The sequence below is a fragment of the Zalophus californianus genome, chromosome 15 (assembly GCF_009762305.2).
Source record: "Zalophus californianus isolate mZalCal1 chromosome 15, mZalCal1.pri.v2, whole genome shotgun sequence".
NCBI lineage: Eukaryota > Metazoa > Chordata > Mammalia > Carnivora > Otariidae > Zalophus > Zalophus californianus.
In genome coordinates this window covers 81703516-81775604 of record NC_045609.1, presented here as the reverse complement: position 1 = coordinate 81775604, position 72089 = coordinate 81703516, and positions in this window count along the sequence as shown.

Genomic DNA, 72089 nt, shown 5'->3' with positions numbered 1-72089 from the left:
TGCGAGAATTACATGAGCTGACATGGACAAAGCACTTAAACAGCAGCTACACACGGCAGTGTTCTCTGGCCACTTGTCTCACCTACATGCTCTCGGTCGGTTCTCTTGGGCTGGAGAGAGGAGGTCGCTGAGGCACGCAGAGATCACATGCATGCCCCAAAGCTGAAGAGCCCTGAGTAGAGTCAGAGGGCTCACACCCAGGCCTGGCTAGCTCTCATGTACACCTTCTCCCCTGCCCACTTCTCCACCAGGGCTAAGACCATCTCTGACTCTACCCAGGGTCAGGCCCTCAAGGGTTGCCTTTGTGAATTTTGAGGGAAGAAATGATCATGCCAATCCACCTTTTTTTTTTTTTTTAAAGAAATCCCCCCAGTTTAGGAATGCATGCCCCAGCTTAGCAGGGCTCCAGGAGACTTTCCCACCTCTGTGCCTCCACCGCCAACTCCAAGCAGCTTTTGGTACAAGATGGGCCAAAGGAGATCAGGCAGGGGGTGAAGACCAATCTGGATAATTGAAAGCACTGTGGAACTTTCCAGAGCAGGATGGAAGGAGGCTTTTTTCTCACAGAAGGAAAGCCTTCTCCAGGAACTGGCACCCAGGCATCCCTGGGACACGAAGTCGAGCTCTCCAGTCCAGGAGACGTCCACCCTCAGCACCCCCTGCCAGAGACTTCACAGACTGCAGCGCCCGCAACAGCAGGGACCTGCTGCGAGGTTGGCCTTCCTACTCTCCTCTGCAGCGGAACATGCAGAAACACGTTTGACTCAAAGCTTCCAGAAGCTGTTTTGCCTGCATCGCCTCAGGGAGGATGAAGCCAGGCAGGTCCTGGGAACGTGTGGATGTGCCCCAGGGCCAGCTTTGCCAGGACATGACACGCTGCCGACTGCCCAGCAGGATGCTGCTCCCACTCATACAAATTACACGCGCCTGCCCACGGGAGACATCATGTAGGATCCCCAAGATTGCTGACTCTTCCTCTGGATGCCAACAGGGACAAGCGAGGCAGCTGGGACAGGGGAGCCAGGTGATCATCGGCATCTGCGTTCTTGTAGTTAGAACAGTGCACGTGACAACAGCTCGTGGGACGGAGGAGTCCTGTCCATGAAGGATCCCAAAGAGACCACAGCCTCTAAGCCCACACACCGTCCACTGAGCGGGGTTGTTCCAGCCGGCCAGGCTGGCCATGGAGAGAGCAGCTCTGCGCCCTTTCTGTCAAGACAGCTTCAAGTTCACTCTCTCTCTCTCTCTCACACACACACACACACACACACACACACACACACACACACACACACACACACACCCTCACAGAAACATTATTTCTTAGGACATGGCTAGCAGCTTCTTCATATCAATTGTTACCAAAATTAGAATTGCCAGGTAAAATATTAGAACATTGAGTAAATTTGAATTTCATACAAACAACAAACAATTTTTAGTCTAAGTATATCCCAAATATTGTGTGGGATATACTTATACTACAAAATTAACCTTTTTTTTTCCCTGAAAGTCGAATGTAATTGAGCATCCTGTACTTTTTTCTCTGCTGAATCTGGCAACCCTATCAAAAAGCTGTTATTTCAACCACAGTGCACATGTGGCCCCAGAGGAGGCAAGGGTGCTGGGAAATTGCACCCTGGAGCCTAAGTCCATCGAGAAATACTTGCCATCCATTCATAGCCTGTCCCTTTGGGGGTCACCAAGCCTTGGTTGGATCAGAATAGGAAAGATGCCATGGAAGGGTAGACAGGTCCTGCTGCTAAAGTGCTCCACCCTTGGCCACCTTCCCCGGACCCTTTGTCACCCCTATCCCCCACTGCCTCATTTGCCCCGTCCTTACCCATGTGGAAGCCACCATGCCCTCCCCTTCGAAAGACCCCATGCTGCCCCCAGTGGTCGTCCCTCTCATCCCCGTCACGCCTTCATCTCTGGGCATCTCAGCACCCTCCTGGGGGGGTCTTTCCCTTTCTGCCTCAGCCTGATTTTTCCATCCCACCACTGCTGCTCTGCTGTGCTCCCTAAAGCACAGCTTGCGCTCATCATGCACTCCTCTGCTCAACAACCTGCCTTGGCTCCCCACTGCCCACTAGATAAGATGTACATTCCTGAGCCTGGCACTCAAGCTCACTCTAGCCCCACTTCCCACCTGCTGTCTCCTCTCACTCTTTCATGCTCCCATCATCCTCCAGGGCTGTTCCCTCATGACACTCTGCCTGGAGTGCCCACCGTCCTTTTTCTCCAAGGACCCAGTTCTACACATTCATCATGGCCCAGGACGTCTCCATTCTCTGAACTTACCACTCTCTGCAAAGTGTCCTTTCTGTTTACTCATTGGCTTATTCATCATCTGCCTCTGCGCCTCACCTCCACTATTATGTAAGCTCCATAAGAGCAGAGACCTTCTAGCCCAGGCCTTATGGCAAGTAGGGAAACTTAGGAGACATGCTCAGGAAATGCTTGTTGTTGAATGAATACAATACCACCTCTTCCAAGAAGCCCTCTTTGATTTCTCCCAACTGTCTGTGATCCCTCCATGCTCAGAACCCAGGCAGCGCTGGAGCAGGCCTCTCTAATTCAGCGATCATTTCTGACTTGGATTACAGAGTGTGTCTTATTCCTCCCACTGGACTGCAAGTTCCAAAAAGAGCAGAAACTAAGTCTTGTCCTATGCATTCTGTGCAGATTGTGGGTACCCCGTATTTTCAACAAATGCATCTGTGAAAATGTGAATAAGTACAGACAATTGGCCTAGGTCTCTGGGACCCGCAGGATACGTTGTGCGAGGACGTCAAGGCTCAAGCTCTCCACCCCAGTTTTCCCCAAACAAATCACTACTTCTCCCCCCAGGCTGGCTGGGATTCCAGTCCTGGCTTCACCTCCTAGTGCTTCTGATCTGCCCTGGCCCGTGTCCCGGCCACAGGCGGCAGCAGTACTCTGGGAACAGGGAATCCTTGCACACATGATCCACTCAGGGGAGAAGAGCGTCTGTGTTTGAGGGGGGGTATCACCACCTGATTCACAGGTCCCAGCTCCCTCAACCCCCAAAGTCCTGGGTGAGATGCAGCAGGAGTGGGAGGGTGAGTGATGGGGGTGGAGAGCAGCACCTGTGGGAGCCCTGGACAGGGTTCAGCGCCCACGGACAGAGAGGCCTTGGGTTGCACTTGGTAAATGCATACATCTCCTGGTGAAAATGAGCACTCTGGGCTGTCTCTGGTACCCGTTCTGGAGCGTCAATGGAATGCACACGCAGGTCCATGCAAATCCACACCCACACCCCAGACCACCCAGCAGTTCCACTGCTAGAACAACACAACCATCCCAACCACTGCAGTCAATGTGCCCCTGTACTGGGGAATCCAAGGGGAAGATCACCAGGAGGTGTGTCGATCTTTCCCCAATTCATTCATTCAACAAGTATTTACTGAGCAATTACCCACCAGGGATGGAATGCCATCCTGCACCCACACTTTCCCTGTATGATGGCGATTCACACCCCCACTTATTCTATAGAAAACTGCTGATTGAAAACGTGATGCAGCGTGCCCGAGGCCACATCGAAAGTATGTCCAGGTCTACCTGATTCCCACATGCTTACTCAGCGTCCACCGTGCCTCTTATTAGTTTCTCATTGTGTTTTAAGAAAAATGTGTGCTTCAATGTGCTCCCCAAGTGTATCTAGCTGCAGGTTTTAAACTCACAGGAGAAAGCTCCTTTCTTTCCATCATCCGTTTGGCAAGCACATCCTCACATAGCCTGCTGGGGATACACATGAGCAAGACCTGCCCTCTCCGCCAGCAGCCCACACGCCATTGCTCCGACCCCTGGACTTTTCTTCTAACCTCTCTGCAAGGTTGGAATAAACATAGGAAGTGAATGATCTCCTAGCAATAGTAAGTGAATAAACCCACCTGTCACCCACACAGAGAGATCGCGTGTGCACACACACACACACACACACACACACTCTCAAGGAAATGCAATGAGCATCATTTTGTTTTCGTGCCTGTTTTGGTTTCACTCGTCACAGGCTAGGATTTTCCTCTTGTCTTTTTTCTTTTTTCTTCTCCCTTCCTTTCTTTATTTCCCTGCTATGACAACCCTCTTAGAAAAGCATTGGAATATCAGGGTGGATGAGAGGTATCATTAGAAGTGCATTGATATTATTTAAGACAGGGCTCATTAAAACAAAATAATAAAGATCCAGATGATAGCAGGGAAAGCAGGTTGTCTGGGTGCCATGGCACAAAATACTTCGTTAGTGTTCCTAATTAATACTAACAACTGTCAGGAAATAAAAATATCACACCCTTTAAGATATGCCTGCCTATCAGGCGCTGTTCTAGCTGAAAAGCCCCCATGTCTATTTCACCGTGATCCCGTTCAGAAATAATTGGTGTGGTTTGATTGATAATGTGGATTCCTCTTTAAAAGAAAACACACTATTTTTCATAATCAGAGCCAGAATGCATAATGAGCAGGAGGGTGATGCCTTCAGCATCAGGTCTGTCAAAGCGTGCGGTTATTTCCATATTGATGCAAACTAAGATATTACACTCCCTCATTACGTTGACGTGGCACATCTTTCAACAGTCAGCTCCGAATCATACATTCCTTGCAAACAAAATTACCTTCATTTTCTCCTTTGGTTCAGCGGAGCTAGCAGTTAAAATATGCCCTAACAAGCTAATCAACTAATTTTTAGAATATGTTGGTACCGTTTAATATTCTAAAAGAAAACAAGAAAAAGTTGCTAATGGGTCTGCAGGCACAAACAGAAATAAATAGACAACTGGTTCATTGAGCATTAGCATACTTAAGTTTGAGCCAGTCATGGTGGAATTCATTTTGCAAGTCAAAAAAGCAGTATCTATTTGTATCCATAAGCCAAACAACCTCATTTACTCCGTACATACTTGAGCAGATAACCTTGGCATGAGAGTAACAAGGAGAAAGCCTTCTTAAAGAGTGGTGTGTTCCCTGAGGGGGAACCAGCCCAGGAGAGGAGCTGGACTTCACAGCCTGGGGTTGGCCTCCTAGCTCTGCCAAAAGGAGCTCAGAGGAACCCCAAGGCCAGGTGCATCCCAAGGAAGAGGATGAATGGAACTTTTTTTGGTGGTCATCAGTGAAGGAGCCTGGGGACACCTGTCGAGGGCCCACACCTGGCGTGGCCCCAGATTGGCCGAGAGGAGTCAGCAGGCCCAGACAAACCTAGTGTATTAGCTCAGGCTTCTATAACAAAATACCACAGACTGTGAGATTTAAACAATAGATATTTATTTCTCACAGTTTTGGAGGCTAAGAAGCCCAAGATCGTGGTACCGCCCCCACACACACCCAATTCTGTTCCTGTCTTCCCTCTTCCTGACTTGCCTTCTCACCATGTTCCCACATGGTGGAGAGAGAGCAATCTCTCTCTTTGCTCTTCTTATAAGGGCACGAATTATTTTTCTTTTATTTTCTTAAATTTTTTATTGTTATGTTAATCACCACACATGACATCATTAGTTTTCCATGTAGTGTTCCATGATTCATTGTTTGTGCATAACACCCAGTGCTCCACGCAGAACGTGCCCTCTTTAATACCCATCACCAGGCTAACCCATCCCCCCACCCCCCTCCCCTCTAGAACCCTCAGTTTGTTTTTCAGAGTCCATCGTCTCTCATGGTTCGTCTCCCCCTCCGATTCCCCCCCTTCATTCTTCCCCTCCGGCTATCTTCTTCTTCTTTTTTTTTCTTAACATACATTGCGTTATTTGTTTCAGAAGTACAGATCTGTGATTCAACAGTCTTGCACAATTCACAGCGCTCACCATAGCACATACCCTCCCCAATGTCTATCACCCAGCCACCCCATCCCTCCCACCCCTGACCACTCCAGTAACACTCAGTTTGTTTCCTGAGATTAAGAATTCCTCATATCAGTGAGGTCATAGGATACATGTCTTTCTCTGATTGACTTATTTCACTCAGCATAACACCCTCCAGTTCCATCCACATGGCAAGATTTCGTTCCTTTTGATGGCTGCATAATATTCCACTGTGTATATATATACCACATCTTCTTTATCCATTCATCTGTTGATGGACATCTTGGCTCTTTCCACAGTTTGGCTATCGTGGACATTGCTGCTATAAACATCGGGGTGCACGTACCCCTTCGGATCCCTACATTTGTATCTTCGTGGTAAATACCCAGCAGTGCAATTGCTGGGTCATATGGTAGCTCTATTTTCAACTTTTTGAGGAACCTCCATACTGTTTTCCAGAGTGGTCGCACCAGCTTGCATTCCCACCAACAGTGTAGGAGGGTTCCCCTTTCTCCACATCCCCGCCAACATCTGTCGTTTCCTGACTTGTTAATTTTAGCCATTCTGACGGGTGTGAGGTGGTATCTCATTGAGGTTTTGATTTGGATTTCCCTGATGCCAAGCGATGTTGAGCACTTTTTCATGTGTCTGTTGGCCATTTGGATGTCTTCTTTGGAAAAATGTCTGTTCATGTCTTTTGCCCATTTCTTGATTGGATTATTTGTTCTTTGGGTGTTGAGTTTCATAAGTTCTTTATAGATTTTGGATACTAGCCCTTTATCTGATATGTCATTTGCAAATATCTTCTCCCATTCTGTCGGTTGTCTTTTGGTTTTGTGGACTGTTTCTTTTGCTGTGCAAAAGCTTTTTATCTTGATGAAATCCCAATAGTTCATTCTTGCCCTTGCTTCCCTTGCTTTTGGTGATGTTTCTAGGAAGAAGTTGCTGCAGCTGAGGTCGAAGAGGTTGCTGCCTGTGTTCTCCCTTAGGATTTTGATGGACTCCTGTCCCACGTTTAGGTCTTTTAACCATTTGGAGTCTATTTTTGTGTGTGGTGTAAGGAAATGGTCCAGTTTCATTCTTCTGCATGTGGCTGTCCAATTTTCCCAGCACCATTTGTTGAAGAGACTGTCTTTTTTTCCATTGGACATTCTTTCCTGCTTTGTCAAAGATGAGTTGACCATAGAGTTGAGGGTCCATTTCTGGGCTCTCTATTCTGTTCCATTGATCTATGTGTCTGTTTTTGTGCCACTACCATACTGTCTTGATGATGACAGCTTTGTAATAGAGCTGGAAGTCCGGAATTGTGATGCCGCCAGCTTTGCTTTTCTTTTTCAACATTCCTCTGGCTATTCGGAGTCTTTTCTGGTTCCATACAAATTTTAGGATTATGTGTTCCATTTCTTTGAAAAAAGTGGATGGTATTTTGATAGGGATTGCATTGAATGTGTAGATTGCTCTAGGAAGCATTGACATCTTCACAATATTTGTTCTCCCAATCCATGAGCATGGAACGTTTTTCCACTTCTTTGTGTCTTCCTCAATTTCTTTCATGAGTATTTTATAGTTTTCTGCGTACAGATCCTTTGCCTCTTTGGTTAGATTTATTCCTAGGTATCTTATGGTTTTGGGTGCAATTGTAAATGGGATCGACTCCTTAATTTCTCTTTCTTCTGTCTTGTTGGTGGTGTATAGGAATGCCACTGATTTCTGTGCATTGATTTTATATCCTGCCACTTTACTGAATTCCTGTATGAGTTCCAGCAGTTTTGGGGTGGAGTCTTTTGGGTTTTCCACATAAAGTATCATATCATCTGAAAAGAGTGAGTGTTTGACTTCTTCTTTGCCAATTTGGATGCCTTTGATTTCTTTTTGTTGTCTGATTGCTGTGGCCAGGACTTCTAATACTATGTTGAATAGCAGTGGTGAGAGTGGACATCCCTGCCGCGTTCCTGACCTTAGGGGAAAAGCTCTCAGTTTTTCCCCATTGAGAATGATATTCGCTGTAGGTTTTTCATAGATGGCTTTTATGATATTGAGGTATATACCCTCTCTCCCTATACTCTGAAGAGTTTTGATCAAGAAAGGATGCTGTACTTTGTCAAATGCTTTTTCTGCATCTATTGAGAGGATCATATGATTCTTGTTCTTTCTTTTGTTAATGTACTGTATCACGTTGATTGATTTGCGGATGTGGAACCAAACTTGCGGCCCAGGGATAAATCCCATTTGGTCGTGGTGAATAATCCTTTTAATGTACTGTTGGATCCTATTGGCTAGTATTTTGGTGAGAATTTTTGCATCCATGTTCATCAAGGATATGGGTCTGTAATTCTCCTTTTTGATGGGGTCTTTGTCTGGTTTGGGGATCAAGGTAATGGTGGCCTCATAAAACGAGTTTGGAAGTTTTCCTTCCATTTCTATTTTTTGGAACAGTTTCAGGAGAATAGGTATTAATTCTTCTTGAAATGTTTGGTAGAATTCCCCTGGGAAGCCATCTGGCCCTGGGCTTTTGTTTGTTGGGAGATTTTTGATGACTGCTTCAATTTCCTTAGTGGTGATAGGTCTGTTCAGGTTTTCTATTTCTTCCTGGTTCAGTTTTGGTAGTTGATACATCTCTAGGAATGCATCCATTTCTTCCAGGTTATCTAATTTGCTAGCATATAGTTGTTCATAATATGTTCTTATAATTGTTTGTATTTCTTTGGTGTTGGTTGTGGTCTCTCCTCTTTCATTCATGATTTTGTTGATTTGGGTCCTTTCTCTTTTCTTTTTGAGAAGTCTGGTCAGGGGTTTATCAATCTTGTTAATTCTTTCAAAGAACCAGCTCCTAGTTTCGTTGATCTGTTCTACTGTTCTTTTGGTTTCTATTTCATTGATTTCTGCTCTGATCTTTATTATTTCTCTTCTCCTGCTGGGTTTAGGCTTTATTTGCTGTTCTTTCTCTAGCTCCTTTAGGTGTAGGGTTAGGTTGTGTATTTGAGACCTTTCTTGTTTCTTGAGAAAGGCTTGTATTGCTATATACTTTCCTCTCAGGACTGCCTTTGCTGCATCCCAAAGATTTTGAACAGTTGTGTTTTCATTTTCATTGGTTTCCATGAATTTTTTTAATTCTTCTTTAATTTCCTGGTTGACCCATTCATTCCTTAGTAGGATGCTCTTTAGCCTCCATGTATTTGAGTTCTTTCCGACTTTCCTCTTGTGATTGAGTTCTAGTTTCAAAGCATTGTGGTCTGAAAATATGCAGGGAATAATCCCAATCTTTTGGTACCGGTTGAGACCTGATTTGTGACCTAGGATGTGATCTATTCTGGAGAACGTTCCATGGGCACTAGAGAAGAATGTGTATTCCATTGCTTTGGCATGGAACATTCTGAATATGTCTGTGAAGTCCATTTGGTCCAGTGTGTCATTTAAAGTCTTTGTTTCCTTGTTGGTCTTTTGCTTAGATGATCTGTCCATTTCAGTCAGGGGGGTGTTAAAGTCCCCCACTATTATTGTATTGTTGTCAATGTGTTTCTTTTCTTTTGTTATTAATTGCCTTATATAATTGGCTGCTCCCATGTTAGGGGCATAGATATTTACAATTGTTAGATCTTCTTGTTGGATAGACCCTTTAAGTAGTATATAGTGTCCTTCCTCATCTCTTATTACAGTCTTTGGTTTAAAATCTAATTTGTCTGATATAAGGATTGCCACCCCAGCTTTCTTTTGGTGTCCGTTAACATGGTAAATGGTTTTCCACCCCCTCACTTTCAATCTGGGGGTGTCTTTGGGTCTAAAATGAGTCTCTTGCAGACAGCATATCGATGGGTCTTGTTTTTTAATCCCATCTGATAGCCTGTGTCTTTTGATTGGGGCATTTAGCCCATTTACATTCAGGGTAACTATTGAAAGATATGAATTTAGTGCCATTGTATTGCCTGTAAGGCGACTGTTACTGTATATCGTCTGTGTTCCTTTCTGGTAGGTGCTGCTTTGAGGCTCTCTCTTTGCTTAGAGGACCCCTTTCAATATTTCTTGTAGGGCTGGTTTCGTGTTTGCAAATCCCTTTAGTTTTTGTTTGTACTGGAAGCTTTTTATCTCTCCTTCTATTTTCATTGACAACCTAGCTGGATATAGTATTCTTGGCTGCATATTTTTCTCATTTAGTGCTCTGAACATATCATGCCAGTTCTTTCTGACCTGCCAGGTCTCTGTGGATAGGTCTGTTGCCAATCTAATATTTCTACCATTATAGGTTACAGATCTCTTCTCCCGAGCTGCTTTCAGGATTTTCTCTTTGTCTCTGAGACTCGTACGTTTTACCATAAGGGCATGAATTCTATCATGGCGGTCCCACCCTCATGACCTCATTTAACCCAAATTACCTCCCCAAAGCCCTATGTCCAAATACCAACAGGTTGAGGGCTAGGCCTTCACCATATGAATTTGGGGGGGACAGTTCAGTCCATAGCACCTGGATTTACTCTGGTTTACACCTCAGTTATATGGATTTAAATATCAGAATCCTTGGGATCCCACCAGCTGTTTGACCTTGAGCAGGTGCCTCAGTGTTCTCACCGTAAAGTGGGGGAGAGGGGGATAAATGGCCTCCTAGGGCTGGAGCAAGGGTTAAGTGTAGTAATGGATACAAAGGGCTTAGTACATGGGATGCCCCACTTGAGTGTTAGCCAGGGTCTCCCACTCCTCCACTGTAGGGACCCTAGTACCCTGCTCTCCGGGCAAACTTCACCCCCCTCCCATCCCCAAATGTGCCCAGAAGGTCCCACCTTCCTGCCTTTGGTCACACATGCCTTCCTCTGAACTGTCTTCCCTTCCTCCTTCCCCATCTTCCACCGACCTGAATCCTGCCCATCCTCAGCTTTCAAGACACCAGTGCCCCAAATCGTTCCCTGGCCTCCACATAACACACTCACCAACAAACACACATCTCCCCTGACTTTGAGCTCTGATGGCATTTTCACAAAGAGTGAGTGAGTGAGTGAGTGACTGTCTCCATCCACTGAGCCGTGAGGTCTTGAGCATGAGGACAGTCTTGGTTTTTTTGGCATCAACATTGGACGTGGTGCCTGGCACATAGTAGACACTTAACCCATGTTTGCCACATAGACATAGACAAAGAATGGGCAGACAAACAGGTGGGTGGACGAAGGGATAGTCCTTTATGTACGTTTTTGTTTGTGTACATTGTGTACAAAAATGTACATTATGTACATTTTTATTATGGTGTTCCCTTCCTTCTCATTGGCTGACTGTCAATAGTGTCTATTTTCATCCCTTTCACTGTACTGTCCTCAGGAGGCCCCTCCCACCCTGCCCAGTCTACACCCACTGTTCCCCAACCCCAGCATGCCCCCCTTTTCCACTGAGTACCTGATACTATTAGAATGTGGCATTACCTACATGTGGGGAGATACCCAACATCTTCAACAGTCCATATGACACCAGCGTGGACGAACAGCACAGACACGGGCAGATATGCCAGATGGAGGTGCACCGGCAGCATGCTAACCATGCTTCTGGGTACCTCCCCAGTGAGGCCCAGGCAGGGCGAGGGTCAGGCTTACCTCTCTGTCCCCAGCACAGTGCCTGGCACAAAGTAAGTGACACTCAGTGGAGGCTGGTTGGAGCTCACTTGCCCCACGCTGCCCAGGCCACATGGAGATGCTGGGTCCCCCTGCCCCTCCTATGGCCACAACTGGCCAAGACCATCCCCAGACCACACCACAAACCCTTCTTGTCCTCAGCCAGCCCAACCTTGCTACATAGCAAAGATCAAGGAGTGGCACTTTCTTTCTGTCACTGATCCCAAAAGCTACTTTTTACAAAATTCTGAAATGACATATAACCTGCTAGGCAGTAGTTCATCATTTCCCCCCAGGGATCTTACTCTGGTTTACAACTCAGTTACATGAGAGTAACATGCCTCCCCTTTGCCTGGCATTTTGCGGATTCCACAACACCCGCACATCCATTCCCCAATGGTCCCATCATGCTTCACCTCAGACCTCGTACTAATATCCCTACTTTCCAGATGGGGAAGGCTGACCTCCTTGATGTTGTGTGAAGAACTTTGGCCAGGAACTTTGCTAGAAGGAGCTGGGGTCAGACTTAAACACAGGTCTTGGCAACTAAGCACACTTGCTCACCTACCCCCCAAGGGCTTCTCTGGGTTCTGTGAAGTCTACTCATCATTCAGCAAATAGCTTCTGAATATCTACTCTCTGCCAAACGCTGTTCTGAGAACTGAGGGGAGAAAGAGCCCCTTGGGCAGGAAGAAGACTGATATGTTCACAGGGAGAAGGGGGGTTTGGCTGCCGGAGCGAGGAACACGGAGAGACAGAAGGGGAGTCATGGGGTAGAACCCAAGTGGACTTTCAGATCAGAAGACTTTTAGGAGATTTGCATAATTTATGTCCTTTTGAGAACCACCATTTAAGTTTGTAAATACAGCCATGAAGTCTCCTCTTTTGAAGAAAACCAATAGGCAGAAATTGCTAACCCGTAAGCCACAGTCAAGGAGAAGTAAGAACATCATGCACTGGCTCGAAAAAGTAATTTTCAGAGCTTATCAGTGCAACCACGGTTTCAGAAAGTGTTTGTTTTACGTAGACACACTTGTAAAGCTATGCAGGTGTCACTTTTTAATAAACTGGCAAAGACGAAAGGGGATGAGAACATGCCTTTGGCAGGGAGGTGGGAAGCCGGGCTCAGAGGTATACAGGGTTGATAGGAGGTTACGGGAAAAGCCTGTTTTCTTCAGCAACAACAGAGAGCCCCCCCCTTCATCCCAGATCCTTGCAGAAATAGGCCCTGTCTGTGAAAACTGGGAACATCATTTAGAAGGATTCTATTTCATTTGGTCCCCTCACTAAGGCAGGGAGGTATCATCCTATTTTCACTTTTCTGAATCCTAAAAAAAAAAAAAAAAAAAAAAAAGGACCAAGCTTCAGTTTTCTAGATAGACATGAGAAATTGTTATAAATAGCCCCTCTCAAACTGCATTTAGAAGTCCGAAGACACCGAAGTTGCTGGAGCGGGAACACCAGCAAATACACTTCTGGATGTTATGGCAACAAAACATGTTGCCGACGCAGAAAACACATGTGGCAGTGTTGCATGCAGGCTCACTCTGTCCTTTGTGCAGGCATGACCTCAAATAGACACGTGTGAAGGGTTGTCAAGGAAACGGCAGCTCACCCTCTGGACCAGTGAGACAAAATGGCCCCAAGCATCTGAGCGACCAGCTGGGTGGGTGAGGAGGGCGAAGGGAGGCAGAAACCCGGGTAGGGACAATGCAGCCCACGGTGCCCATGGGGGACGCATCCGTCCTGAGCCCCTGCGTGAGGCCCTGGAGCCGGGGTGACCATAATGGAGACTGGGGCTCAGCCCTCAGGAGGCTGCCAATCCAGCAAGAGCCCCTGGAGTGAGTGCAAGTCACCCCACTCAAGCGGGTATGGCCAGTGCTGGGACAGGGGAGCAGAATCTTGGAGGTGGGGGGTCAGAGGCAGGAGCAGTGACCCTGACTGAGGAGTGCAGGGAAGCCTTTCTCAAGGATGTGGACTCTCAGTTGGGCACTGCGGGAAGCACGGGACTCTGCATAGGGACGGTCCAGACAGACAGACCCACGTTTCGCTGCACTGGAGTGTGTTCCCGGGGTTGGGGGGCGCTGAGTGAAAGACACACCTGGAGAGGTGGATGTGAAGTTCAACCTCAATCAATAGCTCCAGTACACAAACTGTACAGATTTGTGTCTAGCTGATAGGATTCTTTGCAGAGATAATGCTTTTTTTTAAATGCAGGTTGTAGCTTCTTGAGGGTTACTACAAATAGATCTTAGAGATTCTGATGTTGCATGTTTCTAAATACTTTGATGGTCCCTTTTATTTCTTGACTTGTATACGGCAGCACGGCAAACTCCTGAAAATCAGCATCCATAGTACACTTGGGGAGTTTTAGTATGCAGCATTTGGGTTTTTGTTTGTTTGTTTTATAATCAAATTATGCAATTTTTTAAAAATCCAGATGGGGTGGGGATGAGGTATTAATATAAGAATCATAGGTTCATTATGGAAGGGGGAGCACTGGACTCAGGCATCACAGAGAGCACCTCCCCCATGTCCTGGCTATGCAACCATCAACCATGTGTCCCCTCCCGGGTTGTAGAGATGTTCACAGTGACCCTCACGTGTCATCTCAGAAGCCATGAACGTGTCTTTCAGTAACAATCACTCCAGACAACTGGAAGATATTTGAGCTTGATCCACATTGCATGTCAGAAAGATAATGGGACTGGATGTCAGGTAAATCAAGATGGAAAGAAACAGGTCTGCCCTGGGCTCAGCCTTCCTGGGGTCTGATCAGGTTGAGCTGCACCTTGGGCGAGTTTCAGGCTGGGGATTTGCATGGTTTGAGAGCAACCCGGAGGCAGTCACATTCACGTCCAGACTTTGGGGCCCCAGTTGGGACCTCTAAACTTGTGCTGCAGGAGATGAAAAAAATGTGCTCTGGTGGCCAGGGCAGATAGGTATAGGGGTCCCATCTTGGGCACAAGTGGAGAGAATCACCGAACATGCCCAGTGGCAGCCAGGCCTTGCTCCTGCCTTACTCCCAGAGCTAGTTAAGTGTCCACTGGAACAGACCCACCCAACGGCATCTGCAAACTCGCCAAGGACTCCCACCCTAAAGCACTATGGCTGCTTTGCTCAAAGTATACTTATTGCTATGGCATTCTGTCTTGTTTATTAATTAGTTCATATTTTCAAAATGCTTTGATGATGAAAAGAGCTACTTAGGAGCTGAGTTTCTATGGTTATTTCTGCTGTTATTTATATAATGCCACACAGACAATACTACACAGCCCTGTGGATGATGGTGAGCTTCAAACAAAGAGCAAGTCCTGCCCCAGCAGAGTTGGAAGATTCCAACACAATAGCAAAAACAAAATGAAACAAAACCAACAAAATGGAGTGCAGATGAATCAGACTTTTCTGAGCACGATGACTGGAAATCAGCAGGCAATTGAGGGATTACACAGCTTCAGGCAGTCCAGAAGCTGGTCCAAAGAGCATTCATTCCCTGGAGACCAAGGCGTGGGAAGCATCTGAAATGAGAAGCCCTTTGCTGCTCTTGAGGCTGCACCCATGGAGCCCATGAGGGACCTCACATACCCCAAGGCTCTTATCCCACAGCTTCACCTGTCTTGTTCCCATTCTTAGGGATGGGAAAACTGAGATGAGCCCACACAAGACAGCCCCTTTCCTGTCCCCATCTTGCCTTGACAGAATGACCCTGGTGTTAACCCAGTATAACGAGGTGGAGAAAATAGCCTCCTGCAATAAATTCATTGGCAAATCCAATTGGAACAGAAGCAAAGGTCTCAGGAACCTGAGGGGTGTGAAGCTTCCCTGCAAGGGTGGTTGTTGGAGGGGCAGGGAAAGAAGAGGCAGGACAGGGTAGGCAGGAAAGAAGGGGACAAAAGGCTGTGCAAAGCACAATGGGGTGTTCTAGTAACTTCTGAAGTTGCCATATTCATCAAGTGCTTGGTGCAAATGAATCTTTAACAGAAACCAACAAAGGAGATTGAGCTTTGCATACCGGTGATGGGGAAAGAAATAAAATGCAATGTGCCAGTTCACACAGGAGTACATGAAGGAAGCTAAGGAGAAGACACCACATTCTCACCAGTATGGTCTTAGGGGTTCAAGCCAGGTTTACCCAAATTCCTGCCTGACAGAGAGGCCCAGCCCTCACCAGGTGATACGAGAATTTGAGCTCCAAGAGAGCAGGGGCCACATCTCCGAAGGGGGATTTGCCAAGGAGCCAACAAAGCTTAAGCTTCAGGGCCTCTCATTCACATGGGCCCATTCAGAGGCAGTGGGAAAGCCCTAGCAATTTTGTATTTGTGAGTGTGTATTCTTTTAAAGATGGACCCCCAAATTGCCTGAGTTTCAGGTCACATAAACCTGGGGCCTCTTCTGCTCAACCACGTTATTCACCACTGTAGTCTCAGAACCTACTACCACTGTGCATGGTACACAGCAGGTGACTTAAATCTGTGTACTAAAGGGGTAGGTAGATGGTAGGAAAGAACATGAATGGATAGATAGTTGGATAGAGGAAGAGAGGGAGGAAGGAGACATGAATGAACCATAGATGGTTGGATGGAAAGAGGAAGGAAGGGACAGATGGAAGGAGAGATGGACAGACGGATGGAAGGGAGGAAACATGGTTAAAAAGATGGATGAAGAAAGGAGAGAGGTAGAGTGGGAAGGAGGAAAGGAGTGAAGGATGGATGATAGGAAGCTTGGCTGCATGGACAGTGGATGGATGGGTGGGTGGATAGATGGATGAATGGATGCATAGGTAGACACATGGGCGGATGGGTGGGTGGGTAGATGGATGGATGGGTCGATGGATGAATGGATGGGTGGGTGGGTGGATGGATGGATGGTGGATGGACAGACGGATGGGTGAATGGATGGATGGACAGATGGATGGATGGATAAATGGATGGATAGGTGGACAGATGGGTGGGTGGGTGGGTGGATGAATGGATGGGTGGGTGGCCAGATGAATGGATGGCTTCTATGGACAGATGGGTGAATGGGTGGGTGGGTGGATGAATGGCTGCATGGAGGAATGGGTGGACGGATGGATGGGTGGACAGATGGGTGGATAGGTGGTGGGTGGGTGGGTGGATGGAAGGGAGAGAGGTGTAGGTGAAACACTGGTGGCCAATTTAGAACTGAAGAGAAATTGAAAGCACTGACTAACATGTCATTTTAATTTGACTTGTGTAATGCCAAAAAATATCTTAGCTGGAAAGGTCCTACAAAATCATGTAGCTCACACTCCTCCATTTTTATACACGAAAATACTGAGATCTTCATATGATAGAGAATTTCCAATACAGAACTACCCACAAAGGAAGAAGTGCTTACAGAGAGGCCTCCACAGCCACAGATAATATCAGCTGACATTGAGAGCCGGGAGAACAAGCTACAAGTTCTGTTTATATTCCTGGATTCACGGTTTGCTGTTTATTTTTAAAGTTTCCATCTTGATGAGTTCATTAACCACCATTAGCAAATTTAGAAATGCTTGAATTTCAAGAAGAATGTTTTCTCTCTCTAGCCTACCATGACATAGCAGGGCCTTAGGAGCAGCAGGAAGTGTCTTGCGTTGACATTTCTAATGGAGTTGTAACCAACAGCAGAGGGTTCCTCATTCACACCCACAGCTCCATGAAGAGGGGAACCAAAGGTGCTAGGGTGCTTGAATACTCGTCTGATTATTTTGCCCTTTGTTCCTTGGTCTTGAGAGGAAATCGGAAGGCTCCGAGAGAAGGGAAAGACCCCCATTTGCTAAGATTTGGCATTTAACAAAGTGTTAATAGTGATCAGCCATCCATAATCACCTTCAAAAGCTCTATCCGGGAACTTATGCTTTAGTGGATTGAATCGTGCACCTCCCCCCAAAAGATATGTCCACAGATCCTCAGAATGTGATTGTACTGTGATTGTATTTGGAATAAGTATCTTTACAGATGTAATTAAGGTAAGGATCTCCTGATTAGATCATCCTGGATTGGGGTGGGCCTTAAATCCATTGAGTGTCCTCTTAAGAGATAGAAAAGGGGACACAGAGACACGGGAGCAGCCCACGGGAACAGGGAGTCAGAGACGGAGCCATGCGCCATAGCCCAGGAATGCCTGGGGCCACCAGAAGCTGGAAGAGGCGAGGGAGGATTCCCCACTTTGGAAGGAGCGCAGCTCTGCTGACACCTTGACTTCAGAGGTTTGGTCTCCAGAATCATGAAAGAATAAATTTCTGCTGTTTTGAGATGCCCAGTTTGTGGTATTCGATGCAGTAGCCCTAGGAAGCTTGTACAGACACTTTCTGTACTTTCTGTAAGTTGACGTAAATGAAAAACCTCTTTCCTCCTCCCCTGCTTCCTCCTTTGGTGATAAAGTGTCTGTCTAAAGGAAATGGAAATTACCCAAGTAAAATGGTAATTGTGATCAAATTCCTTCTTCCTCCAAGAACTAAAATCCTAACTAGCTAGACAGATGTAAACATTTGGAAAAGATGGTTCTGTTCCTGTCTTTGCTGGATGTTCCCAACAACCTTGGTCCCTTTCCATGTGTGCACAATCAGCCTGACACTTATTTGAAATGTACATTGGTGTGGTTGTATCTAATAAAACATACATTCTTAATAGAGTACTACCACGCCACATGGTACCTTGTATGTGGTAATTATTCAATAATTCTGTATTCTACCAGGTATGGTTCAAGTGACAGTCACTTCAGAAAAGGTGCCTGCCCCCTCACCTTATTCACCAGGAACACAGAGAAGCCAAAATTTTAATTTAAAACTTAGGGAAAATACGTATTCCTCTAGAGGAAAATAATCCCATTTTAACAGAACCATGATTTCCAAGTTCAAAATTAAATACTTTGATTTGGAAGAAAAAAAAGAGAGAGAGAAGAAATCTGGGATAATTCCCAAGTCAGCATGCATTAGGTACATTTAGCAACAGCATTAAGCTTGAAAGCAACTGTTAGAAGATTCTGACAGCAGTAACCAGAGACAGAATTGTAGCTACTACTGGTTGAGTATGGGCTCCTCAAAGTACAACACTGAATCCTCTACCTACATAAGGGTTCACAACCGAGAGGGACTCTGCCCCACAAGGGATATTCGGCAATGTCTAGTGACATGTTTGGATGTCACAACTGCAGGTCGGAGGTAGAAGGTGTGCTAGTGGGTACAGGCCAGGGATGCTGTTAAATATCCCGCAGTGCACGGGACAGCCCCCCACAACCCGGAATTATCCAGCCCACAGTGTCAGTTGCGCAAAGGTGAGAAACCCAGCCTCCCTGTGTCATGTAACTCCAGCACAGACCCACCAACGGTCCCCAACAGGCCCAGCCAACAGATAAGGACACTGAGTTTCAAGGACAATAAGTAATATGCCCAGGGGTGCCTGGGTGGCACAGTTGGTTAAGCTTCCAACTCTTGGTTTTGGCTCAGGTCGTGATCCCAGGGTCTGAGATCAAATGTGGAGTCTGCTTAAGATTCTCTCCCCTCTCCCCCTGCCCCGTCCACTTGGGTGCTCGTCCTGTCTCTCTAATAAATAAATACATCTTTAAATAATAGTAATAATATGCCCACATTCCCATGGCAAGTTTGGAAATTCATGGTTTACTCTACAGGGAGAGATAAAAAAATTGCAATTATTTACCAGTCATAGGAACCTGGAAATGGATTAACGACAGCAAGACTCAACAGGGATCTTTGGTTAAAGAGACACAGTAATTTTCATGGCTGTACATGTTTCTCATGTTTCTGGGTGTTGACCATGAGCAGATCCTGGTACCAATGGGGGAACGCGTTCTCTATAACCTGCCGACCCGTGTTTGCCTCTTCTCTGATTTTTTTTCTCTGCTTTATCATCCATAATTGGATAACTTTTCTCCAATTTTCTCCTTGGAGCAGTGAAGATAAGGTTTCTGTTTAATCATCCTCCTCGAAGCACTTGCAATCAGGCAGGATATTGCTGCTTTTAAAATAAGACAATGACATTTAATGACTTTCATTTCTTCCTATACAAAAGATTAATTTATATGCTGGAGCCATCGTTTCATTGGAAAACTCACCCTATTCTTTGTGAAATGCTGCGGTATGATTAACAGCTCAATCCCACCCTTATATTTTTTAATTTTGTGGCTTTCTCTGCTTCTATTTACCTTCACAGTCTAATTGAGCCTTTGCTTTCGCGTTAGGATAAACTTAGCCAACGGAGCCGAGCAGTGGGTGCCTCCAGGGGGCGCCACAGGAACCGGCCTTCCCGTCTCCAGGCGTTGCTGGCGGGTCCGCGAGACAGGACAGTCACCGTGAGTGAACGGGATGCTTGGGACCTTGCCTGGAGGCCCACTTAGCCCAGCCTCTAGGATCTGACCCTAACACCCCCACGTGTCCGTTGCTTCGTTCCACACACCCTCAGCTCTGGCCACACCAGGCAGCTCCTTTTCCCCAAAACATCCAGTGTGTCCCCATATTTCCACGTCCCTTTTCAAGATTTTCCCTTCGGCCTGACCACTTTCTCTCTGTCTCTTCCATTAAAATCCTGTCTACCCTTCAAAGTCCATGTCGAATGTCCTGTGCCCAAAGCCTTCACTGACTCTGCTGTAGAAGTGACTCACTCCCTCCTGGACCCACAGGGTCCTTTCTATTGAGGATCCTGTTTCCTTATGCCTTTTATCATGTGCAAACATCCAGCCACCATTTGGGGATCTCTCTCCTGGTAGCCAACTACCATGTTGTCACAACAGCCCTGAGCTGCTGAATCATCCGTGTCGTGTTACAGATGAGGAAGTCAAGATTTAGAGAATGTCAGTGTTATGTTCTCCTTCACACAGTTATTAAGAGGGTGTGGTGAGCTATGGAGTCAAACTCTGAAACTTTTTTCCTTATAAAACTCAAGGAAGAGCCCCTTGAAGTACCGAAAGAGAAGAGTCTGAATGAAGTTTCCCCAACAGAGAGAGGTCAACATGGCCGCAGCCTGATGTCTCGTGTGGGCCACCTCTCCCAACACACTGCAAAGGGTGGGCCATAGTTCTCCCCAGCTCGCCCCCCCCAGTAGACCTGTTTCCAATTAGAAATTACCACATTAAACATGCAGTGGAAAACCTTCTAAAATGGTGCCATGAATCAATATTAATAAAATGTGTTTATCGCTCACCCACAACGAGATTTTCCCCACGAAAAAATCACATCACTTCATGTCTCAAGCAAAGAGAAAGGGTTCAGCCAATCCTCAGGCCAAGTTCCAGCCTCAGAAACTTGCTTCTAATTCTTCCTGATGTTAATGGTTAGTGTGACCTGTTTCCTAAGAGAAAAGATGCCCTTTTGGGATGGAGTCTTACAGTTCTGATTGTCCCTAGTGCTCATAGATGACTTGATCCTTTGTGACAACTTCTTGGTGCCCCCAAAGCTACACATTACAGACAGTAAGAATTCTTACTGCAAATTGAGTAGATACTGTCAGGGAAAGGACATCAGAGGTGTAACGGTTCTGCCTGAGAAGAGTGACTGACTCATCTCTGGTGCAGAAAGCCCACACCCGCCTCTCTCTGCTCATTCCCGGATAGGACAGAACCCAGTGATTACAGATAGATGAGTAGTCCCATCTCGCCTTCCAGTGCCCCCCCCACACCCCCCCCCCCTCTCTCTCTGACACAGAGACAACTTGAACCCCACCCTGGCTTTCAGCTCAGTGCCACCCAGTATAAAATATGCCTTCCACCAGATTGCCTGTGACCCAGATAATCCTGACAGGCAAAGCTATAGGAGCCTTGGGGATCATCTTTTCAGTAACTCTTGACCTTTTTGGCTTCCAGATGCCTTAAAGAATTTGGTAAAAAAGCTCTGGCCTTCTCCCCAAAAGCACACATACACACAGGCTTACAGTTTCAAGGGGTCTACAGACGTACAAAGCCCAATCGTGAAGCCCCATGGTTGAAAACCCAAGATCCAGTCCAAGAGAGACCCAGAAAACCATCACAACTGGCCAAGATCTTGCAGCCAAGGGCAGAAATAAGGCAAAAATTCAGATCTTGTGTCCCTGGGGCAGTACTAGTGAAGCTGCTCCAGGCTGCCCCCAGTCTCCCCCCATGGTCCCTCCCAGCACCATTCCCCATCCTCGGACTCCCCTCTTCCATGATCATACATGGGGTCATTTATTAAGTTTCTTAAAGTAAGCTTTTTAATGAAGGACACACATGCCAAAAAGTACACAGCTCAGTAAATGTTCACAAAACAAGCACACCAGCGAAATCAATGCATAGCACACTCTGAGCATCCCGGTCTTCCTGACACCCCCTGGCAGTTACCCCAACTGGGGGAGAAAAAAAAACCACTATCCTGATGGCTATCACTCTAAGTAGCTTAGCTTGTTTTTGAAGCTTTATATCAATGGAATCAAATAATATGTGCCCTTTTGTGTCTGGACTCTTTCCCTCAAAATCATGTTTGGGAGAGTCATCCATACTGTTATATATAATTATAATTTGTTCTTTCTCATCACTGTAGAGTACTCCATGGTATGAATATGCCACAATTTAATTTTCTGTTCTATTGTTGATAGACATTGAGTTATTTCCAGTTTGGGCTATTACAGATTGTTCTCCTGTGAACTTTCTCATGCATGTCTTTTGATAAATAAGTGTACTTAACTATTTTGAGCATATACGTAAGGTATTGAGGCACTGGGTTACAGTCTATATATACGTTCAAATTTAGTGGATAATGCCAAAAAAAGTGGACGTCCCCATTTACATTCCCGCCAACAATAAATAAGAATTCCAATTGCTTCACATATTCTCCAACACATGGTAGTATCGGTCTTTTTTTTTTTTTTTCAAGATTTTATTTATTTATTTGACAGAGAGAGACACAGCGAGAGAGAGAACACAAGCAGGGGGGGTGGGAGAGGGAGAAGCAGGCTTCCCGCGGAGCAGGGAGCCCCAGGCGGGACTGGATCCCAGCACCCTGGGATCATGACCTGAGCCGAAGGCAGACGCTTAACAACTGAGCCACCCAGGTGCCCCTGTATCGGTCTTTTTAATTTTAACTCTTCAAATTGTTATTTCACCGTGGCTTTAAAATGTATTTCCCTGAGGATTAACACAGTTGAGCAACTTTTCAGATATCTATTGGTCACTTTGATATTTATTGCTTTTTTGTAAAACATTTATTCAAGTCTTTTTGCTCATTTTTCTATTGGGTTATCTTTTTCTTATTGGTTTGTGAGGTTTTTAAAAATATATTCTAGTATGAGTCCTTAGTCAGATATCTATATGGTAGATATCTTCTCCTGCTCTGAGACATGACCTTTAATCTTTTATTGGTGTCTTTTGGTGAACATAAATTCTTAAATTTTAATGTAGTCCAACTTTTTAACCCTGTTCTTTATAATTAGTCCTATTGGTGTCATATTTTAGAAATCTTTCCTAAGGCAAAGGTCATAAAGATATCCCTAAAATTTCTTCTAGAAGGCTTATTAATTTATTTTTCACATTTAGATGTATAATCCTATCTATGGAATTGTTTCTGTGTACAGTATGAGATAGGAATCAGGTTTCTTTTTCATATGGATACCCAGTTGATTTAGTATCTCTTGTTGAAAAGACATTTTTCCCCTAGTGTACTGCAATGCATTCACCTTTGACATAAACCACTAACCTTAAATGTATGGGTCTATTTCTGAACTCTACTCTCTTTCATTAGACAATTTTTTATCCTTACACCAATGCCATGCTCTTAATTATTATAGCTATGCAGTGAGTTTTGATATCTAATAATATAAGTCTTCTGACTTTGCTCTTCTTTAACATTATCTGAGCTTTTCTGGACTCTTCCATATAAGTATGAGGATCAGACTGCAATTTCCACAAAAATCTTTCTAGAATTGTATTCAGATTGTGTTGAATCTATATTTTAAGATTTAATATCTTTATAGTAGTGAATTTTCTAATCCATGAACATGGTATATTCCTTCATTATTTGTCATCTTCAATTCCCTTCAGTAATATCTTGTGCTTTTCAGTGTTGAAGAGTCACATCTTTCATTAGATTAATTCCTAGAAATTCAATGTGGGTTTTTTCATTGTATGAGGTGGGGGGGTGGTGGTGAAAGGGGCTGGTGCTACTGGAAGTGATTATTTTATTTTATTTTGTGATTTTTTTGTTGTTGCTGCTGTAAAATATTACAATTTATTTTTATATATAGACTCTGTATCCAGATCTTGCTAGGCTAATTTATTAATTCTCATAATTTTTATATTATTTTGTGTTTTCTACACTATTATGTTGTCTATAAATAAAAATAATTTTGTTTTTTCTTTCTTTTTTTCTTTTGCCTTTTTTTCTTTTTCTTACCTTATTATGCTAGTCAGGACCAACCAGTAAAATGCAGAACTTGTGGTAGTGGACATCCTTGTCACTTAGGCTATTTCAGAGAGAAAGATGTTTATATTTTACCATTAAATATGATGCTTTACTATAGGATTTTTATCCAGTGTAAGAAGTTCTGTTCTTATTCTCAATTTTTACTTTTTGTCACATGCTTTTTTTTTTTAAAGATTTTATTTATTTATTTGACAGAGAGAGACACAGCGAGAGAGGGAATACAAGCAGTGGGAGTGGGAGAGGGAGAAGCAGGCTTCCCACCGAGCAGGGATCCCGATGCGGGGCTCGATCCCGGGACCTGGAATCATGACCTGAGCTGAAGGCAGACGCCCAACGACTGAGCCACCCAGGCACCCGTGTCACATGCTTTTATTGCATTTTGTTTTTCTCCTTTATTCTCTTAATGTGGTGATTACAGTGATTGGTTTTATATTGACTTTGCATTCCTGGATAAACTGAACATAGCTTTTATATATCATTATATCCTATTTAGAATATTTTGTTTAAGATTTTTATGTTCACAAGAGAAATTAAGCCATAATTTTCCTTTTTTGTAATGTCTTTATCAAGTTTTTGTGAGATTATGCTAGCCTCCTAAAGCAAGTTGGGGAGGGATTCTTTTTCTAAATTTTGGTACAACTGGTTGACTATAACTTCCTTGAATGCTTGAAAGAATCCACCAGTGAAGTCATCTGAATCTGGAGCTTTCTCTGTGGGAAGAATTCAATTACAGAATAAGTTTCTCTGATAGACATAGGACTATTCAGATTCTCTATTTGTTTTTGAGTAATGTGTAGTTAAGTGTTGTTTTGCTGATTTTCAAAAATACGTGAATAAAGTTCATAATATTACCATTAATATCTGTAGGATCTATAGTGGGTTTTTTTTCAGTCAAGATTCTGGTACTTTGTGCTCTCAGTATTGCTAGAGGGTTGTCAATTTTATTGGCCTTTTTGAAGAATGAGCATATGGCTTTATTCTGTGTTTGTTTTCTACCTTATTAATTTCTGCTGACCCAAGACTAAATTATAGTCTTTGTAAATCTCTGGTTTCCCCTAGTTAAGGGTGTCACCTTCCAGGTGTCCAGTTCAGAGTCCGGAGTATTTACTAGGGCCCCTCCTCCTGCATGTTTCCTGAATGCAAACGTTTCCCACCCTAGTACCGTAAAACTGCCAATAACTGGCTATTTTTTCAGCCACTTCATCTTTGATTCTTAGCATCTTGCTCTATTTAACTGTGCCCTGTGTAAATGCCTAAAGGTGAGAACCATCAAGTATTGGGCACACTCCTGTTCACTTCTCTTCTCTTTGTGATCTTGACTCCTTAAGTGCCAGCTGCCTAAGCAATCTCAGCCTCTAATGTTTGCTTCCCCAGCCCTGCAGGATTGCCAAAATTTCTGCTGGCTTCTCTGCCTCTCAGCAAGGGCCTTTTAGCAAGCATCTCAGCCTCTTGTCACAACCAAATATCAACAAAGCACCCAAAAGGAAAAGAATGTTGACCGCCCTCAATGATCCCTTCATCCTGAGACCTTTCCCCTCAATCCTGGCTGCCTTCATAGCTTTATGATGGCTTCAAACAGATGCTTTGGGGGCTCTTGGTTTTTTTTTAATTTAATTTTGTGTTGTTTTTTTAGTTGTTCCCATGGGTCTTTTGGTCTGATAAAAGCAACTCCATCAAACACAGAAGGAGAAATCTTGTTTTTATTTCAGCCTGGAATTCAGGATCCAAACAACCATCCAAGGCCCCCACTCTTCCTTCTAGTTTTATCTCCTAGCTTCTCCCTAAATGTGAAAGCACTCTACTTTCCCTCTCAGCACTTGGTCCTGCTGTGTTCTTTATCAGAAATGCTATCACTTGCCAATTCCACCTGTCAAATTCTTGGTCATGTTCCAAGACTTGTCAGAAATGTCACTTCCTCGGCATCTGACTCTTGGTTTTATCTCAGGGTCATGAGATCGAGCCCCACATAGGGCTTCGTGCTCAGTGCAGAGTCTCCTTGGGATTCTTTCCCCCAGCCTCTCCCTCCCTTTCTGCTCCCCCTCTACTCACACGCGCCCTCTCAAATAAATAAATAAATAAAATCTTTAAGAAAACAGAAATGTCACTTCCTCTATGAATCCTGTTGTTATCCTGCCAGTTGAATGTGATCTTTTCCTTCCCTGACGTCCGTCCTGCCACTGCCTTGCCTGTGGGACACTGAGATCCTACCCTAGACTACAAGTTCCTTGAGGGAAGGACTGGGACTCATTCATCCACCTGCAGTCAGTGCTGAGCAGGGGACTTAGCCCATTCACATAGACTCAATGGCTCCATTTTCCCATTTAGGTCTCTAAATTGAGTTGAAATTCAATATCACATAGTAGTCAGGAATCGTGTGTCTAAGTGGCAGAAACCCAAATCAAACTGGCTTTTACAAATGTACATATTTATATACTTATATATATAATATATTATATGTAATTTATACGATATTACATTACATTACATTATATTACAATGTATGCATGCCGAGAAGGCAGAAACCACAGACTCCTGTTGAGGTGAAAGCCCAGAAAGAAATACATTGTCAAAACCAGTTCATGAGTTACACCTGGGGACACAGCTGTTCTCTAGTGAATTGAAAAGAAACACCTTTGCAGCCAACCTACTGCTCACTTTCTAGGGCTGGTATCCCACAGAATTCCACTCAGTGAAAATCCAACACTCTGTAAACTGCCTGACTGAATAAAGCTTCTGGAACTTTCTATGATCATGATTCCTGCCACAATGCTACTACAACCAGCTCTGTGCAACAGCTGTTTCTTTCATAAATCTCCAAATCCTATTACTCTATCTTGACTGAATCACCTTCAACAGATAAAGAATCTTGGCTGTCTGCCCTCCCCACTGAGGATTAGCTGTGGTCTGGGAAGGATTGGCAGTTTCCTCCTCAGGGAGCTGTGACTCCAGGGTCCTCTGGTCATTTTCTGTTTGTGCTCCTGGGATGGGGCTAGTGCCCGCACTCACCTTTAGCCGTTCTTACCACGAAGATGTTCTACACGAATATTACAAGCGCAGCAGATTTGTCTCAAAGCAATTTGCTTCTTTTACCAAAGAAAATGCTATTTTTAAGAGGAATAAATGATAATGTTTATGTGCATAACCTTTGACACAGTATCCCCATATCTAAGAATTTATCTTAAGGAAATTATAGTAGACGTGGGCAAAGATGCATGTACAAGGATGTTCACTGAAGCCTCGTCTTTAATAGCAGAAAGAAAACTGGCAAAGAGCCTAAATTTTCATCAGTAGTGAAAAGACTACAGAAATGGTGGTCTCAGCTGAGTGAGAGAATCTTTTGCAGCCATTAAAAGTCACATGCTGAGATAGTTGCTGACCTGGGCAAGTGTTCAAAGTAGAGTAAGTGAGAAAAAGGGCCAAAAAGCAATAAAGTCTAGTTTGCTTTTTAAAGGATTAATCTTTATGTACAAAATACACGTTGAGCTGGCCTAAAAAACACACCAAAATATTACTGCTGGTTATTGCTGCGAAGCATAGCAATGGTTGACTTTAGGGTTTTGTATACAAAGAACCATCATTTCATTTCCTTCTCAGGGGACAGGGAAACTTCTACACCCATCCGAATAGACAGTGCCCCGATCACATCACTGGACCACAAAGACATCTGTTTTAAAGAATCTGCTTCTGTTAACTGGGCTCCTAAGCACAATTATATTTTTTAAAGCATTAATATTAGCCTTGAACGTGGTTTTATTGGCAGCAAAAAAAAAAAAAAAAATGTAATGCTATAATGTTGGGAAGGGACCAACTTCCAAGACCAGAAGCAGGCTTTTGAGGCCAAGAGTCCCAGCTTGGACATAAAAGCCAGAGGCAGGCCTCCCATCGGGCTAGTATTTGAGACAGCTTGTCTTCAGCTGCTAGAGTGATGGGTGATTTTCCTCCTGTTTTCCAAACTCTGAAATGCAGTTCCATTGTCTCTGCAATAATACATTTCCAAAGGATAAAATATGTGACATAGATGAGGCTCCAAAGGTCCCTTCCAAGACCACAGTCTGCTCTGAGGTGATGCAAACCCCAGAGAAGTTTGGCCAGAAAACCAGAGAAAGTGGAGAGGGACTCAGAGTATCTAGACAGCTTTGTGCAGGAACCCACAGGTGATGAAAGGCACCAGGCGGGAATTTTCTCCTCATTTAAATACGTGATTTTGACTCTCCCTGGATCCCTTTATTTGTTTTTCCTGCTTCTTGCTGCATCTTAAATTTGAGCATTATTTTAAGCAAAGTTGTTGTATGTTAATTTACTTTACCAAACGCACACAGAGCTGTCTCAGGAGCTGGCATGATAGATGGTAACTGCGCTGGCTATTGGCCCCAAAGGCAGTAATTTGTGTTTTGAAATTCCTTAATTATATATGTACACAGCAACTCTAATAGCCCCCATAGAGGCACTGGGCCCGGCCGGAGTCCCTAAACACTGTCACAGAAACAGGAATAAAAACTTATAAAGGAAGAGCTTTAAATCAGTAATGGGGATAAATTGTATAAAAGAAAATCTGTAATGTAGTATACAAGACATTCTAACCACCACATCTATAATTACAAAGAAGAGTAAATCACTAAAAGATTAAGTGTCCTTGATACAATAAAGAAGAATAATTTACTTTTAACTCGGAGCTGCCATCCTGATGTTGGATGACCCCCCCCACCCCAGCTAACCCTTGGGAAATATAAGGGTGACAATGGAATTCAAGTTTCAGAACTATGAGGAGAGTGCTGGTAGCTTCCATGGGGGTTCATATCTTATTTTTTTAACACAGCAAGACAAATAAATGAGCCACTGAAATGATCGTGCATATGAGAGTGCTTCTAGGTAAATACCCAAGTTTTCAGAATAAAATAGCAATTCCATTTTACAACATACACAATGTACCTACAGTGTAGTGTGTATGTCTCTTCACAGTGCACAAAGCATTCTCACATAGAGCTGTTGGTGTGGGCTCACCACAGCCCCCTGGCCCAGCTGAGCAGACAGCATTGCCCCATTTTACAGAAAAAGGAAACCAAGCCTCGGTAGGTCGGTGCCAGGTATACGGTCCCATGGTCAGAAGTGATGGAGCCAAGGCCAGAAATCAGGTCCTGTGAGCTGTTCCCCACTGTGTAAGGGCCTTTGATGCAAAGAGCAGGAAAGAAGCCATGTAGGGGTCGTCTGTGCCGCTGGGGACTGGTCTAGGCCGGATGGCTGGCAGGGAGGCCCTCAAAGACTGCAGTTCAGAAACACTGGCTAGCCCGGTGAGAGGGATCAAGCCCCTATTCCTGCTACTGGTCCAACTGTCCTCCACGGAAGTGGGGACAGATCCCAGTCTTGCCCCATGGGTGACACACTTGACACTTCTCTAAACAACAGGTTGCCCTTCTTTGCAGGCAGGAAACTCATAAAATTGTTGCCCTGCATAACTCACAGATTGCTATAAGATGACATGTGAAAATTCATGCCTAATACGTAGGCCCAGTGGAACTGTTGGTTCCATGGGAAGAGAAATGGTGTCTCTGGAATTAAGCATGTGGAGGTGCTTGTGAACCACAAAATCTTCACACAGCTGAAGGGCTGTTGTTATCATTTCTTCAACAAATAGCATTGAGAACATATCACTCACTCTGCACTGTGCTAGGTACTCTGGGGGATGCAAAGGATCGGGTAAGGTGCATTCCCCATCCTTGGGGAGCAAAGCGTAAGGCAATGAAACAAAAAACGTCCTTAGCCTGTGAGTGTCGACAGCAGCAGAAACCACAATACCAAGCTGTCTGTCAGGGATACAGGAAATGATCCTCAGAAAGAGCTTTGGAGATGAGTACGGGGTGAGGTCCCAAGGGACTGAGGAGGAGTTTGGGGATGAGATTATCCAAGCCCTCATGACTCAAAGGTGGGCCAGCAACCAGCAACAGCATCATCTCCTGGGAGCTTGTCAGTGATGCAGACTCTCAGGCCCAGCCCAGGTGGAGGAACCGGGCTTCAAGAATGTGTTTGAAAATAGCAAAAGTGCCCACAGTGAGATTCTGCTTTGCACCCATCAGGATTGCTATTCTAAAAGTAGAAAAGAGAAGAAGGAGAAGGGGAGGAAGAAGAGGAGAAGGAAGAAAACAGGAGTCGGCGAGGATGTGGAGAAATTGGAGCCCTTGTGCACTGCTGGTGGGGATGCAAACTGGTGCAGCCTCTGTGGAAAACATAGAGTTATCATACAATCCAGCAATTCCACTTCTGAGTTCATTCCCAAAAGAATTGAAAACAGGGTCTCAAACAGATGTTTGCGCATCCGTGTTCATAGCAGCATTATTCACAAAAACCAAAAGGTGAAACAACCCAAATGTTCACTGACAGGTCAAAAATAAACAAAATATGACATCTACGTACAACGGAATATTATTCAGCCTTAAAAAGGAATGGCGTTCTGGCTAGAACATGGATAACCCTCGAGGCCATTATACTGTGTGAAATAAGCCAGTCACAGAAGGACAAATACTGTAGATTCCACTTATATGAGGGACCCTAGAATCGTCAAATTCAGAGAGACAGAAAGTAGAGTGGTGCTGGCCAAAGGCAAGGGGTAGGGGTCATGGAGGGTTGGTGTTGAACTTGTCCAGAGTTTCAGGTTTGCAGGATGAAAAGAGTTCTGGATTTGGATGGTGGTGGGGGTTGCACGACAATGTGAGTGTCCGTAATGCCACTAAAGCCTACATTGAAAAGTGGTAAATTTTAGTTATGGATACTTTACCAGTTAAAAAAAGACATGATGCTATAAAAACAGATACCTGAAAGATCCCCAGTGCCATATGTAAGGAGCTTGGAAGTTGCCACTCCATCCTCACAACCAGCAAAAAGATGAACCAACTGAACGATCCACAACTCTTCTCAGCTCTGTAAGAGAAGTGAGGTCATAGAGCAAACTGCTGCCCCCCAAAATTGGAGAGGCAGACAGGTGGATGCAGAGAATCTCAACTGAATGTAGCAGAAACTGCCACAGAACCCAGGGCAGGTAGGGAAACAGGAACTGTCCTCGACAAACTGCCAGAGGCTCAGTGGGAACAAGACCCAGAGTTTAAAAGTTCAGAAGGGCCTGATCATAGGAAGGACCCCACACTTTCATGAGTTTTATGTCCAGGAGCTCTGCCAGGTTCTCACCGTAAACATCAGAGAAAAATCCCCTCGTGTTTCTGGTAGGGAGAGGGGAAAATGAAGTTTTTTGAAATATGCCAGAGCACTCTTAACAAGGCCTGCCTTCGGGAGAAACTAGCTAACCAGAACTTAACTTGCTGGGGTTTATCAGAGGCGAACTGACCTAGAGGAAGGGAAATACTCAACTCCAGTCCACTCTAGCCATCCTCGCTCGCCTAAGCAAGGAGGAGAAAACGAACTGAGAAACACTGTGAAGTTCACAGCCCAAAAACACAGGCTCACTAAAGGGCCCTCCCCCCCCCCGACCACTACCACATTACTAAAGACCTATTTACGGCAATTCCTTTTACCCAGTACATCGCATCCGAATATCAATTTAAAAATTATAAGGCATACTAAAAGACAAGAAACACAGTTTGAAGAGACAGAGCAAACGTTGAAACCAGACATGACAGGGATTATCAGACTAAGAATTTTAAAACAACTATGATTAATATGCTAAGAGCCATAATGGATAAAGTAGACAGCATGCAAGAGCAGGTGGGCAATCTAAGCAGAGAGACGGAAATTCTAAAAAGAACCAAAAACAAATGCTAGAGATCAAAAACACTGCAAGAGAAATGAAGAGTGCTTTTGATAGACTTAGTAGATTTAACATGGCTGAGAAAAGAATCCCTGATCTTGAGGCTATGACAACACAAACTCCCAAAACTGAAAATCAAAGAGAAAAAAAGACTGAAAACAGAACAGAATGATCCAGAACCTACAGGACAACTACAAAGGTGTGTTACACGCACAGTGGGAACAACAAAAGGAGAAGAGAAAGAGAAAGGAACAGAAGGGATATTTGAAGCAATAATCACTGAGAATTTCCTCAAATTAACAACAGACACCAAACCACAGATGCAGGAAGCTCAGAGAACACTGAGCAGGAAAAAATGCCAAAAAACTACACCTAGACATATCATTTTCAAATCACAGAAAATTGAATATAAAGAAATGACCCCAAAAGAAACTAGGAGAAAGAAAACCTTGCCTATTGACAAGAAAAGTTAAGAATTTTACCCAACATCTCCTCAGAACCATGCAAGCAAGAAAGAATGGAGAGAAATAATTAAGTGAGAGAAATGAGAGAGGAAAAAAAAAAACCACCAACCTAGAATTCTGTACCCTGTGAAATTATCCTTCAAAAGTGAAGGAGAAATAAGACTTTCACAGACAAACGAAAATTGAGGGAATACCTGCCTTGCAAGAAATGCTAAAAGAAGTTTTTTAGTGAGAAGGAAAATAATATATCAGAAACTCAGATCTACATTAAGAAAGGAAGAGCATCAAAAAAGGAATAAGTGAAGGTATAATTAAAACATATTTTCTTATTCTTGATTGACAAATAGCGGTTTGTTCAAAATAACAGTAGCAACAATGTATTCAATTATATATCCTTATGTGTATATCTACTATATCTATTACCATATATCTACTATTTGGTAATCAAAAGGAAGCTGGAGTACCTATAGTAATTTCAGACAGAGAAGACTTCAAAGCAAGGAAAGTTATCAGGGATAACAAGGGCATTTCATAATGATAGAGGAGTCAAATCTCCAGGACCTAACAATCCTTAATGTGTATGCTCCTAACAACAGAGCATCAAACTATGTGAGGCAAAAACAGATAGGACTGCAAGAAGAAATAGATTAATCCACTAATATGGTTGGAGACTTCAACACCCCTCTATCACAAATGAATAAATCCCACAGGTAGAAAATTAATAAAGACATAGCTGAACTCAACACCATCAATCAACTGGATATAATAAATGTCAATTGAGGGGCACCTGGGTGGCTCAGTCATCAAGTGTCTGCCTTCGGCTCAGGTCATGATCCCAGGATCCTGGGATCAAGTCCCGCATCGGGCTCCCTCCTCAGTGGGAAGCCTGCTTGTCCCTCTCCCACTCCCCCTGCTTATGTTCCCTCTCTCGTTGTGTCTTTCTTTGTCAAATAAATAAATAAAATATTTTGAAAACATAAATAAAATAAAAAAATAAATGTCTATTAACTGTACTATTTCATTCAACAACAGCGGAATACACTTTCTTTGGGTTTTTTTTGGGATTTTTTAAGAGAGAGAGCACAAGAGCATGAGCAGCAGGGAGGGGCAGAGGGAGAGAGAGAGAGGGAGAATCTTAAGCAGGCTCCACATACAGTGCAGAGCCTGACACAGGGCTCCATCTCATGACCCTGAGATCATGACCGAAGCCGAAATCTAGAGTTGAATGCTTAACTGACTGAACCACCCAGGCACCCCCAGAATACACATTCTTCTCAAGCTCACATGGATCATTCACCAAGACAGATTGCATTCTGGGCCATGAAACACACTTTAACAAATTTAAATGTATAGAAATTATATAATACCTGCTCTCAGACCACAATTGGATCAAACTAGAAATCAATAACAGAATGACTGGAAAATCCCAAAATGCATGGAGATTTAAAAACATACTTATAAATAACACATGGGTCAAAAAAGAAATTTCAAGAGAAATTTAAAATCGTTTTAACTAGATAGAAATGAAAACACAACTAATCAAGATTTGTGGAATGCAGGGAAAGCAGTACTTAGAGGGAAATTTATAGCATTGAATGCATATACTTTGGCAAGAAGAAAGATCTAAAATCAATCAAGCTTCCACCTAGGAAACTAGAAAAAGCAAATTAGGGCGCCTGGGTGGCTCAGATGGTTAAGCGTCTGCCTTCAGCTCAGGTCATGATCCCAGGGTCCTGGGATCGAGTCCCGCATCGGGCTCCCTGCTCCTTGGGAGCCTGCTTCTCCCTCTGCTTCTCTCTCTCTCTCTCTCTCTCTCTCTCTCTCTCTCTCTCTATCCCTCTGTCTCTCATGAATGAATAAATAAAATCTTTAAAAAAAAAAAAGCAAATTAAACCCAAAGTAAGTAAAAGAAAAATAATAAAAACTAGAGCAGAAATCAGTGAAATTGAAAATAAGAAATCAATGGAGAAAATCAATGAAAACAAAAGCTTATTCTTTAAAAAGATCAATATAATTGATAAGCCTTTAGCTAGGCTAACCAATAAAAAAAATGACTAAGGACACAAATTATTAGTATCAGAAATGAAAAAAGGGACATCACTACAGGTTCCATGGACATTAAAAGAATAATAAATACCATTAACAATTCTATGCCCACAAATTTGATAACCTAGATGAAATACACCAATTCCTTGAAAGACATAATCTGCCAAAACTCACATAAGAAGAAATAGGTAATCTGAATAGACCTATACTATTAAAGACATTGAATCAATAATTAATAACCTTCAGAAAGAGAAAGTACTAGGCCTAGATGGGTTCAGTGATGAATTCTATCAAACAGTTAAGGAAGAAATTATACAAATACTCTACAATCTCTTTCAGAAGTTAGAAGCAGAGGGAATACTTTGTAGCTCATTCTGTGAGGCCAACATCATCCTAATACCAAATCAAAGACATAACAAGAAAAGAAAACCACAGACCAATACCTCCCATGAATGTAGAAGCAAAGAAGTCCTCAAAAATATATATTAGCAAATTAGTCCAACAATATATAAAAAGAATTATACATCTATACATTCAGTTATCAGCTGTAGAGTTACATATGTGCCGAAACCTGGGGAGGAGAAGCCCAGATGATCAGACCTGGGCCAGCTCAGAGGAGCCAGAGAAGAGGGACCAATGAGGAGGTTCTGGAGGTGGGGCCAGGGCAGACACTGAGGGAGGTCCACCAGTCACTGAGACCCTGTTGGCGCCCAACGTCTCAAGGGTGCCACTCTGACCTTCCCACCTAGACTCCCCACCCTCAGCTCTAACTCTTTCTACCCAGACTGCACACGTGGCAAAGCCAAGCCAGGGGAACCATGGAAAAAGCAGTGGTTGTGGCCTTGAGGACCTGGGTCTGCAGGCCAGCTCTGTCCTGGGCCATCTCTGAGCTAGAAATGTCAAGGCCAATGCCAAGGTCACACTCAAGTCGGTGCATATACCAAGATCCACCCAGGGTGGACCCCAGAATGGACATCTTCCCTCAGGTTGCACAACAGGCCACGCAGGCTCCCTCGTGTGCACTAACCCCTTGCACTGTGGGGCCTGTGCCCACTCCTCTCGGACTCCCTCAGACACAGCCACGTGCCCACAGTTCCTTGGTAAACAGAGGCAGGATGACCTATGCCCGAAGAAAGAATGCGGAGACAGGACAGAATGGGGCCCAGCCGGCCACAGAAGTTGTCCCATCCCGAGGCTCCATAAGCCCCGCCCGACCAGGGGCTTCTCTTCTCCCTTCCCACCAAAGCTTCCAGGGGCCCGGCTCCCATATGACCCAAACCCCAAGACCCGGTGGCCCAGAAGGCAGGAGGTGCCGATCAAAATTGCTACCACAGCTCATTTAGCCTAATTGTGAGTCTTCGCAGAGAAGGGGGTGGGGGCTCGGGGGCGCTGACGTGCACAGTAAATCTTTTCTGCAGAAAGGGGAGAAGCTTCCCTTGGAAATTAAGGGACGGCTGTTGACAGGCCGGACCATCAGAACGCCAGCTGCCTAATGAAGCAATAAAGGCCTTTGTTCTCCCCACTCCTTGCTGCCCTGCTCTTACATGTACAATTATTACAAAAATCAAAGAGAGGAATGTTGCCTTGAGATATGATTTCCATATTGGTATGGATTTTATTATACAAGCCATACAATACGTGCTATTATCATTTTGATTATATGCGCCTTTCATTTGCACTATTGGACCATTATCTGCAGTACATTCATTACATTATAAGAAACTGGAACTCTATCCTTAAGATGAATTGTAAAAAAGGATTTCTATTTTTGCAGATTGATATTTCAGGGGAGAACATTAAACAGCAAATGTTATTTGTAAAGTTTGGTTTTTTTTAATGTAAACTCTTAAAAGAAGGAAATAACCCTGATATTTCTAACAGACAGAAAAGCCCCAGGCTAGATGCAATAAATGATTGCAATTTAGAATGCGTGTACTATTAGGGACTCCTGATTAAATTGTAAGTTCCTTGAGAGAAAGGAAGTCAAACAGATGAAGCTGGGGATTCAGCCTAGCGCCCGAGTGAGAGCAGGTCTCGTTCTTGGAGAAAAGAAAGATGCTCCGGCCTCCGGACCGGGAGGTCAGGTCCACAGAGAGCAAGGGAAGTTTCAGGGTAGGGTCGGGGGACGGTTATCCCTGAGTCTGGGTGGGACGCTTGAGGTCACCAAGTTCATTTCTCCTGATGGAGACGCCCAGAAGAGGGGTCATCTTGCTGTGATACAGGAAAGCCAGCTGAGATCTCTTGGAGGGTCTCACACACCCGCCACGGTGCCCAGAGCATTGGCCAGAGAGGTGCCAGCAGGAGCACTGGGGAAGGGAAGAAAGAGCTAGAGAGGAAAAGCAGAGGAAAAGAGCCATGTGAGGTTGGTGCTGGCCCCTCACCCCATCAACCAGAAGTGAAACAGAGCCCAGCCTGGTGCTTCCAGCTGCAGGGGCCCAAGGGGGCTGCAATCCAGCCAGACTCATGCTCAGACTGGGCTCTACTGACGTCTAGGAGCTGTGTGTCCCTGGGCAAAATCCTTTACCTCTCTGACTCTGTTTTCCCTATCAATAAAAAGCAGCTAATATCTAACTTGGTCAAGGGTTTGCTAGGATGATCCAATAAAGCTATAGGTTTGGAAAAGCCCCCTGAGAAGAAGGCTGTTTACTACATTAATAATATAATTTATACACTATTACAAAATAATTACTCTTTCCAACTCAGCTTTGTCTAAATTGCAAGCACTATCCGTCATTCAGGGCGAGCATGAATGCCACCTCCACCTCGGGGCCCTCCTTGATTGCCCAGCCAGAAGACCCCTGCCCTCCTCCCCCACACATGGCACTTTCTTTCTCTTCACTTTCTCACTTCTGCCCTCGTCTTAGATCAGAATTTTCAAACTTCAGGTCACTGTGCATTAGTAGTGGGTCATGAAATCAATTTTGAGGGTAGCAACGAGCACTTACTCTTTTTCAATAAAATAGGCTAGAATAGAAAATAAAGTGCATCACACAAAGTGAAAGTGAATATTGCTTCATGAATTTTTTTCCAGACAGTACATGAATGTGCGCTGGATCACATGTAGTATGTGTTTCTTCTGAGAGGCACGGTTAAAAAGTTTGAAAGCTACCACATCAGAGTCTGAGCTCCCTGAGGGCAAAGCTCCTTCCTCATCAGCTTTCTGTCTGTCCAGGTGGCACAGGGCCCAGCTCCTGACTCACTCACGGCACAAGTCCCACGTGTTTGTTGAATGAATCTTCGTTACTATAGTTTCTATATTACTGAATAATATAGACAAATTGGACCTGTGTGGGGTCAGGGAAAGTATGCAATTACTGTCTCAGCTGATGGGAAGGTCCAGCTTTTTATGATCTGCTCCAGCAGAGGCAATTAGAACTCTTTAGAAACAGTTTTTCCACGTGCATCAGGAATCACCCAAATACTCCCGCCTCATTAGCTGCACGCCAGAGAGGATTAAACATTCTCCTCTTCTGTTGCTTACTGCAACCCACTTGGCTGTGGATGGGGCTGACTCAATCTTTAGAAGATCCTTTTATACACCGTTATATTGATTTTTAAAACATTTTTAGTCGACACAATGAAAAGCTCACCCAGGGGTCTTCCTTCAACTCTGAGTTGAAATCCATACCTTAACCCCTCACTGCCCGGATCCCACCTTGCTGTAGAGTGACTCTGGGGGCTGCAGGAGGACGAGACTTTACTCATGTGGTTCTGTAACCCCTTTTAGGATAAATATATTGATTTTTTAATAAACATTTTCCTTTCCCCGTTCCCTCCAGCTTCCTAATTGCTTGACATGGAGCCTCTTGGGGTGTGTTGCATGTTGATCTTTACCTTATTTAAAAAAAAAAACAAAACTGATTTTAGAGCTCATGGCTCTTTATTTATGTGAACCTATGTCTCAAGTACAAGTTCGTCAATTACTTTAATTCCCGGTAAGTGTGGAGCTGGGTTTCCAGTGGTGCCGGAAGCTTAATGCACCCTTTTACCTTGCTTTAAATCTTGATGGGGGTTGGAAGTAAATGTTCTCACCCTTGCTCTGCTTTAGCCCGCTGCCAGGCCCAGGGCCCAAGCTGGCATGGCTCCCTAATTCCCCAGGTAGGGCAGGCCAGCCTCAGGGGCAGTCAGGGAGAAGGCAGCCCTATTGAACCTCTTTACCTTTGGGGCATCTCGCGCAGCTTCAGCCTCTGCCCAGGGGCTCAGGACATGTGACAGCCTTGCATTGAGTGTCCCCAGTCCTCCAGCCTGTGCAGATGCTGTTCTGCCCACACCATCTGCGCTGAGTGGTACCTACCGCCTGCCCTGCTCCTAGCCCTCCCTTGCTCCCCAGAACCTGGCTGACAACCTTCTCTGCCCCACCTGCACCTCCATCCCCTGGGCTGAAACCCAAAAATCTTAGACAGCTAGAGAGGGGGAAGACACTGCAGCGTGCAGAGGAGTGAAGCTGGAAGCTCCCAACCATCCTGTTACTGAAGGCCTGCCACGTGCCAGGCTGCAGTGGAGCTGGAAGGCATGGTCCCTGCCTCAAGGGTGAGATGGTCATGGGGCCCCTGAGAGTAAGAGCAGTGTTCAGGCAGAGGTAAATACAGGACTCCAATGTAGGGTTCGGGGGGGCTTCTGGAGATGGTGACCCTGAGCTAAGGGTTGGAGGGGCGTGCAGGATGGCAGGGGGATGCATCAGAGGCCTTTTAGACACTGCCAGTGGGATGCTGACTCAGACAGGAAGGTGCCAAGTCTGAGGAGTCGGGGCGGGGGGAGTGGGAGCCTCGGTAGACCAGCTGGATCTCAGAAGAGATGGTTGGACGCTGGACTTGGGCTCATCTGCGTGGAGGAGGTCCTCCCAAGTGACTAAGCAGAGGGAGGTAGAAGAAGGATTCAGGGCAGAGGCACGAGGGGCCCAACTTTAAAGGGCCAGCCTGGGAGGAGAGCCTGGGAAGGGGCAGCCACGGAGGCGGGCAGCCTGGGGGAGGGAGGGCAGAAGCCAAGGAGAAGGGACACTAGAAGGCCGCAGGCCTGAAATGGCACAGACGGATCAAGGGACACAAGAAAGGAAGGGTCCCTTGGATTCAGCAATTATGAGGCAAGAGCGGACATCATTCGCAAATATCTCTCCCATTCAGCAGGTTCTCTCTTCATTTTGTCGATTTCCTTCGCTGTGCAAAAGCTTTCTGGCGTAATGTAGGCCCAGTTGTTTGTTTTTGCTTTTGTTGCCCTTGCCAAAGGAGGCGGATCCATAAATCCTTTGCTAAGACTGATGTCAAAGAGCTTACTGCCCATGTTTTCTTTCAGGAGTTTTACAGTTTCAGGTCTCACATTTAGGTCTTTAATCCATTTTGAGTTTATTTTTGTGTATGGTGTAAGAAACTGGTTCAGTTTCACTCTTCTGCATGTGGCCGTCCAGTTTTCTCAACACCATTTGTTGAAGAGACTGTCTTTTCCCCATTGTATATCTTTGCTTCCTTCATTGTAGATTAATTGACCATATAAGCGGGGGTTTATTTCTGGCCTCTCTGTCCTGTTCCATTGATCGATGTGTCTGGTTTTGTGCCAGTACCACGCTCTTTTGATGACTACAGCTTTGTAGTATATCTTGAAATCTGGGATTGTGATTCCTCCAGTTTTGTTCTTCTTTCTCAAGTTTGCTTTGGCTATTTGGACTCTTTTGTGGTCCCATACATATTTCAGCATTACCTGTTCTAGTTCCGTGAAAAATGCTGACAAGGATTGCATGGAATTAGATTGCTTTGGGTAGTGTGGACATTTTAACAATATTAATTCTTCCAGGGGCGCCTGGGTGGCTCAGTTGTTAAGCGTCTGCCTTCGGCTTAGGTCATGATCCCAGGGTCCTTGGATCGAGCCCCGCATCGGGCTCCCTGCTCAATGGGAAGCCTGCTTCTCCCTCTCCCACTCCCCCTGCTTGTGTTCCCTCTCTCGCTGTGTCTCTCTCTGTCAAATAAATAAAGAAAACCTTTAAAAAAATATTAATTCTTCCAATCCATGAGCATAGCATGTTAATATCCAAAATATATAAATGACTCATACAACTCAACAATAAAAAAGCAAACAATCCAATTAAAAATGGGCAGAGGACCAGATTAGACATTCCTCCAAAGAAGACATACAGATGGCCAACATACCAACAGCATTTTTCACAGATCTAGAACAGAGAATACTAAAATTTGTAAGGAGGGGCACCTGACTGGCTCAGTCAGTTGAGCATCCGGCTTTTGGTTTCGGTTCAGGTCATGATCTCAGGGTCGTGGGATGGAGCCCCACATCAGGCTCTATGCTCAGCAGGGAGTAGTGGGCTTGAGATTCTCCACCCCCACCCCCGCTCACTCTCTACCTCTCTCTAAAACAAATAAATAAATCTTTTAAAAAAATTTTTGTTTGGAACTAGAAAAGACTCCAAATAGCCAAAGCAGTCTTGAGAAAGAAGAACAAAACTGGAGGAATCATAATCCCAGATTTCAAGATGTGCTACAAAGCTGTAGTAATCAAAACAGTATGGTACTGGCACAAAACATGAAAAGATCCTGATGTCACTCATCATCAGGGAAATGGAAATTGAAACCACAATGAGATAGCACCTTACACTGGCCAGAATAGCTAGTATCAAAAAGACAAAAAACATCAAGGTGAGGATGTGGAGAAAAGGGAACCTTCATGCACTGTTTGGTGGGATTATAAATTGGTGGAGCCATTGTGGAACATAGTATGGGTGTTCCTCAAAAAATTAAAAACAGAATTACCATATGATCCAGCAATTCCACTTCTGTGTATTTACCCTAAGAAAATGAAAACACTAATTCAGGAAGATATATGCACCCCTGTATTTATTACAGCATTATTTGTAATAGCCAAGATATGGAAGCAACCTAGGTGTCGATTGATAGATGAGTGGATAAAGATATACAATAGAATATTACTCAGCCCACAAAGAAGAGTGAAATCTTGCCAACATGGATGGATCTAGAGGATATTATGTTAAGTGAAATAAGTCAGACAGAGAATGACAAATACTACATAATTTCACTTACACATGGAATCCAAAAAATAAAACAAATGAACAAACAAACAGAAACAAACTCATAAGTACAGAGAACACACTGGTGGTTGCCAGAGGGCTAAGGGGTGAGGGGATGGGTGAAAGAGCTGAAGGGAAGTAAGAGGTACAAACTTCCAGCATATAAATAAATAAGTCACGGGGACACAAAGCACAGCATAAGAAATGTGGTCAATAATATTGCCGTAGCTTTACATGGTAACGGATGGTAACTACACTTATTGTGGGGAACATGTCATAATATACCTAAATGTCAAATCAGTATGTTGACACCTGAAACTAATACAATGGTGTATGTCAACTATACTTCAATTTTTTAAAAATTAATTTAAAAAAGAGGCAATCGTGACCCTTGACCAGAGTTATTTGACCAAAGCAAGGAGAGCAAAAGCCATGTTGTGTTGGAGAGAAGATAGAAGCAATTCAAGCTGTTTCTAAGGGTGCATCAGGAGAGCTGACTCTCAGGGCACCCAGTCACCAATCATTGAACCACCACTGAAAGGAAACTTGACCTGTGGTTTGCCCAAAAGATTGGCTGCTGCACCAATCCCCTGGTTGGCCTGGGCCATCCTCAGCCTCAGAACTCTGCCTTCTTGCCTTCATTCATTCATTCACTCAACCAGTATTTGGTCATTTCCGCCCATGTGTCGGGCAGCAGGGAAGGGGACAGACACATTCATGCCTGCACAGAGCCCACGGGGTGTGGGGGCTGCTGCTGGGGACTAAAGCCGAGTCAACAGGACCATAGAGAGAACCCAGTGCTGTTGTGACAGGGAGGCAGGCCATGGAATAACAGGGGGCACCCACCTCCAACCCAGGGGGCTCAGAGGTAGCTCCCAGAAGACCCAGAAGAAGACTTGCATGAGCAAAGGTGGAAAGAGTGCATGTTGGCCTGGGAGGGCATGGCTTTGAGGAGGGCTCGGGCAGTGTTTTGACATCCTAGGAGAAGTTCTGACGGCAGAGTGGGATGGAGAAGGTAGCTGTGATGAGGCTGGAGTGGGGAGCAAGGGCCTGGACCCGCTAAGGTTTGGATTTTGTCCTTAGAACACAAGGAGCCAGCTAAGGGTTTTAAGATGCTAGGTGACATAGTCAAATGCACATTCTTTAAATGTCACGTAGACCAGGGGTCAGCAAACTTGTTCTATGAAGGACCAGAGAGTAAATATTTCAGGCTTTATGGGCCGAGAGGCAAAATCAAGGTTATTATACATGGATATATATAACACAAAAAGAAACAAATTTCCACAAAATGTTTTATTGATGAATGGTGTATTTTTGTAGCACGGGTCTACAACTGAGAAGAATGGAATTCTTTTTGGGAGGATAGCATTTTGCTTAATTGAGGTTCATAGCTAGCGTTCCCTATCATATTGATTGCATATGTTCATATGCGAAAATCATTCTCAGCTCCCACAGTAACAGGCAGTGGGGCCCAGTGTTACAGCTCGGGCAGTGAAAGATGTGAGAAAGTCCTTGGCCCTCTAGGGGAGAAGGGCCCATGAAGCTGCGATCCTGGGTCAGGGAAAGTCAGCCTGAGGAGGTGTCCAGGAAGGCTTCTCAGAGGAGGCAAGGTTCAAGCAGAGGTTCAAGGTCAATGAGGACAGTGCAAGGCCAAGGTGGGTGGGGGGATTGGGGGTAGGCAGAGAGAAGGGACAGTCTGCTACCAGGTGGAGAGTAAGTTGGGGGTTGTAGCTAGAGCACCAGGGGCTCATGAAGAAGGGACTGGCTCTACAGAGCTCACAGAGCAGGACGGGGATCCAAAGTCCCCCTAGGGCTGAAAAGCCTACCACCCTATTGTAAGCAGGGAAAGGGTCTGCTCAGATGGGCTTCTTGGAAAGATCTCTGGGGCTCCAGGATGGAGAAGGACCTGAGGGGGCTGGGGTCAGGGTGCAGGAAAGGCTGCGCCCCAGTCCAGGTAAGCAGCTATAACCTTAATGACGGCGGGGGGCCTCGGGGCTGCAGAGGAGGTACGTGCGCCCAAGGGAGAGGGTAACGGGGTCTAGGGTCCAGCAGAGGCAGTGGGACACTTGGGGACACCAGCTCAGCGGGTCCCAGTGGACACCTGGCCACACAGGGCTGAAACTCAGAGAAGAGAACTGAACATGAGACACCTAGCTGGAGGCCTTCAGCAGAGAGGTGACTAGTGACCCCTCAGGAAAGGCATAGGGCATGGAGGCAAGGGGGCCAAGGAAGGAGAGCTGGCCCTCAGAGAACAGGAGGAACCGGGAAGGGAGGCCAAGGGAAGAAAAGTTTGCCAGAGGAAGCAGCACCAGCAGGGGGCCCAGGCCCCACCAACAAAGGAGGTGCGCATGGTGCCCAGCCCCCAGGAAGCTGTGCAAGACGGTAATGTCTCCAGCAGGAGGGAGGACACAGAATCACAACAGGGGGCAGACAACTATTTCCAGAAGCTTGCCTTTGAGAGTAAATTAAGATTCTGGTGTGTTGAAGGGCAGGTGTGGGCGCCGGCGGTAAGTCAGGAGAGGAGGAAGATGGTGGAATGTGTGCCACACTTGTTTCTTTTAAAAAAAAATTGATTGATTGATTGATTGATTGATTGATTTAGAGCAAGCAGGAGGGGGCGAGGCAGAGGGAGAGAGAGAATTTCAAGCTGACTCCAAGCTGAGCATGGAGCCCGGCACGGGCTTGATCTCACGACCCTGAGATCACGACCTGAGCCAAAATCAAGAGTCGGACGCTTAACTGACTGAGCCCCCCAGGCGCCCCTGTGTGCCACCCTTTTATGTTAGACCCTCATCTTATGCCAGATGCCCAAGTGATCTGCAACCTCAGCACGGCTGTATGAAGCTAAAGAACCAAATCTCATGAGATTTGTTTCTCCTAAGTAGCAAACGAGTGTGCCCACCTTTTGGTTGTCGCTGTTGTTGTTTTTCTTTTTTTGAGACAGAGTAAATTTTAAAACTTAAAATGCCCCTCTTTTTGCTTTGGCAACCAGGAAGCTCAGCACTGAGTCTGTGGGCCAAAGTAATAGTATGTGGAAGAATGAGGCTTGCAGATTAAATCTTCCCTGCCTTAGCCTTAGCACACGCTTCTGCCTGTAATTCTCTGTGGTCCCTAATTTCATTTTTTTATTTTTTAATTTGTGTCTATGTTCCATTGTTTTCTTCAAGTCGGCTGCTTCAGATGTTCTGTGGAACAGGGCAATGTACCTGTAAGGGATTTTGTTTTTACCAGGACCCTTCGCAGAAACCCTGGTGGCCGGGGAGTGAGCCAAGGCCCTGAGCTTTCCAGGCTACTGCAAGGTGCACCGGGGACGGGGCTGTCCAAGCCCTGCTTGCGTCCCCATGACCCTCCCGCTCTCCGAGCTGAGCTGCTGTTCTTCTATTGCTGCTTACATGTTGCTGAGCAAAAAGAGGGAAAAAGCCAGCGTGATTTCTAACTAATCTTCAATAAGTCAGATATAGGGGTTTTTTTCCCCCCACCTCTGGGAAGATTGTCAAATGAAACAATGTGGCTTTGAGCTTCTGACAGATGCTAATGAATTGTTGTTTACATTTTTGATTTACTGCCTAAACAAAGATAAGACATGCTCTTGAAAACACATTGAATGCACAATCCAAACACATCCATTAAATCTGTCACAATAAACATGACAGCTTTCTTCTAACCTAACAACTGGCATGCCTCATTTGCATATTAATGAGAAAACTGGGATCAGCCTGCACAAATTACTTATATCTCATGAAGGGGCTGCTCCTGATGACAGCGAAGCACTTGGGGGTGTAAATACACCAAGTTAATACCTTTGCTGTTTTGATGCCTTTCCCTGTTCTTTGCTTGGGCAGCCCTGGAGTCCGGGATTGGTTACCTCGGGCAGCTCTGTGGGTCCAGGGATCCGTGATGAGCCTCAGTGTGGGCTCAGAAAGAGCTGGATCCACCTCTAATTCTGTCAGCACTCCAGGGATATATACTGAGCGGCTACCATGAGCGGGTCAGCGCTTTCCTACTGAGGTGCAAGTTTGACCATCAGTTGTATGAGGATGAACCAAAATCAAAATATTAAATGTTTATTGAGCACCAACTAGGTATGAGGAAGCTTCACCTGCATGATCACATTTAAACCTCACAGGAAGCTTTCACACAGAGTTGATGGAAGCAAAAGGGTACATACCCCCCACTACCCTCCCTCACCGGCCACAGACATGACTAGTCAAGACCAGACCCCTCCAGCAGTGTCCAATCCAACTCCTAGTCTGTCCACACAAGACTCCAGGAGGCTGCCGCCATCTGCAGTGGTCTACACAGGCAATGAGACCCATCAGTAGCAGCCTTCGAATGGGTATGACTACTGCCTTTAGAGAACTGAGGAAAGACGAAGCCAGAAAGGTTAGGGGCTTGCCCAGGTCACCCAGTTGGTAAGAAAAATTGAGATTCAAGCCTGGATCCTCCAGCTGCCGGCCCCGTTCTCTCGTCACTGATGGCCCAAGGTTTCCAGAAGCACCTCACATTCCCACTCTCTACATGGCTCCACCTGGCCCATGCTCTCTGGTAGAAATTAAGTTGGTTATGACTGAGATATCAGCAACAAGATAACTCAAATTTAAGTGGCTGGGAAAGAGGATGCTTCCGGGGAGGGGAGTCCAGGTGCCAACACGACACCCCGCTGACTTCTTCAGCGTCACCACTGATGAAAGTCTGCCCTCCCTGCACATCTCAGACAGACTTTGGTTTGCAACCTCAGTCTCGGTGACCCTGGGCAATTTACTTCATTACTCTGAGCCTCACCTATAAAAGGGAAAAAACAGCTCACTTTCTACCACTGCTGTGAGCCTACAAGAGATCTTGTTCTAGAGAAGGGCCTGGTACATAGTATGTGCTCAATACCTAAAGGCTAAAAAAATGCCAAACCATCAGAATCTACGGACAACAAGACCCCAGGTTACAAGGTGGAGCAGGCCAAAGGCATTCCATAAGAAAGGGATTCTCTGGGGCTACTGCCACCGGGCATTTAATTCCAGATTATTCTATCCATTTCATTTCACAAGGGAAAAAAATTCCAATTAAACTAAGATGCAAATGGAAACATATCTAGTGCTGTTTCTCTTCCCCTTCATTAATTCTCTTTACCATTTCTTTTTTTTTAAGATTTATTTATTCATTAGAGAGAGAGAGAGAGAGAGAGAGCGTGTGCACGTGTGAACAGGGGAGGGACAGAGGGAAAGAATCCTAAGCAGGGAGCAGGGAGCCCAACACAGGGCTCGATCTCAGGACCCTGAGATCATGACCTGAGCCAAAATCAAGAGTCAGAAGCTCAACTGACTGAACCACCCAGGCGCCCCTTCTCTTAACTATTTCTTGAGGTTTGTGTACTAGACTCTGCACTGGGTGCAACATGTAATAGAAGGAAGCTCCTACGATGGACCCCAATGCCCCCCACCTCCTAGTTTTCACACCCTTATGTAATAATCCCCTCCCCTTGAGTGTAGGCTGGACTTGAAAGCTTGCTTCTAACAAATAGGATATGGCAGGGGAGATGAAATGTCACCTCCAGTATTAGGTCATAAAAAGACTGTGGCTTTCATCTTGGACTCTCTCTCAGGTTGCTCAGCCTGGGGCAACAGCTACTGTGTCATGAGGTAGCCCTGTAGGGAAGTCTACATAGTGGGGAGCTCAAGGCAGCCTCCAGCGACCAACCAGCAAGGAATTGGGCCCTCATTCCATCAGCTCCTACCAACAGTGCGGGAGAGAGCCAATGTGGCCGCAGAGCTGTGGGCCCCCCTCAGTCGAGTCCTCAGATGAAACTGCAGCCCTGGCAACAGCTTAGCTCAGCCACACCTGGATCCCCGACTCACAGAAACTGTGAGATCATACATGTGTGTTGTCCTCAGTTGCTAAATGTGGGGGTAATTTATTATGCAGTAATAAATAACTAATATATATTAGGTGGAACCACGTGAAATTGCTGTTTATTAAGTTTAAAAAATAGTTAAATATCAGCAATTTTCTATAGGTCAGACTAAATGCTTTATCCCATTTATTGCATATAACATCCTGCAAGCTGCAAACGTGCTATTGAAACTCACTCCAAAAATATGGAAATGGGCTCTGAGAGGCTGATTTCCCAAAAGTTACGGTCTGTATGGGCTGCAGCCAGAACACAAACCCATGACATCACGGCCCACCTTTGCAAGTGTACCCCTGGTAGAGAGACACAGACCACCTCCTGTATGCCGGGGACCCTGGCAGGGGCTGGGGGACAAATGAAAGGGCCACCTTCGCCCCCATTAACAGAGGGGCTCCCCAACAGGCTTTAAACAAAAAGAGAAAGCCAGAAGCAGTGGAGCAGCATTGATTTGGGGGTCCCTGCAACACCCCCGCAGACTGAAAGGTAGACATGAAACACACAGACATCTCAGTGTAATTATCTTGAACCGATCAGACCTGTGACATTTCTGCAAGGAGGCCAATCCTGCCTCGATCCCTCCCATCTATTACTCACTATCTCAAAATTATTTTGCCTTTTCTAATCAGCAAGCAGCCTTTTGAAGCCCGTTCTTGAACACATTTATCATCCAATACTATGTGGAGAGAATCAATTTTATTTTCCCTTGCTGAGCCTACGAGCATCTCGTTTGTAATTAGAGAAGTGTGCGTGAGGAAAAAGATTTGTTGTTGCTAAATTAGGTCAAATATGCTCATCCTTGGAGTGTCTGGCGTGTTTGTGATGTGCCCTGGATTGCTGGCCGTGGGCGGGCTCAGGCTGCCCATCACCTTCCTTCCCTAAATCAATATCCGTCATCATTTTTCCTATCCAAGTCACTTCCGGAATTGTCTTCTCGGCCCTCAGCCTGTCAGAGGGATCCACCGATGGAGGGAGATTGTTCCCGATCCGCGAGATCAGATGGACTGGATGTTGATCCTGCCGAACCCTAGCAGAAGCTCCGCTGCCAGGAAGAAATCAGGCACGGGGGGGCAGAAGCAGACTCAGTGACACCAGGCGAGTGACAAAACGCTGGGAAGCAATGCCACTTGGAATGCTCCAGCCGTGTCCGAATGGGCATTTCCATGGGGACCAAGAGGGCTCTTCGAATCACAGTTGGGTCCCCTGGGGAGCAGAGAGGAGGTCCCATCGCCTTGAACCCTTGGTGGTAGGAGAACTCCTCCACTTGACCTTGAAAGGAACTGGAAAGAGCTGCTATGTTTGAGGTCAGGGTTGACCCGCAACATGACCCAATCTGTCTTCTTACTGCCCTCTTTCTCACCCCAACTTCCCCATAAAGAGCGGACCACTAGGCTCGGGAACTGCACCTCTCATGGGCTCTTTATCTGGGGAGTGTGGCGGAAAGGAAAAAAATGGGAAACACGTCCTCAGACATCACAAGAGAGGATGATCCGGCTGCAGACTTCCCCAACCCCCGCCTCCGTTTTCACATTAAAGTCACACCTGACAGCTTGCCCCACGGAGAAACCTCATAAAAATTAAGATATTCTAGGTATTCTAAGGAAAATGAAATATTGAAGAATGGCTCCCTGAGCTGATAATGGTAGCGCATTTGAAAAATAGACCAGAGCACCGTGTTTAAAAGCCTAAAGTCATAAAAGGTATTATGAATGGATGGATTGGGAACCTCTAGAAGCAGACTTCATTGATGTCACCGTAAACGATGAATGCTGTCACTCTTTTTTATATATAACAAGAGGATATGCTGCTGCATCCAGATCTCATTGTAGAAACTGTCAGACTCACTGAAATGGCATTGCATAAGCTATTTATGACGATATGCGGGAAAATACAAGGTTAAGAGATCTTTATCTGCTGTCTATGGAAATGTGCTTCCACACTGAGGCGGGTACGTGAAATAACCTTCGGGAGAACCCATGACATTGGGAGAACTGAAAAGTGAGATTAACCATCGGAGACACAGCTGTATCCAAATTATGTTTCTGCTCACCCTGATGCCTTGGTCTCAGGAACACAAGTGTTCTAGCTTTTCTCTATGCATCCCTCTCTCAAAATTTTATGACACTCGTTGGTGTGACAGATCCACAACAAAAAGTTCATGCTCTCCCCTTCCAGAAAGTAGAGAGGTATCTGGGAAGAGCTGCCTAGTTGGGAACCCCATTTCCCAGCCCCCCTCGCCTCAGGCGTGACCACGGGGCTGGTTTCCACCAATGAAATGTGAGTAGAAGTGTAGGGGAGTCACTTCCAGGCCACCATGTTTTAGAAGCAAGTGTGCTTTGGGGCGCCTGGGTGGCTCAGTCGTTAAGCGTCTGCCTTAGGTCGTGATCCCGGGGTCCTGGGATCGAGCCCCGCATCGGGCTCCCTGCTCGTGGGGAGCCTGCTTCTCTCCCTCTCCTCCCTGCTCGTGCTCTCTCTCGCTATCTCTCTCTCTCCCTCAAATAAATAAATAAAATCTTTAAAAAAAGAAAACAAAAAAGCAGATGTTCTTCTTCCAAGGTCTCTCTCCCCTTCCAATGCCTGCAGGCAGAGTATTCCCAGGCCCTAAAGGCTAGTGCAATTACAACACCAGAGAACCCTGAGCCTCTGGATCACCCCATGAAGAAATGGCCCCAACCAACCTTGGGCCACCCACATTGTCCTTTACATAAATGAGAAGTGAACTTGTATTTCAGTGCTAAGCCAAATGAAATTTAGAGTCTGTTTGTGACAGCAGCTAGTCTTGTCCTTACTAATAGAAATTAGTCCCTTTCGAAGGGTCTTATTCATTCAACGGATGGGAGGAACCATCGTGTAGCAGCCTCCAATAGGCATGGAGTTAAGACCTGCTTCTGCCACTAAGTAGTTCTGTGACTGGAGGTACCTAGGAGAAATTGCTTACTTTCTCTCAACCATCATATCCTTTTTTGTAAAACGAAGATTTAAAAAATCTTGACCCTTATTCATAATAGCCAGAAGGTGGAAGCAACCTAAGTGTCCATTAACATGTAATTGGATATGGGGCGCCTGGCTGGCTCAGTCAGTGGAGCATACAACTCTTGATCTTGGGATTGTAGGTTCAAGCCCCGCGTTGGGTGTAGAGATTACTTAAAAATAAAATTTAAACAAAAACAGGTAAATGGATAAACAAAATGTGATATATTTTCATACAGTGGAATATTATGCAGCCATCAAAAAGATGAAATTCTGGAACATACTACATCGTGGAAAACCTTGAGGACATTTGTGCTAACTGAGATAAACCAGACACAGAAGAACAATATTGCATAATTCCGCTTATATGAGGTCCCTAAAGGAGTCAACTTCATAGAGACAGAGAGTAGAATGGTGGTTGTCAGGGGCCAGGGACCAGAAATGGAGAGTTACTACTTAATGAGTACGGAGTTTCTGTTTGGGAGGACAAGGAGAGTTCTGAAAATGGGTGGTGGTGATGGTTGCACAACAATGTGAACGTATTTAATGCCACTGAACTACCCACTCAAAGGGTTGAAGTGCTAAATTTTATGTTATTTGTATTTTACCCAACCGTTTTTAAAGTCTTGAACTTCTTAGGGCACCTGGGTGGCTCAATTGGTTGAGCTTCCAAGTCTTGATTCAGCTCAGGTCATGATGTCAGAGTTGTGGGATCCAGCCCCTCACCCCCAAGTCGGGCAGCCCACTCAGGGGGAGTCTGCTTCCTCCTTCTCCCTCTCCCTCTGCCCCCCCCCCCCCCAGCTCCCTCGTGCACACTCTTCTCTCTCAAATGAATAAATAAATTTATTTTTTTAAAGATTTATTTATTTATTTATTTGACAGAGACAGCAAGAGAGGGAACACAAGCAGGGGGAGCGGGAGAGGGAGAAGCAGGCCTCCCGCGGAGCAGGGAGCCCGACGCGGGGCTCGATCCCAGGACCCTGGGATCATGACCTGAGCCGAAGGCAGACGCTTAACGACTGAGCCACCCAGGCGGCGCCCCTGAATAAATTTAAAAAAAAAATTTTTTTAATGAAGTCTTGAACTTCTGGGGTTAATGTGAATATAAATCAAATAGTATATGTAAGGTGCTTGCCACAGAGTGGGGTCACACAATTAAAGCTTTTTTATAGTGGTGATTACTGTATGCATTAAGAGCCTACTACCTGCCTGGCACCATGTTAAATTCTGGGGACACAACAGTGAAGAAGACAGAGGTGACCCCCACCTTCACAGTGCTGGGGGCGGGCAAGGCCAGGTCAGTCCCAGAGCACAGGCAATGTGGCCTGGTCTGAAAGAAGTCAATACTGGTTAAGGGCCGGAAGCCCATAGGAGAGGCCCCAAGTCAGCCTTCGCGTCTGGGAAGGCTTCCTGCTGAGGCCTCAGCTTGCACGTACCTGGGAGCACTGGGGAGACAACAAGCAGCTTGCTCAAGGGCCCCCAGTATGGTTTCAGATATGCACCTGTCACACGTCCTGAGGCCAAGCATCCTTCTCACCCAGGGTCCCCAGCTCTGGCCCAGCTCCAAGGACACAGTAGGCTCTCTGAAGTGTTTCTCGCCCTCTGTTTACTTCTCTGTTGCCCTCAGAGTTCTCAAGATTTCTATTTTCAAGTTCTAGCTCTGAAAAGCCAGATAAATATATAGATATACAAATATAACACACAGCAACCAGCGCAAACAAACTTCCTAACTCGGGACTCAGAATTTTCTGGGAGGAGAGAGAAGTGCCACCACTAGAAGGCCTGTCCCTGCCAACCGCCAGGCCCTCCTGGGCTCACACGGTGGGAGGAACGATTAAAATTCCGTAGGAAGGTGTTTCAAAGGAAGCAGAGGAGAGCACCCGGCCCAGGCTGGGTTGGACCCGGATGGGGGTGAGGGAGCAGAGAAGGTAGGGTTCCCTGGGGTCCGTGCCTGTCCCGCATCCTCACTTCGCCAGTGATCCCTGAGGACGCCCCTGCCCGCGCGGCCAGCCCTCCTGGAGCCGCTGCGCCCTAGGATGCGGCAGTCAGGGACCCAGGCCAGGGGGGTGCAGAGGGCCTCCTGCCACAGGGGGCGATGTCCTCGCAGGGATGCGAGCAGCCCGAGTCTGCGGGCCGCCGGCCGACCCCCCCCCCTCACCCGCGCCCCCCCACCTCCCCGCCGCCGCCCCCGAGACCCGCGAGAGGCCTCCACCGAGGCTTACCTGAGCCGGTGAACTCTCCCGTCTGCCCACAACTATTTAAATCGAGTTTCCATAACTTCCCAGCCCTGTTTCTTCACCACTGGGAGCTAGCTCAGAGAACATGGAGTTAGGAAGCATCACAATAACTTAATACTCTCATTTGTGGGGTCACCTCCCCGACCCGAGGCGCGCGCGCGCGCGCACACACACACACACACACACCCTGCTCTTCCTGGGACACACACACACACACACACACACACACACACACACCCTGCTCTTCCTGGGACTGAGGGGTTTCAGTGCTAAAGCCAGGCCAGTCCCGGGAACACTGGGCCGGTTGGTCCCCCTGGATCACTCCCAACCTCCCTCATTCCCAGCCGTGGCTACACCTGCTCTTCTAGAACAGAAGCAGCAGGAACTGAGGGAGTCTCTGGCCTCCCCTGTCACCCACCCTGCTGCTGAGAGGGCTCAGTAGGCCACCCTGTCTGAGCCCTCACCCTCCTGGGGACCTAACAGAGCCTCCCAAGTGCCGGCTGGGGGGCGGTGGGACCACAGGGGGGGGCGGGATTGTCATTCCGCAGGAACATTCCCATCCCCAGATGGAGCCCCTCTGAAAGGGGCCCTTTACCCACATTTTGCGGCACACCACTGGCCTTTGCATAAGCAGTGAGTGTTGGTTTTTTTCCTGGTGATGCACTTAATATCAAAATAGAAAAGGTGGTGGGCAAGAAGTTTCTAGAAAACACAGTGCTTTCTGCCTTCCTGTTCTACCATCCTCCATTAGGTCTTGTTGATTGTGGTACAAGGGAAACAGTTCATTTCACATTCTCTTCGGGATTCTTAAAGCAGCTCCCCCACCCACCGCAGCCTCTAGAAACAACAGGCTGGGCCTGGGTCATATGCCCAGGGAGTCAGCCTCTCAGGGCCGGCAGACAATTTGTTTAAGGGGAGAAGGAGTAAGAAGGGGCAGATGCTGTTCTAGCAAGCGGACAGGAAATGAGTGTGGATTTCCTGCTGGAAACCTTTGCAGGCAAACGGAGCTAAACTCTCCCACTTTCAATGATCTCTTTCCCTTGCTTTCTCTTTCTGTCAATATGTTATTATCTTCAGTGCCCTCCCGAGAAAAATGAGGCAGGAAATAGACAATATAATGGGAAATATGGCAAATGCACGTTTCCTGTCAACAATATGCCTTACTAATAGATCGTCAGATGAGTATTTTATTAGAACAATGATTATGACAGCTACAATATTTCCAGAGACAAACTAGGGCGGGTCTGAGTTAAAGGAACGTGGAGGGGCTTTGCCAAGAAACAGCATGGGTTTGGGGCTTTGCCGTGTATCTGGGAGCCAGAAAACCTACCTAATCTAATCTTAGATCTGGCTCTGATCACTGTGTGGCCTTGAGCATGGATGCAGACCCTCTGTCTCCTCCCTTTCTCGCTCTCTGGTCTGAGGTTGCTGATCCTCCAGAGGCGGGAAGATGGGGGAGCCCCAGGCAGGTGACCCTCGAGATGCTGAGGGTTCCAGAGGCTGCTGGGAGGGGCCGTCTCCCGCAGCCCGGCTGTTCTTCCTGGCTCTGACTCCTGGTTGCAGGGTGACTGAACTCTGCCTCCACCAGACAGGTCCCCTGCTACAGTCCCGCCGAGCCGGGGCTCCACGCCCAGGCCCATGTCAGCCACCTGCAGCCCACACAGAGGGATCCCAGCCAGGAGCACAGATGTCTTCAAGTGCGGTGGGAGGGGGATGTAAAGGGCAAAGACTTTATGAAGATGCCTCCGTTTTGTGTGTGCTTCCTTTTCCATCCTTGGAGCGCCCCGGGTGCCTCAGAAAGCAGCCGGCATTGAACCTAGGTTATGAAGGAGGTTGCAGAGGCACAATGATGAGGGACCCACTCACTCCCAGAGCTAAATTTGGAAACTGGGCCCTTGTGGAAGTACTTACCACCGTTGAAAACATCATTTGTGTGGTTTTTGATGAGTGCCCCCACCCCTGTCACCCCTCGTGGGACGATGCATTCCATGAGGACAGGAGCCGGCTTGGCTCAGCTCATCACTTTTCTCCGAGCCCATAACAGCGCCTGGCACCTACTAAGTGCTCCATAGACATTTACTGAATGAACGAATCCGTGAATGCATGAATGAGATCATTGAGCAACAACCCTGGTGTGGTTACAGTTGGGAACATAGAGTCTCCTATCATCTCACTCACAGAAGGGACGGAAATCTACCATGTAGCCCCAACCTTAACACTCAGGGTATAATTGCCTTTCACCTCCCCAGAGGCAGGGTAGGCCTCTTTCTCCAGCCTGGGGGTGGATCACGTACCCAGAAATCAGTGATCTCTGTGTTTTCTTGCCTCTGGAATTAATGAGCTGTAGGGTCCTTTTGCCAGGGAGAGGTGGGAGAAGGCGGGGCAGACTGGTGGCTCGCTTTCTTCAGAATTTAGAAGAATGAGAAAAAGAAAATGACCATGCCCGGGATTCAGAACTGTGAATTGAAATGAAGAATTCGTCTCATGAGTACAGAGCCAAGAAGAGAGCAAAGGGCAGAGAACTATTCAAGTCCGTGGGGATCTTAAATTTTCCTAATAGCAAATTTATTTAAAATGCTTAATCATAAAGTGACGATTGCCTATGCATGTTCAATTTCAAACTTCATCAGATTCTGAGACGATAAAGCCATCTTCATCAGGTTAGCAGAAATATAAAAATGAAAGACAGGGAAGAGGGAGATGGTTTGAAGCTTGTATTAATAAAAAGAAAAGAAAGAAAAAAAAAAAGGCAGAAGTTTAATCTCCAGAGCAGAGTCTATAAATAGACCCAAAAAATCAGCAAGAAATGAAAATCGATAGTTAAGCAAAAACAAGAGTTAAGTTCTTAAAGAACAAAAAGATTTTGTACAGCAATCAACTATTTAATTTATGGAACCATTTCCAGATGAGTAAATGGGAATGACCAGAATTGAGTGCCTGCGAACGGCTGCTTGCCCCTTACTGACCACTTGTGTTCTGTGAGGCAGCCCCCTGTGCCCGCACCCCCCTGCCTGAATCCTTCTGAGATGCAGAGAACCCCAGTGCCCTTAGGGGAAGCCAGTCCAATTCCTTTAACTGGTTAACAAGGTCCTACTACATCCAAAGATGGACTAGGCTTTTAGGGCCCCCAAAAGCAAGCTAAAAAAAAGACAGTGTATGTCCTTTAGGGATTTATTATCTGATAAAATGGAAACAAGTACCCCCCAAATTGTAAATCATGGCAAGAGAATTACTCCATAAGAGATATACAAAGCTACATGCTTTCTTTTGAAGAGAAAGCTGTTTAATCTCAATCAGAAAGGCAATACAAAAAGGAAATTAGAAAAATAGAGATCCCACGGAAGAAATTTTAAATAATCTGTAAACCACCAACTAGAGATCATCACTGTCTACCTTTTACCCTATTCCCTTCCAGCCTTTGAGCCTATATAAAAATATTTATGTTTTACAAATTGCCTCCGTTGTTCGGAGGTTATACCACAAGCAGGTTCCCCTGCCACTGGATACTCTTTGAAAACACAATTTGTATACGATTGCATATTTCATAACGGGGACACGCTGTGATATATTGAGCCAGGACACTCTTGATGAACATCTAGAGTCAAGATTCCACACTGTTTCCATTCGGGGAACATGTAAGTAACACTGCAGTGCATTTTCTTACGTAGGAGTCTCTGATGACATTTCCAGTGTTTTCCATAAAATAGACACTTACAAGTGGACGTATTGGGTTTATGGAGAGAATTATAAAATCTTCTGATATATATATGCCAGATTGGATTTCGGAATGATTGTATCAATTTAGACTCTACAGGGAATATAAGAGATTGTCTGCTTGCTGCCTACTGGCCAAGTTTGGGTGCTATCATTGTTTTAGAATCTTGTACCATGAAATTTTTAAAGTAGAAGAGGTTCTTCCCAATTTGTGTAATCGGGAGTTTTCCTGGATAAGGAGGGTTCAAAGTGGGAGGATATCGTGGTGGAGAGATGTGGAAATGGTGCTCTGGGTGGAAGACCCTCTGAGCAAAGGGTCAAGGGTGGATATGAGGTTCACATTCCAAGAACGGTGGGTGTCCAGTGTGGCTGTGTAAGGAAGGGGTACAAGATGCACTGGACAAAAAAGCTAGACAAACAAGAAGGGACTTTTAAAAGGGCCATTGTAAGTGCACAACTTGCGGTTCACTCACAAATAATGGGGAGACATGGAAGTTTGGCAGGGCCATGCTGTGAATGGCACTTCGATCCGGAAGCTTCCTCTGGCCCAATGTGCTGGAGAGACAGGAGAGGAGGGGAGCCAACTGCACGGAGATCAGTCCTGAGCAGCTGCAGTGGTCCAGGGAGGAAGCGATGACAACCACGTCTTCGGGGATGGATAGAGACCAGGAGCATTAGTGTCCGTGCATGCTGACATAGCGGTAGAGCAATGTGTGTGTGTTTTCTCTACCACAAAGCTGTTAGCTCCCCAGGGTCAGGGATCGGGTCTCACTCTCTTTTATAGAGTTCCTAGCACCGTGCACACCGGATGCATTCAATACATCATCACTGAATTGAAAATGATGGCTCCATCTGGTTTCATTCACTCAAGAAACACAGAAGAAACATCAGATGAGCCAGACACTGGACCCGGACCTCCAGAAGGAGACGGCATCTTGAGGCCAATAAATCTGCATCTGTCCCTTCTACCTTCGGCTCCATAGGCACAGGCACAAGCAGGGAGGTGGGGAGTGATTTGGCGGCCTGGCCCCTTGTAATGGTGACCATACCCATTGGTGACCAATACATTCTTTCTCTGGGTAAAAGCCATAGTCAGAGGCAGTGACTCACATGGAGGTTTTGGTTCAGTATTTGTTGGTTGTTGGTCAAAGGGGCCCACTAACTGTCCTAAATGCCGGCAACATGCAAAGGGCCCTGAATTGTGGGCATGATGGTGGAGAGCAGAAAGGAAGCTGGCTGGCACAGAAGGGAGCAGAAGAAGGTGGGAGGAGGGCGTGAGCTACAAATAAGTGAAGGAAAGGGTGGCTCGGTCGGTTAAGCGTCTGCCTTCAGCTCAGGTCATCATCTTGGGGTCCTGGGACTGAGCCCCGCGTTGGGCTCCCTGCTAGGTGGGGAGTCTGTTTCTCCCTCTCCCTCTGTCCCTCCCCACTGCTTGTGCTCGCTCTCTCTCTCTCACTCTCTGTCTTTCAAATAAATAAATAAAATCTTAAAAAAAAAAGCAAAGGAAAGAAGAGCAAGCAGTTGTGGAGTGAGGTGCAGGTGGACGTGGGGAGAATGGGCTGGAGACATGGAGGATGGACTAGAGGGAGGATAGCAGGCACTTGGGGCATGAGCCTGCACGGGGAAGGGCCAAAATCAACCGGGGCTGGGGGGCGGGCTTTCAAAGTTTCCTAGGGAAGTCAAGAGGACCCGAAGCAGATCCCTTGCTTGAATTACTTGAGGAAGTCACCAGCCTGTCGCCCCTGGTTGCCAGATGGGCCCTGTCCACAGAGGAGTCATGCATTCTGGAGGAGCAACCCCACTGCATGGGCCCCGCTTCTTGGAGAAGCTCTTGGGAGCTTAACATGAACTCAGAGAGGTAGGACTTCCTTCCTCCTCTACTCTGGCTGGGTCCAATCCTGTGACCTATTTCTGAATCCACAGCACTGGACACTTTTCAGATCACATCGTTGTCTCCCGTTGACACCACCTGTCTAGTTGACCAGTTGATCGTGTGCATTATCTCAGTGAGGCCAGCAATGCTGGCCTCATTTCCCAGATTAGGAGACCAAGGCTCAGAGTGGAAGCAACTTGCTCACAAACACCCAAGATGTACGACAAGATCCAAACCAGGCCCTCAGACCCCAGATCCCATGCTCTTTCCATGCAACGCCCCACCTGCTGGAACCCAACCAAGATCTGATCTCTGAAGGAAAATGTTGCTTCAGTTCCAGTTTTCCCCAGAGGGGACCTTGTGAGATGTCAGAGGGGCAGTCCTATTCCCGGGAACCGGACTGGGACAGTGGGTGGCAGTGGCAAGAAGTCTTTGAAGAGAGAAAAGGAGACATGCTGAATCCATGGAGTACAGTTGATGGAAAGTGAAGAACACATCATTGATACATAATAGAATCAACTCAGTGTCTCCAAACTTGAACATGTCAGCCCCCTTGGTCTTCCCCTCCAGCAAAGCCTCCTCCACAGCAGGATCCCAAGCATCCGCCTTCCCCACCTTCACCTAATCGACCCCCTGGCATGACTCCTCCCTCCCCCTGAACCCCTCTCAGTGTGCTCTCCTCATCCTACCCTGGTCGAGATTCTCATCATCTTTCCCGTCACTACAGCAAGCTCCCTGGTCAAGGGCCTCTCATTCTGATGGGGGCCCGAATCACATAGATTCTGGGAAAAGTTCAGATCCCTCCCTACCACCCACCCACCACCAAGAGTCTACCTTTTTTAATAAGGCGGGTAACTGACAGTTGGAGAAATATTTCCCTGGTCTCCCCACTTTAGGTCACTTCTAAAAACCCTGCAGGGACTCCTGTCCCTGAAAGGTGAAGTCGAGGCTACAGTACGAAGCCTACCAGGGCCCCATCTCCACCACTTCCTGCCAGCCCTAAGTTCTCAAGTTGCTCTGTCATGTCCCAGCCTGTCCTAGCCCCTGGGGATCCTCAATCCATGGGTGTCCACGTAGGCCTCAGTTCAACGGCAGCTCCTGAGAATGCCTTCCCAGACTAGCCACCCCACCGATGAAGACGCCCACTCCCCATGCCTTCCGCCTGTGTGGTCCTCCCCGTGGGCGTGGTTGGAGTCTGTCCAGAAGGGCATCCCAGTCACCTGCTGGGCTGTCCTGGGCCCGCGGGCTGGGTCTGGACTCAGCACGTTGAACAAGCATCTCAGGTGATTCTGTTGGAAACTCAAGTTTAAGAATCACTGCACTTTGCCCTTAAAAGCAGGACCCTGTCTTAATAATTAGAAGAGCTAGCATGTATTGAGTATCTACTATGTGCTGAACATTGTACTGAGCACTTTACACAAATAAGTTTCCTTAATCCTCACAACAGCAATTGATTGCCCTTCATTTATAGGTGAGGGAACTGACCCAAGTCAACCACTTGAGTAAAATCACCCCATCACTGTGTCACATCCCAACAGGGCAGATAGCACTCAAAGTGGTCATGTCAGGAGAGTTATAAGGGGCAGTTCACAAAAGTGGAGGCAAAATTTAAGGGAACCAACAAGAGATGGTACAGTCTCTCAGGCTAGTGACAGCACCATGCCCCGACCAACCTTAGGCCTTAAGGAAAGAGGGAAAAGCCTCTGGGACCCAGAGTGGGGTAGTTATATGCAGAAAGCCTCTGGAAAGTAACTTTAGTCTACAGTGTGTATGTGTGTGTGTGGGGGGGTGCAACCAGAAAGGAAGGAGCTGAAGAACCTTCCCCCACTCTCCTCCCATGTCACCTCTGATCAGTGCCTTCCGTAGGCTCAGGTTGACCAGAAGCCAGAGGGCAAGAATGCCCACGAATGTGGGCCATACAGACCAGCACAGAGCAGAGTACAGTGGGGCAGAGTGGGTCTGGAGCGCCAGCTGGAAGGTCCAGCACAATCCCACAGCCAGCAAGTGGCAGTCAGAGCTGGATTGACATCCATATCCTTCATCACTGCCCTGCTCCATCCTGGTGACTCCAGGAGAATGTGGTGCCTGAGATTCCATAGGGTCTCAGTGATCATTTGTCATTTGATTGAATGAATGAATGAATTCCTGAATTGCTAAGTGGGATGCATCTGGATATTGGAATCAGACCTGGGGATGAAGCTTCATCACTTAGGACTGTGTGGCTTCATGTCTCTGAGCCTCAGTCTCCTCATCTGTGATTTACGGGTAATCCTACCACCTCCCTTAGAGGCCTGGTGTGAGAAGCATGTGAGCTAATGCATACAAAGCACCAGGCACCGAGCATCAATAAATGCTAACAATAGTTATTATTAGTGATATAATACGTAATTGAATGCAGACATTGTGTTAGGGTGATCTAGACTTAGCCTGGTCGTTTGCTCTACTCATCTGATATTTGACAGAGGGGTGATGGGGAGAGAGAGGGAAGAGGGGTAAATAGAAAGATTCCCCCCCAGTGTCAAGGGCTGGCCGACCCCTGTGTTTTGTTCTATGTATGAAGAGCCCCCTCTAACTTCATTAGTCCTAAGCTCGGCATCAAGCAATAAGTTAATTTCTAACTGTGGCACTTGATAAATTTTCCATTTACCTCATTAGTTTTTACAGCCTGCAATATTGGTGAGAACACTTCCAATTAACCATATGGGAAGCTTCAGTATGGAATCACAACAATTTTTTAAATGTGTTATTTAACCAAATAAGAATCACAGCCCCCAGAAATAAAGATGCTTGGTACCAGCACTGGAGTCCCAGGGAAGAGGCGCTTCCAGAAGGCCTGTCAGTCGGGGTCCCAAGTTGAGGGACTTACCTAGAGGGGAGAGGTCTGAGATGGGTGCTCCCCCTCCTGTTCCCTGAGCTCAGTGCTCCCCCTCCCATTCCCTGAGCTGCTGCTCCTCCTCCCGTTCCCTCAGGGCCTCCGGGAAGGAACCACCAGTAAGGGAACTCAGAGGCCTGGCATTGAGGTCAGACTGAAATTGCATGTCAGGGGACTCCATTCCAAAACCTAACCAAGAGCTATAGAAGCTCCTCCTTGGTTTAGTTAGTAAGCGTATCTCAACTTCTCACCTTATGTGATGATCACGGAAGTCTGTGCAATGGGAAGTGAGCTCCCTGTTTCATTGCTGGTGACACCAAGAACCAGAGGGATTCCAGGGCTGCCATGATCACATGGAAGTCCATGGTCAAGCCAGGGCTCAGTTCAGGCCTTGCAAAGCTGACTCCTCACTGCATCAAGGAACGTAGGCCAGGTATAGACTGCGAGACCTGCCTCATTCCTCACGCTTTCCCAGGGACTGTGCTTCCTGCAAATTCTCTGGTATCAACTCCCCAGGCCCCAGACAGAGTTGATGGTGAAGCCTGAGCCACCAGACATCTCAGTCCCCTGACGCCGTGAGCGGTCCAAGCTGTGGATGTAGGACCAATGTACATCCCCAGGAGTCTTCATCCTGGACTGAGAAAGAGGATTTGGAGTTCTGTACTTGGGCTAAGCTGGAGAGGCCAGCCTGGAGGTGATGGCAGCCTCATTCTTGACCACGAAAGAGAACGCAGTAAGGGTTGATATAGCCGCCATGCAGAGGCCAACAGGTATGGGTGGACTGTGGGGAGAGAGAAAAAGAGAAAACTGTTGGCACCCTGATGACGCCCAGGATCCAGACATCCCTGAGACCAGCTCTGCCCCCGTGTGTCTCAGGTTTACCTCTGCCAATGCTGCGGACACCTTCCCCTGCAAATGAGCAACAGATTCGGCTTTCTGAACTCTGTTGTTGTCGGCTGCGGGTGGAGTGGTCGGTGGGACTCCAAGCTGAGAGACTCGGGTTCTGGCTCAGATTCAGCGGCAACCCAAAGGCTGCTTCAGCTGCAGGAATTGAATCTGTTCAAGGCCACATGGCTTTAAGAATTGGGACCTTTCTTACCCCGAGGACGAGAGATCCAGCAGGAGGTGAGGTGCAGACTGGTCCATGGCTCAGAAGGCACATGGGCTCTCCATCTTTCTGCCCTCCCATCCTCAATGTGGTGAAAGGGTCACTGCTGTTTGCTCTTGGACGCATTCCCTGCTCTGCTTGCATTTCAGGGAACTGTAATTCCCAGGATTCTGGGACGGTCTGGCCAATGGAAGGTCCTGATGGAGGGTTGGATGGCAGGTGGAGGAGCAAAGTCAGGGCATTTCTCTTTCTCTCTCTGTGCATTCCAGTGCATCCCTAGCAGTGATTGACACTCTGTTGTGTTCAAACCCCACCCCAGACAACTTTCCCCCTCTCCTCCTCCCCATCCCCCCAGTCCTTCCAAGAGGCTTTTGCCATAATTCTATTTTTTTTAAAGATTTTATTTATTTATTTATTTGAGAGAGAGAGAATGAGAGATAGAGAGCACGAGAGGGAAGAGGGTCAGAGGTAGAAGCAGACTCCCTGCCGAGCAGGGAGCCCATAGGCTTTTGCCATAATTCTAGATCCCAAGTCCAACTTCTGGGCTCTCATAACACCCCTTTCTCCTCCATCCTTCCAGTCCTAGGAGTGTTAACACCATTCTGCAATTGCTAACCTCTGGGGTGAGGATGGGGGTGGGGAGTGCCTCATCATTGCCTTTGGCCTGTCAGCTCTTCCATCACCTATAAAAGCAATCCCTGCATTAATTTTCCCTGTTTTAAACACATAGAGTGACTCTTGTTCCCTGGCTAGACCCCAGCTAAAATAATGGTCATCCTCGAGTTTTGCTTTTATGGTTACAAGACAGCTGCTGCTGCTCCAGCCATGGAGCCACATCCTTTACCCCAGCCATGTCAAAAGTCAAAAAGAAAATTTCTCTTTGTTTGCTTCTTCTTTGCCAGGCAGGTAAGCCATTCCCAGAATGGGGCAGAATGGAGTCAATGCCCACACTCTAGCTGGAAGAGAGGTTGGGAAAATGAGTAATCCAGCTTTTTTTAACTCCTCTAATGTGAGATGGGCTCTTCAAGCAAGAAAAGGGGAGCTGGGCAATGGCTGCTGAGTGAGCAACCAACCATGTCTACCACACTTACCTGGTGTGTAACTGTGGCCAAGTCACTTTCTCTCTCTGGGCCTCAGTTTCCTCATCTGAAAAATGGGGGAGTTTGGTGATCAATAGTGTCCATATTCTTTAGAGCCCTTGTGTTTCAAGGATGCACCTTAGGGGCCACAGTGGGGCCACTGCGGGGGACAGGGAAGTGAGGACTGGGCAGGTGTGACTCTTCCCCCCACTTCAACAAAAACAGCCTCATTTGATCTTTGTAAAAAATGAAAAAATCTACTGGGTTCGCTGATTTCTCATGTCCCTCGCAGCTCTCTCAAGGACCAGGATTCAAAGTTATAGATCAATTTATAAAAACGAGAAAATAACCAGGATGATGTTCTTGCTAAGGATGATCCACTAGCTCTGGGGGTTATTCATAATAAACTTTGGAGGTTGATTAAACTCCTTGGTTTTTTTGCCAACTATTAACAAACCGTATGATGCTGCAGACTCTGTGCCATGGAGCAGAAGACATTCTCCCTGAGATATTCTTGACTCCCTCTGTTCTCTTCAATTATGAGAAGGCAAGCCCCTTACATATATACAATTATTTAAAACTATTTATCTTGCACAGAGGAATTGATCTTCGCAAGTCTTTCTCGCCAGCCTTGACACTGACGAATAGCCTCGGAGATGGTCTCAGAAAGGGAAGACATGCCCCAAATAGATGGCTTTTCTCATCTTAATTTTTCCCCGGAGGGTCCTCTCCGTTTGGAACCCTCCTTGGTGCCCTTGGTGCATTTAACTCTGTGACTGCCACGCCACAGATGGCACCCACTTTCCTTCTGTTGCCAAAGGCCTCTTACGGGTCAGAGATTCAAAGGCACAGGCAGGGAAGACAGGGAAAGCCTGAGAAACCTCCAGGCTTTTGCCCAGGCTTCATCCTCCGCTGAAAAGAACCACCACCACCACCAAGTATCCTCAAGGACTATATCACTCTGTAACCTGCACGATCAGAAAACAATTCTAGCCCCTCAATCTGTGTACGCTTTCAGACTCTCTCTCTTAACTAGGTCTGCGGGCTCCCTGAGGCTATTCTGTTCTGTCAGCACCCACTTTACAGATGAAGAACCTAAGGCCCAGAGAGGCTAAATGCTTAAGTGTCTCGCCCAGCGTTATGCAGGTAATAAATGGCAAGGTCAACGCTTGAACTCAACTCTGGCGATTCTGAGTCCAATGCCCGCATGAGGACAGACACACAGGAAATGCTCAGTATATCCCACTTCCTCTTCTACTCTTCCTCACTCCCCGTGGCTCTGGGTCGCCTCCGTGGGCTCAGTGGAGATGGCACAGGTGGGCCAAGGGGTCCCAGCCTTCTTGCAGATCTCTGAGAACTTGCCGGAGCCTGTGTTACATGCCAACTCTTCTTTTTCAATAACTCGTGTGAAACGGAAGTACATTCTGTCTTAGACTGCTCGGGCTGCTATAACAAAGTACCATAGTCTAGGCGGCTTATTAACAGCAGAAATCCACTTCACTCCATTCTGGAGGCTGGAAATCCGAGATCAAGGTGCCAACATGGTCAAGTTCAGATGGAAGCCCTCAGGGGTGCAGATGGCTGACTTCTTCTTGTACCCTCCCACGGTGGAAACGACAGTGAAAAACAAGCTCTGTTCTTATGAGGACACTAATCCCACTCATGAGGGCTCCACCCTCATGACCTAATCACCTCCCAAAGGCCTCACCTCCTAACACTATTATATTGGAGGTTAGTTTTCAACATATGGATCTGGGGAAGCACAAACATTTAGCCCATAACACAGTTTTATTATGAAATATTCAAATAACAGAGATAAAATAATACCATTAATAATAATACAAATAAAGCAACTCAAGCCCTTAAGGAACTCACCTCTGAATCCAGGCTCCTCCCCAAAGTCACCACTAGCATTTTGTACTATGGATCCTTCCAGATCTACTTCTGTACGTTTATGAATCTGTGCATATAAAAATAGCATAAAAAGAAATATTCAGTTGAGGCTTTTTAATCTGCTGGGATTTTATTACTTAAGTGGTATCATCCCATACACATTCTTCTGCAATTTGCTTTACAGAATGTTCCAAATCAGTATGTACTCATTGGCCTCCTTTGTCATTTTTCTGCAGCTGATAGTCCAATAGTTAGTATGGACGTGTTGTGGTTTGTGTAACTAGTCCCTAATTGATGGACAGAGGGATTTTTCCAGCGTCTCACTATTAATAACAGTGCTGCAACGGGCATCCTTGTCTTGGCTTCTTGCACATGAATGAGTATTTCTCTGGAGAAAAAAGTGAGCATCACTGGAGGAAAAAATAAACTGTAAACTAGGTTAAAAGAGAAGCCGATTGGGAGGCAGTATTTGCAACACATAGGACCAAGTATCCGTAATCCGATTATATGAAGAAGTGCCTTCATTTCATACTAAAAAGACCAACAACCCAGTAGAAAAATGGGTGAAAAATACAAAGAGCAATTCACAGAAGCAACTCGAATGGCCGATATGCATAAGAAAGGTTGCTGTACCTCCCGAGGAGTCAGGAAACAGCACAGTAAAGCGACAATAAGATAGCTTTTCTAACTCACCAGATTGGCCCAAGTTTTCAGTTGGGTAAGGTCAGTGACTGGCAGGGATTTGGGGGGAGGGGTACTGTCGCACACCCTCAGAAGCATCGTTTACACTTTCCAACGTGCCTACCCGCCCACCCTGCCCCTGCGATGTCGAAGGTCAAAGGCAGGCCCCCAGGGGCCTGGAAAGGAGTTGGCAGGAGCCGCGTGCTCGGTGGAACAGGCCAGGGTGACCGTGACCCAAGGGTTCCTCTGCCGTCCCTGGCCACAGAGAGCCGAGCAGCATTTTTCTACCCCGCGCTTGGTCCCTAGGCCCTTGAGCAAATGCTCATGGTTCCCAGCGGGGGCAATGATACTACGGGCTGGGAGAGGCATTCCCTTGTGGGGGAGGTGGTTCTGAAGACCACAGACACAGTGAGAATCCTTCCACGTGCTTGGTTTACCCTGAAACACCGCAGTCCAGCACGGATGATGGGACTGGGTCCAGAGCACCCTCGGTGCGTTTCCCCAGTCTTGAGCAGAGCTCTCCACTCCTCCTACACAACTGCAATCGCCCCGTGTCTCTGGGCAGTTTCCCAGGGATGAAATGCATCCCTGTGGCGGGCCTGACATCACACCCTACCACCGCGTACAGATGTGGCTTTGATCTAACGCCCCACCTGGCTCCCCAAGACTCTGCGCCTTTCAAAGGACTTGGGCCCAAAAGGCGTGGGCTTCAGCTGGCTTTGCCACCAGATCATTGTCCTCGGACCTTCAGCTCCTCCCCTTGCCAAATCGCTGGAGGATGGCAGTCCGGCCCGGGGCCCGTGCAACAGAGTCTTGCAAACCCCATCTTGTTCCACTTGAGTCACATCAAGCCTTCAAAAAGCCATTTAGGGGCTTGGTTTATGAACTTGAAATAATTCAGTGACAGTGACTCAGGGAGCAGAGGTAAAGAGCCAGCCTTGCTATTTCTAAATGTTACAGGCCTTTCCAGTAGGACGGGCAAAGATAAAAGGCAGCTCTGGTCATAAAGTCCATTTATGTGAGTGGAATGACAACCCATAAAGACGAACATGAATAAACAGTCTGAAGCTTAGCAGGGCTGCAGCTCTCCAGCTATGAGGGCCTTGGGGTGCAGAATGGACAGACACAGGACTCGAGAAAAGTTCTTGCCTGGGCCCCCAGGACTAGCCTGGGGACTCCCCGGCATGCCCGGCCCACGTTCTGATGTCCCACAGCCCCCCTCCCTCCCACACCCTCCCTTCCCCTACCCCCCCCCCCCCCGACCAGGAGAGCCAGAAATCTGGGCTTCAGATGTATCCTCACTGCCAATATTAGGTTCTCTGCAAAAATAGAGTGATCTGAACGATCCCTGTAAATATTTCCTATTTTTAATAACATGGTATCAATTTGCAAACGGAGTAATGATCTCTGTTACTTTTCAGGAAATTATGTTTAATATACTTTACTAGAGCCGAGGAAGAACAATTTAATTGAAAGAGCTGCTTTGAACCATATTTAACCTCAGATGTACTAAATGGAGTGTCTCAGAGATAACTTATGGTTTTTAATTTAATGTAAACCATTCCGTGCATAAGCACTGTGTTTTTGCCACTCTAATAACGACTGGTTTGGGTTTAGGAACTAGTTTTCCCATCATCTCGTTCCTCCCACGAACACTCTGGTGAATGATAAACCCCACCAGGAGGTTTTCCCACATAGAATCTGAAAGAAAGGGGCCTGCAGGCTGGGCAGACACATCTCACAACTGAAGAGGATCCCCTGGTTTTTGAGAAGGGCCCATATTTCACTGCCCAGGCTGATGTGGTGCCTGGCTGGCTCCTTCGCCGTGCTGATTAATGGATTCCAGCCACCGTACCAGCACTTTAAATGAAGTTTCGTGCTCACCAAGATTAATTGCCGAATGAAAAATATTGAAACTTTATTATTCACATAATTCATTTGAGGGGATGATCCCAGGAAAATGTAGTATGTGGTTGAAGTTCATCATTTGACAGTAATCGAAGGGAAGGAAGATGGAGAGAAGCAAGTGCTGGGCTGTCACAGCCCCACCGCCTATGTTGCCAGGGGGACAGGTGAGCCATGCCAACTGGCGCCAGTGTGTTTAAGAAAGCTGCCTGTTGGGGGCGCCTGGGTGGCTCAGATGGTGGGGCGTCTGCCTTCAGTTCAGGTCATGATCTCTGGGTCCTGGGATCGAGTCCTGTGTCCAGTGGGGAGTCTGCTTCTCCCTCTCCGTCTGCCTCTCCCCCCCCGCCCCGCTCATGCTCTCTCTCTCTCTCTCTCTCTCAAGTGAATAAATAAAATCTTAAAAAGAGAGAGAGAGAAAGAAAGAAAGCTGCTTACTCAGACCATCATATGGTCGATCAACACTTGCTTCTTGGGTCTTTCCCCAGCACAGTCTGTGACGATCCTCTGGTGGTCAGCCTGCTGCCCTGTTTTAGTTTACTCATATCTCTTCTCTTGTCTATCTGTGTTGGCTTGTCAGAGTGGGGCCTTTATTGTCTTTTTCCCACCTGGGCATCTGTTGCCCTTATTTGGTTAAGGCAGACAAGTTCGCCTTGTGAAGCTGTGGGCTCTGCGCTCAGCTGGGACTCGTGGGGGAGAGAGCCTGTGAGCAGGTGTGAGCCAGCTAGACTGCCTTCTTCCGGTCACGGTGGTTTGCTCAGAATGGACGCACGACCGCATCGGGGCCAACGCCGGGCCATGAATCTTTCCCCAGGAAGGCTGGGACCTAAGCTGACGCTTTTCCTCTCCACGGGGTGAAGGCTGAGCATGCAGGAGGCTAGAGCAGCAGGGGCCCTCACACCAGCACCGTGGGGGACCCCCACCTGAGACGCGGGAGAGGCCGGGTCCTGGTGACCTCACCTGGGCCCGAAGCTAGCTCTACTTCTGCACCCTGGACTTTCCAGTCTTGTGAGCCTATAGTCTGTCTTGGCTTAAGCCAGAATGAGTGAAGTTTTCTCTCCCGGACCCTCGGTCTGGAGTGAAATGACAGAAGGACAAAAAAATGTCAACCAGAGGGCATTCATTCCCGTGGCTTCTGACAAGGTAAGGATTAATTCCGGCCCCCTAGACTCCTGGAACTGCCCTGTTACTGTCTGTGTCTGTTCTTAAACCTCCCTTCAATAATTTATGCTACCTGATAGCCTGTCAATAAATTCGGTTTCTGCTTAAGTTAGCTGGGTACCGGCTTCGGGTGCTGGCAGCTAGCAGTTCCTGATACAACACGGAGGGGGTCGTTAGGGACAGTCCCCTGGCTCCAGGGCTCTTTTGTCTCAGGCTACAGGTGCCCCTGGGCCTCAGTCACCTGGGATCCATCTGCAGACCAGGATCTGCATGCATCGCTGTGGACAGAGCTTAAAGACAGCCAGCTGGGTGAAAAAATCATGTTGCCGAATGGTAGCATTGAGGAGCATATTAAAAACAACACAAAACACTATAAATTGTTTACAGATGCATGTACATGTAGTAAGATTCCTAAAACTGAATGGGAAAGAGGCACACCAAATTCATGTCAGTGGTTACCTTGGAGTCAGGGGGAGGTATACTAACAAGATGCCTCTCTGAATTTTTGGGCCAATAAATCATAAAATAAATTGAAAGCCGTCCTAGTACTCAGGAGCAGAAGCAGTTGGCTGGGCCCCTGGGGGACGGGGTGGGATGCAGAGACCCCGGCGTCCAGCAGGTCACAGCACAGGGACTGAGGGTCAAGACAGGGCAAAGCCAGGTGGCAGAGAGTGTGTACTTTTCATCCAGGAGGACAGAGAACACGGAAGAGCCGGGAGAAAAGATGACCACTCATGGTTGGAGGGTGGGCAGGGCAAGGGGCAAGACTCCAGGACAGTGTGGTCATGGTCTGAAGGACACCTCATGTCTGGACATGCAGATCGGTTTGCAGAAGGATACACCAAAGTGCCTGGAAACACACACTTTATTCTCTGGTCTTGTTTTAACCTTGCACATTTTAAAAATAAAAGCCAGGGAAAACTGAAAAAAAAAAAAAGTGAACAAGACTGAAAAAGACAAAGAGGAAAATGACCACCCAAAATCTCATCATACAGATATAAATAACCACTTGGAACATTTTAATGAGGCTCCTCCTGTCTTGGCTACAAAAGATAAATATTCTGGGGCACCAGGCTGGCTCAGCCGGTGGGGTGTGCGAGTCTCGGTCTCGGGGTTGTAGGTTCGAGCCCCTCGTTGGGTGTAGAGATTACTCAAAATAAAATCTTAAAAAAAAAAAAAAAAAAGACAGATATTCTCCCTGAGTCAGGAAGCAGCATAAACAGAAAGCGTCTTACACGAAGTTGGTGGGTTACCCTTTGTGCAGTGGTTTTTTCCTTTGGAAATAGGTTTGTGGCCATGAAGGACACAAAAGATGTAAGAGCAAACCCTTGGTCATGTTTACTATGGATAGGCCCTGCCTTATATATGCTAATCCATTCAATCCTCTCAACCCTACAAGTAGGTTGCTCTTATGAAATCCCATTTTACAGATAAGAAAACTGAGGCCTGGAGAGATGACATGGCCCGTCCAAGATCACACGACTGATGCATATATCTGGGTTTCTAAACTGCGAAGTCTGGCTCCAGGGGACTTTCCCGTGATCACCCATAGCATTGCCTCTCAGGGAAGCTGACGTCTGTGGAGAAGTCACAACAGGTGGCCCACGCTTCTCCGTCTGCACAGGGGAGGTGGGTCAGCGCTGTGAGCCTGCTCTACAGGTGAGGCTCAGAGCTCAGCTCCCACTGCGGACGGGGCAGGTCTGGACGACTGCAGACCCCAGCCTTTCCCTCTGCCTGACCAAGGGGCCCTCCCACTGTCCGCCCCATTCAGCAGGCTCCTTACTGTCACTTGAGGAATTTCCCACGCTGAGCCCGGCAGCCAGAGAACACTTTATTTCTTTCCACAAGCCTCCTTGGCAGCAGCCAGCACAGAGGGTGACACAGACCCCTTCATTCCAGCCCTCCTCATGCCAGTAAGTTCATCTGAGCGCAACTTTGTGCATCCAACCAGTGAATAATAAATTTAATAATTAAAGAATAATTAATTACACCTGAAACTTCTCACTTGGGGGTACAATTAGCCTCTGGCACCTTCAGAATGAGTTGCTAGTGACTAATTGTGCCCTCAAGGAGGCATTTGTAAGTACAATTAATTGTGCACAAAATTGAACCCACAAATACTTCCCAAGTATTTAATGTTCCCAACATAAGAATTATTCCCACAAAAAGGGTTTGTTCAAAATCCAGACCTTTTTATTTTGTTTTTTTAAAGAGGGCTGTGGTGGGTTCCCCAGCAGAATCCAGATGTGCCAAGGTCCTCGTGGGAGGTCATCCCTCCCCCAGCATGAGGGTCAGCTGAGCCAGAGGCTTGCTGCTGTGGGAGCCCCCACGCAGCCACAAACTGCACCCAGCCTTGGCTGGTGACTCGAATGAAAGCGCGAGAAGGATAAACCAAGAGTTAAGGGGCAAGCCTTCCTTCTTTGTCTCTTTCCGGCTGTTCAGTCAAAGTCCACCCAAACTGGAGGACTGGCAGCCAGTCTTCTTGGTCCTGCCCTCACCTTCTGAAATGCCCCTGCTCGTAGCTGGGTCTCGGTCAGCCTCTGTGGAGCAGCCCTCAGATGTAAGGCTTGATGTCGGGTGTTGGACCCACTCTGGCCAGGTCACTCCCTTCCCCAGAGCTTCAGTGATGCTCCAGAGATGCAGTCCTGCTTCCTCAGGTGTTCTCCAAGGAACAAATGAACTCAAAAACTTCCCACCATCTGTTCCCAAACCTCACACTATTAACCTGACTACCCCCTCCACCCTAAAATGGCCATCTAACTGATCTCGGGTCCCAGCCTATAGTTTCTTATTGTATGCTGTCCCTCTGCCTGGTATGCCCTCCCATTTACACATACACATGCATACGTGTGTACACACACAAGACATACACCCCACATGCGTGCTGATATGCCCGTACACATAGATATACCTGCACACACAGACATACAAATGCATGTTTCCAAGCCATACATGTTTTTATACACATGTACCTGCAAATATACACTCACCCATATACACCCACACATGCACACATGCACACATCATATATATGCAGACACATACACACACGTGCTCTGCTCATACACATAGACACACATATGCTCACACGTATGCACATCCACACCTATACATCCATATACACCTGTGGTCACACACACACACACACACCCATATAAAGATGCACACGCATGTGCACACACACGCACATGCACACTGCCAGGCATCCTCATCTGAACCATTTTATTAGACTCTGCTCCAAAGCCATGAGGGCTGCTTTGCCCTCCTTCCCCAGCTTCCTCCCGGAGTCAGGCTCTCTCCGCTCCCGGACGGCTGCAGCTCTCGGGCCTTCTCTTCCTGTGACCAGCTCTGACTGCTCTCTGGCCTGGAAGGCCCTCGGGATAGGACCGGCGACAGTACCCGAGGCGCATCACCATGCCTGACGCACGGCACGGGTCCCATGCATGTTTGGCGCATGAACGAATGAATAACAGAATGCACAAGGAAGGAGTCTGGGTCCTTGCGCTTGCGTGAAAGTCCTTCTGGAATCCCCCTTGGAACACACCTGTGGAGGACGAGGGGGCAGGAGGCACTGCCTGAAGTTGGCCCAACAAGTAGGAGGAAAGACCAGTCAGGGAGCCACTA